Source organism: Lygodium microphyllum, chromosome 5, assembly GCF_053477565.2.
Source record: "Lygodium microphyllum isolate KBCC chromosome 5, Lygodium_microphyllum_v1.1.10, whole genome shotgun sequence".
NCBI classification, from domain to species: domain Eukaryota; kingdom Viridiplantae; phylum Streptophyta; class Polypodiopsida; order Schizaeales; family Lygodiaceae; genus Lygodium; species Lygodium microphyllum.
The window spans coordinates 19,719,854-19,791,942 of NC_141139.1; positions in this window are offsets into that span (position 1 = coordinate 19,719,854).

Consider the following 72,089-nt stretch of genomic DNA (forward strand, 5'->3'; position numbering starts at 1 on the left):
GACGGGTTGTTTGAGGAGTTACAGAAGTTACGGAAAGCTGGTTTAATCTTCCCTGTACAACACACAGAATGGTGTTCACCAGTTGTCATCAAGAAAAAGAAAAATGACTATGTGTAGATTTTAGAGAGCTGAATAAGCAGACGGTTAAGGATTACTACATGTTGCCATTTATTGACCAGATTTTGGATCAATTAGTAGGTAGGGAAATATATTCGTTTATGGATTGCTTTGCGGGATACAACCAGATGGCAATTGCAGAAGAGGACAAGTTGAAAATGACTTTCATTACTGTCTTTGGTACTTTTGCATACCATGTGATGGCCTTTGGTTTGTGCAATGCACCTAGATCATGGCAACGAACAGCAAACAAGACCTTTGGTGACATCTCCCTAGATGAGTTGAAAGTATTTATCGATGACCTAGGGGTAGCCACTGTAAGGGAAAGGATGTTGATTATTTTAAGAAAGTGCTTTGAGTACTGCAGACAATTTTGTATCGCTCTTAACCCACGAAAGTGTGTTTTTGGAGTGCCTTATGGGCTATTGCTAGGCCATGTGGTCAGTTTAGTAGGAATCGCAACTAACCCTGAAAAGATCAAGGTTATAGTCGCTATGAGTCCACCACGCACTGTGAAAGAGGTACATAGCTTTTTGTCATCGATAGGGTACTATCGGAGGTTTATAAATGCCTTGGCAGAAAGGATGTTGCCATTAACAAACTTATTATCCTTTAGCTGTCTATTTGTATGGAGTGACCCTTGTAAGGTAGCTTTTGAGGATGTGAAACAGGAGCTAATAAAAGCATCATTTTTAAAAGAACCTAAAAGAGGCGAGGTATTTTACATATTTTCAGCAGCCACCATGCATAGTATCAGCTGCTGTTTAGCTCAAATTTGGGAGGAAAAGTGGTATCATCTGATAGCTTTTGCTAGTCGAAAATTGGGCATATCAGAAATTAACTACACCTACATGGAGAAGTTGTGCCTTGTGATGGTCTTTGTGACTAAAAACTTTAGGCCCTACATCCTCTATGAGAAGGTAGTATTTTATACGAAGGCGGAAGGGCTTAGATTGCTTATGAACAAGCTGCAACCGCCTGATCGTCTGGCAAAGTGGTTCATCACTTTGCAGGAGTTCGATTATGAGATTAAGAGTAAGCCACCGAGGTTGTAGGGGATTGTGGAATGCCTTGTGGACTTTGGGGAGCCAAAAGAGACTTTGGCTGAAGGAAGTGATATTGAAGAAATGTTTAAAATTGATACAGCTTCTATTCCATCTTAGTATGCTGCTATCACGCATTATCTATCAACGGGAGAGATTGGAGCTGGTTTATCAAAATCAGAAAAGAGGAAAATCCAACAACAGGCTTTCAAGTTTTCCTTGATCGCAGGAACACTATATCGGCAGGGTGTTGATGATATCTATCGCCGATGTGTGATGCCTGACGAGGTTCCTTTCATCTTGGAAGAGTGCCATGACTCTGCATGTGGAGGGCACTTTGTTGGAGGACTGACGACACAGAAAGCTTTAAGAGATGGATATTGATGGCCGTCCATCTTCCAAGATTCCTTTGAGTACGTTAAGAGATGTGATACATGTCAAAGACATGATAGCAGAGAGAATAGGAAACGTCTACTTATGCCTATGATGTCTATCCTTCCATTTGAGAAGTGGGGCATTGACTTTGTGGGTCCTATCACCTCGTCGTCTACTACTCAGAAGAGATACACTAAAGTAGCAATTGATTATTTTACAAAATGGTCAAAAGTGTGGGCGACAAGGCAGAACAATGCAAAAGAGACTGCAAGTTTCGTTTTAGAGCAGATTATCTGCCGTTTCGGTCCACAGAAGGAACTAGTGTCAGACTATGGAACTCACTTTTTGAATAAAGTGATCAAAAGCCTGACTGAAGCTTGGCAAATCAAGCACAATAAAACGACCCCCTATAATCCGCAAGCCAACGGGAAAGTCGAAAGTACTAATAAGCAACTTGTGGGTATCTTATCTAGGATAGTCTGTGAGAAGAAACGAGACAGGGACAGGAAGTTGTATGTGGCAGTATGGGTGTGCAATACAACGTTCAAGCGAGCTACTGCCCATACTCCATTTAAATTAGTTTATGGGGAAGAGTGTGTGTTACCCCTTGAAATCGAGTTACCAACCATACGATTTGCAATTAACCACTCTTTGGGAGATGAGGATGCACTCTTTGAATGTTTCACGACCATAGCTCACCTGGATGAACTGAAATTGCAGAGCTTATTATAGCAGGAGATAGCTAAACATCGGATGAAGTAGTTGCACGACCTTAAAGCAAAGAAGTATACCTTTAAAAAATGGCAATTAGTTTTGTACTACGATGCGCGTAGGGAGCTGTTTCCAGGGAAGCTGGAACCTAGATGGGATGGGCCCTACAAGATTGTCAGGATAGGGAAAAATAGGTCTATAGCTCTACTAGCTGATCTGCAGGGAATAGAATTTAAAAATAAGGTTAATCTTAATAATATTAAACCTTATTATATCTAGGTATGCTAACACGGAGAAATGCATTGTAGGTCTGTGCTGGGGCTGATTTGAGACCTACAAAAGAGCTTAAAACCGGTTGATGGAGCAGTTAATTCCTTATTTGGAGCACCCATATCTGGAGCAGAGATACCATCAGGGGAAACTTATCTGGTGGAGCAAAGGGTACAAAGTGATTGAGCAAGAAGACAGAACCTTTGTGTGGGAGATCAAAGTCTTCTGCCATCACTGCTTACGAATGTTGACAAGTATCCCTGTGGAGTTTAATGAAGAAGGTGGGATGGAGCCGTCAGTTCACCCTCTAAATATGTTAAATTTTGACTATCATAATTACAAATAGAGGAGTTCGTGATGGCAGGCTGTGTAAACCCATTGTGGACGTAGACATTATATTTTGACGGGGCGTCCAGGGGCCCTAATAAAAAAGGGAGTGTTGGAGTAGTAATCCGAGATCCCCGACATAGAGTTACGATGAAGTTAGCTGCTTATCTCAGGGTAGGATTCACTAAAAACATGGCAGAGTATAAAGCCTTGATTATGGGACTGTATATTGCCAAGCAAGGTGGTATTCGGAGGTTGTTAGTAAAAGGGGATTTCCAGTTGATCTTGAATCAGCTAGATGGGACATATACAGTGCGGAATCCCATCCTTTGTATGTATCATCGAACTGCCATGACCTACTTGAGGAATTTGAGAGAGTGTCTCTTTAGCTGATTCCACGGTACTGGAATCAGTTTGCGGATTCACTGGCCAACCTTGCTTATGAAGAAGACCTTTTCTTGAACTGTGGTCCGAATTTGGATATTGCTATCAATAATGAGACAGGACCTAGTCACTTGTGGGGAATGCTACCATAGCATGCAATATATGGCAGGCGATGGTTGGATCTGGGTGATGCAAAGAGTAGCTGAGACCCATCTACCGTTGTTATCTTGGACCCATAAGCTGATTAGACAACATGTTATGCGTACACCTCTTGCTATATATGCAGGAGGGATGGATCATAATCTTATGCATTTAGCTTAGGGCTACGAGCCCTATTTTTCCTCCTTGGAAATGAGCATATTATTGTATATCTGTACTATTTTGGGGAGGGATGTGTAGGTGTTATTATATTTGATCTCGTTAGGCCAAGAGGGCCAGTTTTGCGAGGTTTTAATGTTATATTTCATTAGGCCAAGAGGGCCAATCAGTTTTTGTAGTGAAATACTTTATTTCATTAGGCCAAGAGCTAGTTGTCTGTTTACTACGGGTGCGGTTAATGGTTTCTTATTTTAGTCCTGTGCTAGACAGGTTCAAAGAAGAGCTTGGAAGGAGCCTATGTCAGTGGAGACTTCTTGTGGCCCTATCCAGGTGATATCTCTCCTTTATGAGTACTGTGTTTTTATGCTATATGTGTCTTATACTTGTAGGGGGTTTTTCTTTTCTTTTTGGGGACCGGAGTCCAAGGCATGAAGTCCCAGGTTTAGGTTAGGTATGATTGAGGGAGGTTTGAGTAGTCGTGGCCTCCTGTAAAGACATTGCCAGGCATCGAAAGACCTGTTTCAGAAGGCAGTTCTAGTGACCCTGCTCTGCTAGCCTACTAGGCAGCCGTTCTAGGAGTTCTTGTTAGTTGTGAGGCAATTAGAGAAGCATGCCAGAGGAAAAATGATGATGATAGAGGAAGGAAAAAAACACTGAATATCTCAAAGAAAATAAATATATACAAAGGTGTGTAAAAAGGGTTTCTAACCCCTATAAAATTAGAAAAGAAAAGAAAGGAAAATTTATAAGCAGTTGATCATCACCTTGCGAAGGCCTGATAGGTTCCTGGGGACGACCGGGCCGATGCCTTGTCTTCCTAGGGGTGGCGTCTCACTGGAAAAGAAGAAAGGAATGAAGGTTGGTACGAAAATAAAAGTGAGCATTAGAAAAGGATTAAGTGTCACCTTGCGAGGGCTTGGTAGGTTCTTGGGTACCGAGACAGGTCCTAAGGCCAATGCCCTGTTCTCCATGAGTCACTACGCTCAGCTTCCTCTTTTTACATGCCCGAGTATGGGGAAATAAAAACCTAAAAGAAGAAATGTGTTAAAAGAGAATACTTCTTGATCAGGCTATAGGAGTCCTCGCCTAATAGGAGCTCCTGGTTGTGTTATCCTTAGTTAGGTCGGTAGTTCAGACCACCACTTAGGGTGACCTCTTTGATAGTTCTTTTTAGTTTGGCCGTGTTGGAGCAGTTGGTTAGTGACTAGCTTTGGACCTTCTATCAGATTATGCTAGGCCTACTCCTTGTGGATTTCATGCCTTGGTTTTGTCAGGGGGTAGGGTGACCATTGTGTTGTGTTTTAGTATGTATCTATTTTGTATCAGCTTGATGCTTCCTTTGGTTGTTTTGTGCAGATCTGTTGTGGGATTCGACGAGTTGAGTCGCCCTATCCCATGGTCGCCATTGAGAGCGAAGGTTTGAGCCTAGGATGTGCCTAAAATTTTCCAAAAAATTTGGAATTTAGGAAAAAATATTTAACATCGAAGGCGGCGGCTGCAGCTAGGACAATTTTAAGCACCAAGTGAAAGACGGCTTTTAAAAGGCGCCCGAGAGACACTTGTAGATTTCTGATAATTTTTTTGAAGGACAAAATTTAGGACCAAAGGGGGGGGTGCCCTTTGGGAATTTTAACCCCCCCTCCCCCCCCCCCCCCCCCCCCGCGCCCCCCCCCCCCCCCAAATTTTTTGGAAAAAAACGTGAATTTTCTATTTTTCTCCTTATTTTTCCCATTTTCTTGATTTATTTGGCAATAAAATATGCTATTTTTTAATTTTTCTTCTTCCAATAACTTCAACATTCTAACATTCAATTCATCTTCCATTTTTCCTCCATGGGAACACCTTTCACCCACCCGAAACGGAAAAACTACTATTTTACCGCTTAAAAACCGCATTTCGGGTTTACAGGAATTAAATAGAATATGTAAATCATCGCAAAATTAAAATTTTCTGATAAACAACAATTAATCATGATGCAATCAGCACTCACACAAATTTTCATCCAATAAAAACATAATTATCATCATAAACTATAAAAAATCCTTCATTTTCTTCATAAAAATGGTCATACCGTGTTTTTACATAACCCGAGACGCCTTGAATAACTGCATAACTAGTAAACGGAGCCTCCATTGCTCTCAATAGGTCTTGGAAAAATAAGGAAAAATATAATGATTGTTTGTGGATGTATGGTAGTGGCAAAGCATGAGGTTTAGCCTCAGTTTGCCCTATCTCCTTGTCAAAGTTTGTGATCTACCACTTTTTATACATCAAAACATGATAAAATGAATCTCTACACCTATGCAACGAAAGCAATACCCAAATGTAGGGGGTTGGGATATTTGAATAGTGTGATTTCCGTGTTGATTCGCGCTGATTTTTTGATGCATATCATGACACAGAGTTTGTGGTATGTTAATTAAGAGGATAGTAGCACGAGTGTTGTCCTGGTGCTATTCTTACATCGCCGCAACGGGTTAGTAAATGCATTGGAAATCCTGGTTGTGCACCACGTTTTTCTGATTTAAAATTATGTTTGAGCACTTTAGGATCATTCACTTTTGCATGTGCATGTTAACCATGGTATCGGAATAAAAAGGACTGGATGCATAGCACCTGTTTTCAATGACAATGACCCATGCTTGAGTATGGAAAGGCATCCTAAGCCATAGGATAGACGTTCGTTTCTTGGGATTATTTGGTAAGGACACATGGTATCTCCTGGAATACTTTCAAAATGAAAGAGTGGAGTTTGTTCGTTTGTTCTATATGTTGAGCAGCGCATCAAGGGGCTAATCCCTGCGATGTAGGAGAGCTGCAATGGGGCCGCGATGATTCCACCGAGAGGTTGCCTCCCATGTATGTGGTTATCGTGGTATTTATTGTTAATTTGTAAGGGTTCTCCCTCTGTGGAGTTTATAGAAAGGGAAATGTTGGACTACAAAACTATAAACGCATAGATTAGGCTTTAGGACAGCTCGTCCTTTAGCAGAAGATAGATGCTCCTGGTCCGCGAGGCCGTGAGGGTGTGTTTGTCTGTCATGAGCACGAGGTCTGGCTAGTGCCATAGCCAATGCCGGCCCATTTGAGGTCCCATCACCAAAATTTCATTTTTTTCCCTTCTTTTTCCTGTTTTAGCTTGTTATACAACAACAGAAAACCCTACTGTTTGCTCCAATGTTTTACTCCTATCCTTCCTAAATGTAAGAAAAAACCATAAGGGAAATACCTACACTACTTCATCATGCTTTTCCAAGTCCAAAAACCAAAAATCTACTTGCTAAGGAGATTGAATACCTCTTCAAACTCCCTCACTTCCTACCTATCTACCTCAAGCACCGGTTCGGGGAAGACCCTTATTTCAATGCTCGATTCGGAGTGCGCAAGCGCTCAAGGCTTGAATCCGTAGGTCTCAACTAACAGAACCAAAATGTGGGAGCTTTCGCTCAACCACCAAGACCCATGGATCGCTTATTGTTTCAATGTTCCAAGCCGAGCACTAATGGCTACCTCTCACATAGCCCACACGCCATCCATATCTACGAGTGTAGTGAGCTTACCTCCATGCCGATCGAGTTACCTCCTCTCCCACGCACTCTGGTAGCTCCATGATCCAAGTGTAAGCTTCAAGCAAGATCCATCCTCAAGCTCCATGCTCCAAGCTCCATTGTTGCAAGCAAGAGAAGAGAAGAGAAGAGAAGAGAAGAGAAGAGAAGAGAACAAAAGAGAAGAGAAGAGAAAAGAAGAGAAGAGGAGAAGAGAGGAGAAGATGGAGAGCTCCTCCTCCCTGGTCCCTCACCCTTACACACTCACTCTCTCACACTCTCACACTCCCTCTCTCAAGCACAAGCTCAAGCAAGCAAGCAAGAATAAGAAGAAGAAGAAGAGGAGAACCACTTTTGTCCACACACAAGAATGAGCTTCTCATTCACTTTTCAACTTTATATACAAAACCCTAAATCCATTTTGGGCGTGTAATATTTCCGCATGAAATATTAATGACCCTAGACCCCACATACCCCGTGCAAAAAGCAACCCAAGGTAATCTCCCGCAATAAAGATATACTGGCCTAAGTGCTCTAGCATCGCGCATTTACAATACCATTTCCGCATAGTGCATATGCAATCCGTGGCTTGAAAACCGCAAGCCACCGTAGGCCTCCGCGGGAACATCCCTTCATGGGACAAAAAGATAATGAATTTGTGCAAATTTTTTTATTATTAACCCTCTCCCCTTCAGCCGTTGCATGGCGGGGAGAGGGAGTATGAGTAATGGCATGGAGGGCTATGGGGGAGGAGGGCATGCACCCTGCCACGTGTGTGGCTACCCTCCCCCCTTAGACCTATAAGAACACCCCCCTCCCAAGCTTGAGGGGAGAGGGGGAGGGAGAAGGATCGTACCGTGCTGCTGCCGTGGAGGAAACTGCCGCCGTCGCCCTGTGGAAGCCGCCGCTTGCTGCCGCCGGCCGCTACTGTGCCCCATCGCCTTCATCAACATCATTATCATCATTATCATCTTCATCCTCATCGTTATCATCTCCCTCATCACTTTCTCCTTCCAAGTCATCTGCCGTGACAGAAGCTTGGAAGCTTCCATTAAGGCTTCCATAGTCCTTGTTCACCCTGTGCCTTCGGGTTTTCAAAACCGTGACTCCAAGGCCCCAATTTCCACGCAGGGGGGAGAAATCTCGGCCTAGTAGGCAATTTTGGGAATCGGAAAAAAAAGGGCAAGGAGAGTTCGCGGAGTCCAAGTCCACTGTGCAAATGGCTCCTAAGAAAAAGGCGAGAGGAGCACACGCGGGAGCTTCCACCCCGAGTACGGGAGTGGACAATGCCCCAATTCTTAATGCCCAAGTTCCTAAAATTAATTCCGCATGAAAAGGATATACTAGGCATGTTTAATCCTCGTAGGCAAGTTTAAAACCATTTGAAAATTTATTGGCTCATTTGATCTACAAAATTTAGCTGCATTTCAAGTATTTGCAATTGCTTGCACTTCCATGGTTAAGGGTAGATGAAATTCTGAACGCATGATGCATAAGTAAATCGTAGACGCCCATTAAATGATGTCTGAATAGTTGCAATTCATGGAAAGGATTTATGTACTTTGCAAATCGCATGTGATGATAATTAAATTCTAGGTTGGGTTAAGTGCTAAAGGAAGGATTAAGTCAATGATATACTCATGGCATTCGCTCATGCATGGAGTTCTTTTATCAAAGCTTGAATGCATCTTCATTAAAAATATTAAAGCTTTGATTTCGTTGCAACAACGTAAGGTTTATAAGAGTTAGCTCTGATTTGTCAATCATTATAGTTTAGGGCAAGGAAAAGTAACAATCATTCTAGATCTTATAGCTACATAGAAGGAAAAGTTCTATGGTCTTGAAATCGCATATTTGCATGGAATGTTATATAGTCACTGTGTAGTTTCACTCTCTATCGATTACTTGCTGACTTGCATAATAAATCGATTGATCTAACTTAGAGGGGCCCTTTTGGCACAAGACTATGCCTAGGCCTTCAACTAATGCATCAGTTTGCACATGGAACTCCCTTGTCCAATTGGGAGGTTGCAGGATGGGTCCTTCAATCAAACACTACTTCAGGTTGTTAAATGCCTCGTCACAATCAGTGGCCCACGTAAACTCAGCATGTTTTCTTAGGAATTTATGTAGAGGGGCTGCCTATGTCTCAAAGTGTGCAATAAATCTTCTAAAGTAGCCCACATGGCCAAGGAATCCCCTCAATTACGTAATGTTGATTGGTGCTATTAAGGCAGAAATCTTCTCAATCTTAGCAAGATCTGTTGCTATCCCTTGTGCAGAGACAATGTGGCCTAGAAGAACTCTTAATGAGATGCCAAATACCATTTTTTGGGGTTGAGAGAAATTCCATACTCTCAAAATTTGTCAAAACACTGCTCTAGGTGTCCCCAATGCTTGCGGATTAGTGATGGGACCTAAAATGGGCCGGCACTGGCTATGGCACTAGCCGGACCTCATGCATATGACAGATAACCCCACCACATGGCCTCGCGGGCCAGGATCGTCTAAAACTCACTTTGCACTAAATGCTTATGATGATTTTACATTTATATCCAATATGTAGTCCAACGTTCACCTTCCCTTCTCCTCAAAGGGAGATCCTATAACATATAGGCATAATGCCTCATAACACACACATAGGGAAGCACCTCTCGGCTGATTGCCATGGCTCCACTGCAACTCTCTTACACCTCAGTGATTAGCCCCAAGATGCATTGCTAACACATATAACATTCGCACAAACTCCACTCTTTCATAATTCAAAGTTCCAGGAGATCTTGATTTACCTCACAAAACTTTCCCCAACGAAAGCACCCATCTAAACCTACAGCTTAGGTTTCCTGTCCTCTCAGTGTTGGTCAAAGTTTATCAATCAATCGCAATGCATTCGAGGAGATACCACATGACATGCTTGATGTAAGGTGTATGAAGATTGTGCACAACCATTTTATGATTAAAAAAACCAACCATGTGAGGTGTGGAAATAGCCCTTTCATGAATTTTAACTAAGCATTACGTGCTGCGCTGCTTTAGGGACTAGCACCGGAACTTCCGTGCTACTAGTCGCCTACATTTAATTATGAAATGATCCCTAAATTCTATGCACAAATAGGAAAATCAAAATTTGTATCTTTTCACTAATTAGATCGTTGCACAAACTTCATTCCCCCCTCACCCTTTAGGTGTTGCTGCGGTGCATAGGTGTAAATGGTTGTTTTGTGTCATTTTTGTATGTAAAAAGCAATAAACACGCACTATAACACAAAGGATAAGGAAAAACTGAGGCTTGGCCTCAATCTTTAACCTTTCCAAATATTCACGCACATAAATCTTATTTTTCCATATTTTTTGAGCGAGAATCCTACTTTTCTCTATTTTTTGCATTTTTTGCTATTTATTATTCATGAAAAATAGGTATTTTTTGATTTATTTGTATTGGCTTATTATTTTGACTGAAACTTAACATTTTCTTTGATTTTATTCCATTTCCATTCCTTTTTCCCAACTCAAAACTGGAAAAAACCACTAATTTCCATTAAAAATGCAATTTTGAGGGTTTTAAAGAATTAATAACGGCTCTAAATCATTACGGGTTCTGCATTTTTGTAGTTAACCCCCTCAAACATGATGCAAACAAGGTTCGAACAAAAATTCATCGCATATGAACAACATTTGGACCATAAAACAACAAAAACAAGCAAATTTCTTCATAAAATTGAAGCATACCGCATGACTTGCGTATTGTGGGTTTTTTAATAATTATTTCGGGCAGCCCATGGACTAACCAGTAACCATTCTTCAGTGTTGAACCTCTTTCCTCAGCCTCCTCTTCATCTTGAAGCAATCCGATCACAGCCAGACAAGCATTCTTCAGCCCCTCTTCTTCTTGATTTCTTGCACATGAATTGCCTCTATGCAGGAGAGAGAGGGAGGAGAGAGAAAGACTGGTTTTTTATCTCCACAACTAGGCAGCCAATTGAGGAGTGGAGAGCGGTGATGGAGAGCGAAGATAGGAAGAAGAACAGCCTTGAGATTGGTTGGGGGCCCTGTTTATAAGTGCCATAGCCCCTTCCATCAAATTGTGGATTCATGGAACCTTCTCTACACCTCGCGAAAAAAATGCAGCCCTCCCCCCCCCCCCCCCCCCCCCCCCCCATGTTTTTTATTTTTGGGCTCCCAAAGGGTCATACCCTTTGGGCTCTCCTAAAGTCCATTTCCACATATGCCATTTTGGCCTTTGGCCTTCCGGGCACTCCCTTTTCCATGTCCAGTGTCCGATTCTTGGTCTGAAAAATCCAGGGCATCCATTTTGAAGTCTTCCACTGCCAGGTATCTGTAGGGTCTTGTGTGTTACACCAAAAAATTATGAAAATTCTTCGACCACCGTCCAGTGGCTCTTTTAAGCATTTCTGGGCATTGCAGCTTAAAATCGTACTAATTGCCACCGTCGCCTTCGACGAAGTCTATTTTTCCCCTAAAATTCATAATTTTTGGCTATTTTAAAGCACTTCTCGGCATAAAAAATCATCTGTCATTGGTGACCACGGGATAGGGTGACTCAGCCCGTCAAATTCCACGAATAGATCTGCACATAAACAACAAAAAGGAGCATCAAGCTGACACAAAAAATACACAACACAACACATCACAGCTCACATCCTACCCCCTAACCAAACCAAGGCATGAAATCCACGAGGAGTAGGCCCAGCATAATCTGATAGAAGGCCCAAAGCTATTCACTAACCAACTGCTCAAACCCAGCCAAGCTAAAAAGAATTATCAAAGAGGTCGCCCTAAGTGGTGGTCTGAACTACCTACCTAACTAAGGACAACTCAACCAGGAGCTTCTCTTAGGCAAGGACTCCTATAGCTTGATCAATATATATATATATATATATATATATATATATATATATATATATATATATATATATTAAAAGCACAGTTTTTCCTTTTAGCGTTTGATTGTCCATACTTGAGCGTGTAAAAAGGAGGGAGTTGAGCGTAGTGACCCAAGGAGACAGGGCATTGGCCTTAGGTCCTGTCTCGGTACCCAAGAACCTACCAAGCCCTCGCAAGGCGACAATTAATCCTTTTCTAATACTCACTTTTATTTTCGCTCCAACCTTCTTTTATTTTCTTTATTTTTTATGGCAAGATGTCACCCCAAGGAAGGGAAAGGCATCGGCCTCGGGTCTAACTTGTCCCCAAGAACCTACCAAGCCTTCGCAAGGTGATAAACAACAGCTCAAGGACTTTTCTTTCTTTCCCTTTTTTTATGGCGGTTAAAACCCCTTTTTATACACCTCCGTATATTCATATATTGTCTTTCAAATATTAAGAGTTTTTCCTCTTTCCATCATTATTTTAGTAGGCTTCTCTAACTGCCTCACAACTAACAAGAACTCCTAGAATGGCCATCTAGCAGGTCAGCAGAACAGGGTCACTAGAACTCCCATCTAAAACAGGTCTTTCAATGCCTGACAATGCCTTGCAGGGGGCAAGGACTACTTTGACTGCCCTCAAACATACCTAACCTAAACCTGGGAATTCATGCCTCAAGTGTCGGTCCCCAACAAACAAAAGAAAGTAACCCTCACCCGCACATATACCATTAATTGCTTAAGGAAAAAGCCTCGAAAAGGGGACGAAACCACCTGGAATGGCCACAAGAAGCTTCTTTGTAGCAACGCCTCCCTCCCACGACTTCGTCAACCTATATGGTGCAATCACTAAAACAACAAAGCATTAAACGTACTTGCACCAAACAGAGATAGGGCCCTCTTGGCCTAAAGAAATAGCACATTTCACTGCAAACTAACTGGCCCTCTTGGCCTAAAGAGATAGATTATTAAAACCTGAAAAAAATTGGCTCTCTTGGCCTAACGAAATCAGACATTAGCTACTTAAAGCAACTGGCCCTCTTGGCCTAAAGGAATCAAACAAAACAACTCATAGAGATCCCTCCTTGGAAGAAGGTAGATATATGCAAATATGCTCCATTCCAAGGTGAAAAACAGGGCTCTCAGCCCTAAACTAAATGCATCAAATCATGGCCCATACCTCGTGCATATATAGCAAGAGGCATATGCATAACATGTCTTTTGATCAACCTATGGGTCCAAGATAATAATGGTAGATGGGTCTCGGCTACTCTTTGCATTACCCATATCAACCATCACCTACCATATAACATGTGGTCCGATAACATCCCCCACAAGCAACCAGGTCCTGTCTCATTATCAATAGCAACATTCGGACTAGGACCACAGTTGAAAAATAGGTCCTCTTCATAAGCAAAATTAGCTAAGGAATCTGCAAACTGATTCCAATAACATGGAATGAGCTGAAGAGATATGCTCACAAATTCATCAAGTAGGGTTATAGTAGTTTGATGATACATATGAAGGAGAGGATTCTGGACTGTATATGTCCCATTGAGTTGATTTAAGATCAGCTAGGAATCCCCTTTTATTAACAACCGCCTAATACCACCTTTCTTAGCAATATTCAATCCCATAATCAAGGCTTTATACTCGGCCATGTTGTTAGTAAATCCTACCTTGAGATAAGCAGCTAATTTTATTGTAATTCTACGTTGGGGATCTCAAACAACTTCTCCAACACTTCCTTTTCTATTAGGGCCCCTGGATGCTCCATCAAAGTATAATGTATACATCCATAATGGGTTGACACAGCCAGCCATAAAAAACTTCTCTATTCGTAATTATGATAGTCAAAGTTCAACGTGTTTAGAGGATGAACTGACGGCTCCATTGCACCTTCTTTATTAAACTCAACAGGGATGCTTGTTAAGATTTGTAAGCAATGATGACAGAAAACTTTAATTCCCCACACAAAGGTACCGTCTTCTTGCTCAATCACTTTATATCCTTTGCTCCACCAGATAAGCCTCCCTTGATGATATCTTTGCTTGAGATATGGGCGCTCCAAATAAGGAATTAACCGCCCCATCAACCAATTTAAGCTCTCATGCAGGTCTCCAATCAGCCCCAACATGGACGTGCAATGCATTTTTTGGCGTTAACATACTTAGAAATAATAAGGTTTAATCTTATTAAGATTAATCTTATTCTTAAATTCCACTCCTTGTAGATCAGCTAATAGAACTGTGGACTTATTTTTACCTATTCGAACTATCTTGTAAGGGCAATCCCATCGAGGTTCCAACTTTCCTAGAAATAGCTCCCTACATGCATCATAATATAGAACTAAGTGCCACTTTATAAAAGTATATTTCTTTGCTTTCAAATCATGCAACCGTCTAAGTGGGCTATAGTCGTAAACCGCTCAAATAGGGAACCTTCATCACCCAAAGAATGATTGATTGCGAATCTAATGGTCGGCAACTCAATTTCTAAGGGCAAGACTATAACGTGTCCACCTGTTCGCTCGCAGGACACATCTTAGTAGCCCGTCGGGAAGAGAGTCTAGAAAGCGTCGCCCGGAACTCCCACGGAATGTCATGGGGTTTGCGATCTAGGTCCTCCCTAGTCTGCCACGAAACGGAAGAATTTCGGCCATTCCCACTTAGGACTGACCTGAATCAGGGTTTCCTGGTGGTCGAATTCCTAGAACGGTAGCTAGCGACGAACCCCAGGTGAACTACTTTACGTAGTAACATCAGGGTCGAGTGGATTCATGCTGCACTTGGTTCAAGGAGAATGGGAAACGAGAGGGATGCAAAGCTCGACCTCTCTGCCCATAAGGCATAGTCCCATTCCGTTCCCCTAAAACATCATAAACCAGGGGTCTAGTAACCTAGACTCTAGGTCATTGCTCCTTACTCTTCATTTCCTTCGAGAAGAGTCCCCTGCTGTCGATTTTGTTTGAGAAAAGTTCCCAGCCAACCAGGACCACCTATCCGTAGGATGGACCCATGGCCACATCCACCACACTTTCCTCAGTTTGCTTTAGTTGTCTAATTACCTACCACATTTAGGTGGACATGCATAAAACAGCTTCCTTAATTAGCCAATTAGTCATTGGTTCCTTCACGTAATCTTAGAACTTGACATAGAAAAGTAGTGTCAAACAAGTTCCTTTTCGATAGGTTATCTTGTTTATCCTTGGGAAACATCCAACCCGAAGGCTAATCCATAATCCACCCGAAGGCAATCCATGATTCGCCAGAAGGCTATCCAGCAATCCACAGGGATTACTAATCGAAGATTCTACTCGTAGACTAGTATGCCGACCTTGAGATCCAATCCTGAGTCGCGTTGGCCTCTTGTGCAGGGCCTGGAAGGTAAGGGATTTACAGCTAGAGCCCCCCTGGCACCCAAGCGTCCTCTTGCTCCAAGTAGCACCCAACGGAGAGACCTCTCGTGGCGGGTTCGGTCCACGTTCCCGGTGCGGCTAACAACGACCTTGGTTAGGGTCAGGCAGACAGTCGAGGGTAACTGATGCTGCCTCTCCCTTTTGGTCTTCAACTTGAAGCATTAATTATCTTTCCATCTTTAGTTCCTTGAGCAAACAATGCAAACAGTGCTCCTAAACTGTTACAAACACAATCAATCCAGTGGTCATTTATTTGGCCAACTGCTAAGGTATATTCCTTATCTCCGAATGCATCCAGCATTCAATCTGTGATCAATTGCGACTTGGCAAGATCCCCAAGGGTTTGTTTGTTTACCCTTTTGTCCTTGGGTTAGGGTCATACCCTGTCAACCCAAATTAACCAACACCTTAGGTTTCTTAAATTAAGACACTAAATCCTGGCGACTATGTCGCTCTAACTTGATTAATCCTTTGCTTACTAAGCAATACATAACTTCCCTTAACTTGGAAAATCAACCCAAGGAAGGTGATGTAACAGGATGTCTACCCATCCTCTTGCAAGTTAGACTTGGCTAGAACCCGCCAACCTGGAGTGGCAAATCTCTCTTGTGATTAAACCACAAAGCCATGCGATGTTGCAACTTGTTGCACAAGTGTTGCACCTAGCTCATGGGATCATTTCACCCATTGAATGGTGTTTCTTGGTCAAGAAATTATGTTTTGTCAAGATGTAGGGTTTGGGTGTCTTCTTACCCAACCCAACTCAATCCGAGTTTTAGCATTAGGTCGATCGATCCTTAGGGTAGAAACCCTAGATCATTGTTTTCTCAGGTGTCCAATTAACCCAAACACTCCGTGAATGTGGGTAGGACCTTTGGGTTTGAGGGTCTCGACTTCGCGTCCCAAGCATGATACTAGGCAGAATTTCTAATGTTCTAAACCCTAGCTAGCACTTGAGGTGTTCGTTGTACTAACTAGTTATGCTTATTCGAATCCCTTGAGGCTTATACCCTTACAAGTGATCTAAAATAATTGGTCTACTTGTCTTGCGACAAGAACGATCTCATCTTAAAGATGCTAAACTTGATCTAAAGGTGTAAATAGTTGCAAGACATCACAATACGTGTAAACATGCGATTCATTACCCCTATGTATTATAAGGTTTGCAATAACCCTTTTCTTTTTTTGCCAAAGTCATTATGCATGATAATTTGGAGAATAACTTGCATAAAGCCTACAAGGATTTACATCAAGGAACTATGCCTACAACCTTTTGTTTAATGCAATTGAATTTCAGACTTTGATATGACATGCAACTTTGATGAACGGAGTTTATGCATGACGAATATGTAACATTCAACCTTTTCTAGATACAACTTTGTTAAATGAAGTTCATGCATCACGAATATTTGACATGCCACCTTTAATCCATTCAACAAGCGTCTTCACATTCCACATGCAAGTCTATGGTTTCATTCTCATGCTATGCAATCCTTTGGACAATACCTAACGGATGCAAAAAACTTTCGCATGCGAATCTCAACAAGGAAGTTTTTGCCTAAGTGCAATATATGCTGATTCTTTCCCATGGTCAATCAAAGATGCACTTAACAATTTCATCGATTAAACCTAAGCGATATGCATTTAGGCTTGTTACTTTCGAAATGCACGAAAAGGCAATATGTGACTAGCTCATAAGATGAATAAGTGGTTTATATTCATAAATTTCCTATGAATTTTAAGCATGCCCAATGCGGAATTCAACTTCCAAGAACCTGGTTATGGGGACTTGCGGTGATGTCCACTTGTAAGCTTGGGTTTGAGCCTTCCGCGCGTGTACCTTACCACTTGGGCTTTGGAGCCATCGTTGATGATTTGAACTCCGTGAATTGCTCTCACTTTTATGCGATCTCCAAACAGCCTCAAGATCTGCCTTCTCCCTCGTGCGCAGGAAATTCCTTCACCAAAACGCGGTTTTGAAAGAAACCCGGGAAGGCTTATAGGAACGGGGCTTATGGGAGCCCACCCTTAGAAACTTCTCAAGGAGCTTCTGCCTTATCCAGAAAATGTGGAGGGGGGTAATGATTGGTGGAGAGGGGATGATGACGAAGGGGGGGAAGTTTATTGATGATGATGGGGTGGGGGGATGGGCGGCAGCACAGCAGGCGCTGTAGGCGCCAACGTTATCCCACGATGGCAGCAGCAGTTCCTCCTCCTCTCTCCATGATCGTGACATTGCACGGCAGCCTCTGGCTCCTCCCTCTCCCTCTCTCACTTTTCAACAACACGGCAGCCTCCTCCCTTTCTTCCTTGACCACAGGGGGGGTCATATAGCCTAAGGGGGGGAGAGGTAGCCACCACATGGCCTATGCAAGTCTCTCCCTCCTCATGTTCCCCACACTCCACACTCATCCTTAACTCCCTTACACACTCCCTCTCCTCTAGCCATGTATCGGCTCAGGGAAGGGATAATTAGTAAAAACATTTGCCTAAATTTTCATCATTATCCATTTTCCCTTTATCCAAGAAGGGTGTTCTTGGGCGGCTTGTGGTCTTCGTGCCTCGACCTTAATTGCACATCGGGGATGGGGATTTTTATCACGCCTGCGGGGTAATCAATTAACCACAATCATTAGTCGATGTGGGAGATGACTTTGCACAGCTTTTACGTGGGCATGCGGTGATCAAGTTCTATAGTATTTTTGGGCAAAAATATTACATTCTCTCCCCCTTGGAAGAATCGAGATGTCCTCATCTTGAGAAGAACTGGGGGTATTGTTGGTTGAGAGTACTTTAATCCATCCAAGTGACATCCTCCTCGGGATAATCTTTCCACTGGACGAGACATTCTCTCAAGGTTTTGGATCTCAACTGTCTCTCCCTAACATCTAAGATCCTGTCAGGCCGTAGCTCAAGGACTCCTTGGCTATGCATTACAACTTGTTGATCATCAAGTACATGGCTAGGATTAGGTACATACTTCTTCAGATCTTGTAGGGTCCACAACACCTTGGACTTAGCTTCTTGCATTCACCTAAGGATAGGGAAATCTTCTTTGGGCGTACACAAATGAAGACCATGTCTCCTTCAACGAAGGTTCTATCTTGATGTTTCAAATCCGCGTATGCCTTCTGTTTATCCTTGGCAGCTTGGATGTCCTATCTTATTGACTCCATTTGGTCATCCATATCTTCCAGCATCTGCCTTGAAGCTTCAACTCTCAAGGTTGGATCTGAGAAGTTTAAAGGACTTCGATAGTCATGCCCATACAATGCTTGAAAAGGGGTCATCTGAATGCTTTGTTGGTAGGAGGCATTGTAGACAAACTCAACTAGTGGCAAGTATTGAATCCACTTTTTGGGTTCGCGACAGTAGTGTGCCCTTAGCATATCCTCAATGACTTGGTTGACTCGCTCCGTTTGACCATCGATTTGAGGATGGTAAGCTGTACCAAAACAGAGTTGAGTCCCAATGGCTTTGAAGATAGCTCTCCAGAAGTGTGATGTGAAGAGAGAATCACGATCACTAATGATTCTTCTAGGTAACCCATGCAGTTTGAATATCTCCTTAATGAATAACCTTGCAATGTCTGAGGCTTTATAGTTTGTCTTAACAGGGATAAGGTGTCCAACCTTGGTGAGCATATCAACCACAACCATAATGGAGTTGTATCCTCCCTAAACTTGGGGCATGCCAACAACAAAGTCCATACTGATGAATTCCCATTTTATTTGGGGAATGTCAAGTGGTTGCAACTTCCTTGACATTTTGACATGTTCAGCCTTAATGCGTTGACAAGACAAATATTCAGTGACATATTTGAGAACGTCACCTTTAAGACTCTCCCAATAGTAGCTCTTTCTGACTGCATTGAGGGTCTTGGCATAGCCAGGATGTCCTGAAAAAGGGGAGTCATGAGATTCCCAAAGTATCTTATGTTTGAGTGACTGGCCTGCCGGTATACATAATCTCATTCTATAGTAGACAAGTCCATTATCGATGGAGAATTCTAGATACTTAGCCTGCAGCTTCGGGTCTTGTTCCTTGATAGGGATTTCCCTTAGCATCTTTTGATAGGTTGGATCATGGCATGTTTCTTCTCTAGCTAGCTCAAGTATTGGGTTGTTTGGCATGGATACCTTTGTGGCTAGAGATCTAGCTGTTGATGGATCTTGCAAGATTAGAGAATTTAGAAATGCCTTGCGAGTGAGTGCATCGGCAACTACATTCTCCTTTCCAGGCCGGTATTTGGTTTCAAAGTCATATTCTTCCAGCACTTCAATCCATCAACGTTGCCTCATGTTGAGCTCATTCTGGGTAAAGATCTATTTGAGACTTTTATGATCCGTCACTAGGAAAAACTTGTTACCTAGCAAGTAGTGTCTCCAAAGCTTGAGAGCATGGATGATAGCTAACAGCTCTAGATCATGGGAAGCATAATTCTTCTCATGGCTCTTCAGTTTTCTTGAAGAGTATGCTTTAGGATTACCTTCTTGCATAAGCACACATCCTAAGGTAAGCGTACTAGCATCAGTTACTACTTCGAACTCCTTACCAAGATCCAGAAGTTTTAGGATAGGTGTTGATACCAAACTTTTCTTTAGTTTATCAAAGCTAGATTGTTCAGCAGTTGACCATACAATCGATGTTTGCTTCTTTAGTAGATCGGTTAGCGATGCTGCAATCAAAGCATAGTTTTTGATAAAGACCCTGTACCATCCTGTCAACCCAAGAAAACTGTGTATTTCTTTGATAGTTGTTAGTATTGGCCATTCTAGAATGTCTCTAACCTTGGCCAATTGAATTTTAGGCTTCCCAGCCTCTCCTTGTGTTGTGACCAATTTCCCTTCAGAGTTTCGAAAAGAAGCTTGGCCTTTACTACAATGAATGTGGGCATCATTGGGTTTAAGCCAATCCATTCCGAGCAAACCTCATGGATACCTAGGTTCATGACCCTGAAGGATTTTCCTCCTAGTAAGAATTCCACCTGAGGATGCGCTTGGGCAATAAGTTTCTTTATGTTAAAACTTTGCTAAGCATTCCTCACATTACATTTCATGCTCAATTCAGCTTTTAGCCAAGTGACCTAATCACTTAACTTCTTTATCATTCTCATAGTCAAGACAATCATTGATAAAAAGAAGTCTTATTTCATTCATATGGGCATAGCCTTTTCGGAGTACAATTATTCTTGGGGAGATGGAACAAGATGATACATTAATTTGAGGAGAATAAGGTTGTGTTGCATTTAGCTACGAGAACTGGGTAATAGTATGGATTTGGGTCATGGATCTTCAGGAATCGATAAGTCATTGGAAGATTAGGATATCCTTTCCTTTGATACCTGCTCTTTTCATAACGTCCCAACACCTTGATCCTGTCGGCAGGGATTACTTGAGTCACTTCCTTGTACACATATGCGTTCTACTTGACCCTTCGACCTCCGACATGTAGGGTTGCGTTTGCGTGAGCCTCAACAAAGACGAACAGCTTCACGATCTTTAGGTCCTCCATCCACTTGATTCTCTTCAAGTTAATTCGAAGGTACGCAAGTTGGTGGACAGCTATGTAATAGATCCTTGAAACACCCATCCATCTCCGTTCCATGTACAAGGGTGATGGATTGTAGATGCGGTCTAGGATATTCATCATATCGATCCTCCGTTGATAATCCGAGGCACGCATCACGATCATAAACATGACCTGGAACACCAAGAATCTGTCCCATGCTTCATGACTCTGCAAGACAGCATCGATAAGTAAGGAAATGTTCTTAATAGCAACATTTGCTTTACTTCACCTTATTAAGTCTTCTTATAGATATTAGTTCCTCGTTGGTTCACTCTAATACCAACTGTAATGTGTCCACCTGTTCACTCACAAAACACGTCTTAACAGCCCATCGGGAAGAGAGTCTAGAAAGCACTACCCGGCACTCCCATGGAATGTTATGGGGTTTGTGATCTAGGTACTCCTGAGTCTACCACGAAATGGAAGCATTTTGGCTGTTTCCACTTAGGACCAAACTGAATCAGGGTTTCCTAGTGCTCAAATTCCTAGAACGGTAGCTAACGACGAACCCCAGGCCGAACTACTTTACACAGTAACGTCAAGGTCAAAGCGGATTCATGCTGCACTTGGTTTAAGGAGAATGGGAAATGAGAGGGATGCAAAGCTCGATCTCTCTGCCCATAAGGCATACTCCCATTTCATTCCCCTAAAACAGCATAAATTGGGGTTCTATTAACCTAGACTCTAGGTCATCACTCCTTACTGTTCATTTCCTTCGAGAGGAGTCCCTTGTTGTCGATTTCGTTTGAGAAAAGTTCCTGGACAACCGGGACCACCCATCCGTAGGATGGACCCATGGCCACATCCACCGCACTTTCCTCAGTTTGCTTTAGTTGTCTAATTACCTACCATATTTAGTTGTGGACATGCATAAAATAGCTTCCTTAATTAGCCAATTAGTCACTGGTTCCTTCACGTAATCTTAGCTAGAAAAGCAGTGTCAAACAAGTTCCTTTTCAACAGGTTATCTTGTTTATCTTTGGAAAACATCCAGGTCGAAGGCTAATCCATAATCCGCCCGAAGGCAATCCATAATCTGCCCAAAGGCTATCCAGCAATCCACAGGGATTACTAATCCAAGATTTCACCCATAGACTAGTATGTGGGCCTCGAGATGCAATCCCATGTCACGTTGGCCTCTTATGCAAGGCCTGGAAGGCAAGGGATTTACGGCTAGAGCCCCCCTAGCACCCAAGCGTCCTCCTGCACCAAGTAGCACCCAACGGAGAGACCTCTCGCAGCCAGTTCGGTCCACGTTCCCGGTGCGGCTAACAACCCCCCTGGTTAGGGTCAAGCAGACAATCGAGGGTAACTGATACTGCCTCTCCCTTCAAGCCTTCAACCTGAAGCATTAATTATATTTCCATCTTTAGTTCCTTGAGCAAACAATGCAAATAGTGCTCCTAAACTGTTACAAACAAAATCAATCCAGTGGTCGTTTATTTGGCCAACTGCTAAGGTATATTCCTTATCTCCGAATGCATCTAGCATTCGATCCAGGATCAATTGCGACTTAGCAAGATCCCTAAGGGTTTGTTTGTTTACCCTTTTGTCCTTGGGTTAGGGTCATACCCTTTCAATCCAAATTAACCAACACCTTAGGTTTCCTAAATTAAGAAACTAAATCCTGGCGACTCTGTCGCTCTAACTTGATTATTCCTTTGCTTACTAAGCAATATGTAACTTCCCTTAACTTGGCAAATCAACCCAAGGAAGGTGATGTAACAGGATGTCTACCCATCCTCTTGCAAGTTAGACTTGGCTAGAACCTGCCAACGTGGAGTGGCAAATCTCTCTTGTGATTAAACCACAAAGCCATGCGACATTGCAACTTGTTGCACAAGTGTCACACGCAACTCATGGGATCATTTCACCCATTGAACGGCGTTTCCTGGTCAAGGAATTATGTTTTGTCAAGATGTAGGGTTTGCGGTGCCTTCTTATCCAACCCAACCCTAATTGTACTAGGCCGGGTCCTAGGGTTTCCAAACTCAATCTGAGTTTTAGCATTAGGTTGATCGATCCTTAGGGTAGAAACCCTAGATCATTGTTTGCTCGAGTGACCAATTAACCTAAACACTCCGTGAATGTGGGTAGGACCTTTGGGTTTGAGGGTCTTGACTTGGCATCCCAAGCGCGATACTAGGCAGAATTTCTAATGTTATAAACCCTAGCTAGCACTTGAGGCGTTCGTTGTACTAACTAGTTATGCTTATTTGAATCCCTTGAGCGTTATACCCTTACAAGTGATCTAATCAAATCGGTCTACTTGTCTTGCGACAAGAACGATCTCATCTTAAAGATGCTAAACTTGATCTAAAGGTGTAAATAGTTGCAAGACATCACAATATGTGTAAACATGCGATTCATTACCCCTATGTATTATAAGGTTTGCAATAACCCTTTTCTTTTTTTGCTAAAGTCATTACACATGATAATTTGGAGAATAACTTGCATAAAGCCTACAAGGATTTACATCAAGAAACTATGCCTACAACCTTTTGTTTAATGGAATTGAATTTCAGACTTTGATATGACATGCAACTTTGATGAACGAAGTTTATGCATGACGAATATGTAACATTCAACCTTTTCTAGATACAACTTTGTTAAATGAAGTTCATGCATCACGAATATGTGACATGCAACCTTTAATCCATTCAACAAGTGTCTTCGCATGCCACATGCAAGTCTATGGTTTCATTCTCATGCTATGCAGTCCTTTGGACAACACCTAACGGATGCAAACAACTTTCGCATGCAAATCTCAACAAGGAAGTGATTGCCTAAATGCAATATACGCTTATTCTTTCCCATGGTCAATCAAAGATGCACTTAACAATTTCATCAATTAAACCTAAGCAATATGCATTTAGGCTTATTACTTTCACAATGCACAAAAACGCAACATGCGACTAGCTCGTAAAATGAATAAGTGGTTTATATCCATAACTTTCCTATGAATTTTAAGCATGCCCAACGTGGAATTTAACTTCCAAGTACCTGGTTATGGGGACTTGCGGTGATGTCCATGTGTAAGCTTGGGTTCGAGCCTTCCACGCGTGCACCTTGCGACTTGGGCTTTGGAGCCATCATTGATGATTTGAACTCCATGAATTGCTCTCGCTTTTATGCGATCTCCAAACAGCCTCAAGATCTGCCTTCTCCCTCGTGCGCAGGAAATTCCTTCACCGAAACACGGTTTTGAAAGAAACTCGGGAAGGCTTATAGGAACGGGGCTTATGGGAGCCCACCCTTAGAAGCTTCTAAGAATCTTCTACCTTATCCAGAAAACGTAGATGGGGGTAATGATTGGTGGAGAGGGGATGACGATGAAAGGGGAGGAAGTTTATTGATGATGATGGGGGGGGGGGGGGGGGGATGGGCAGTAGGCGTTGTAGGTGGCGACGTTATCCCACAGCGGCAGCAGCAGTCCCTCCTCCTCTGTCCACGATCATGACCTTGCACGGCAGCCTCTGGCTCCTCCCTCTCCCTCTCTCGTTTTTCAACAGCACAGCAACCTCCTCCCTTTATTCCTTGACCACAGGGGGGGGGGGGGGGGGTCATATAGCCTAAGGGGGGGAGAGGTAGCCACCACGTGGCCTATGCATGTCTCTCCCTCCTCATGTTCCCCACACTCCACACTCATCCTTAACTCCCTTACACACTCCCTCTCCTCCAGCCATGCATCGACTGGGGGAAGGGCTAATTAGTAAAAAATTTGCCTAAATTTTCATCATTATCCATTATCCCTTTATCCAAGAAGGGTGTTCTTGCGCAACTTGCAGTCTTCGTACCCCGGCCTTAATTGCACATCACAGATGGGGATTTTTATCGTGCGCGGGGTAACCACTTAGCCAGCATCATTAGTCGACGTGGGAGATGACTTTGCATAGCTTTTACGCGGGCGTACGGTGGTCAAGTTCTATAATATTTTTGGGAAAAAATATTACAAAGACACACTCCTCCCCATAAACTAATTTGAATGGGGTGTGGCTAGTGGCTCATTTAAACGTCGTATTATACACCCAAATTGCCACATATAATTTTGTATCCCATTCCTGCTTCTTTTCGGAGACTATCTTGGATAGGATACCCACAAGTTGCTTATTGGTACTTTCAACTTATCCATTTGCTTGCGGATTATAGGGGGTCATCTTGTTATGCTTAATTTTCCATGCTTCAGTCAAACTTTTAATCATCTTATTCAAAAAGTGAGTTCCACGATCTGATACTATTTCTTTTAGCAGACCAAAATGGCAGATGATTTGCTCAAGTAGGAAGATGGCAGTTTCTTTTGCATTGTCCTGCTTCCTCACCCGTGTTTCTGACCATTTTGTAAAATAATCAGTTGCTACTATAATGTACCTCTTCTGAGTAGTAGACGACGGGGTAATAGGACCCACAAAGTCAATGCCCCACTTCTCAAATGGAAGGATAGCCATGATAGGCGTAAGTGGGTGTTTCCTATTCTCTCTGCTGTCATGCCTTTGATAGGTATCACATCTCTTAATGTAATCAAAGGAATCTTGGAAGATGGATGGCCACCAATATCCAGATCTTAAAGCCTTTTGTGCCTTAACCACCCAGCAAAGTGCCATCCACAAGCAGATTCATGGCACTCTTCCAAAATAAAGGGAACCTCGGTAGACATCACATCGGCAATAGATATCATCAACACCCTGCCGATATGATGTGTCTGCGATCAAGAAAAATTTCAATGCCTGTTTTTTAATCTTCCTCTTCTCCGATTTTGATAAAGTAGCTCCAGTCTCTCCCGTAGAAAGATAGTGTGTTATAGCAGCATACCAGGAGGGGATAGAAGCCGTATCAATCTTGAACAAAGTCTCCATGTCACTTCCTTCAACCACCATCTCTTTTGGCTCTCCGAAATACACAAGACACTCTACAATGCCCTGAAGCTTCGGTGGCTTGTTCTTAATCTCATAATCAAATTCTTGTAAAGTGATTAACAACTTTGCTAAACGGTCAGGCGGTTGTAACTTATTCAACAACAATCGAAGCTCCGCCGCCTTCATATAAAAAACCACCCTCTCATAAAGAATGTAGTGACTAAAATTTTTGGTTGCAAATACCATCGCAAGGCACAACTTCTCCATATAAGTGTAGTTAATTTCCAATATGCCCAACTTCCGACTGGCAAAAGCTATCGGATGGTATCACTTTTCCTCCCAAATTTGGGCCAAACAGTACTGATACTATGCATGGTTGCTGCTGAAAATATATAGAACATTTCACCCCTTTTGGTGCTTTTAAAATAGGTGCTTTGGCAAGCTCCTACTTCACATAATCAAAAGATACTTTGCAAGCATCACTCCATGCAAACTTACAATTAAAGGACAATAATTTTGTCAATGGTAACGTTCTTTTTGCCAAGGCATTGCTAAACCTTTGATAATACCCTACTGATGGACAGAAAGCTATGCACTTCTTTTGGAGTACGTGGCGGACTCATGGCGACTATGACCTTGATCTTTTCAGGATCAATCATAATCCCTATAGAACTGACCACATGGCCTAACAAGAGCCCATAAGGGACTCTGAAGACGCACTTCCGTGGGTTAAGAGCTATGCAAAATTGTCTACAATGCTCAAAACACTTCCGCAAAATGATCAACTGTCTATCCCTTATGGTGGCTGCCCCCAGATCGTCAATGAATACTTTCAACTCCTCTAGGAAAATGTCACCAAAGGTCTTGTTGGCTATTTTTTGCCATGAACTAGGTGCATTACACAACCCAAATGCCATCACAAGGTACGTAAAGGTACCGAAGACTATAATAAACGTCATTTTTAGCTTGTCTTGCTCAGCAATTGCCATTCGGTTATACCCTGCAAAGCAGTCCATGAACGAATATATTTCCCTACCTACTAGTTGATCCAAAATTTGGTCAATAAACGGCAACGGGTAGTAATCTTTAACAGACTGCTTATTCAACTCTCTAAAATCTACACAAAGACGGATTTGATTATTCTTCTTCTTCCTGATCACAACTGGTGAGCACCATTCAGTATGCTGAACAGGGAAGATCAAACCTACTTTACGCAACTTCTGTAGTTTTTTGTACAACCCATCCCTTAATTCAAAAGGCATATGCCTTACTTTCTGACGTACAGGGCGGGTACCTTCCTTTACAGGAATAGTATGCACAGCTAGACTGGAAAGAATATCCCGAAGTTCGTCATAGCTCCAAGCAAAAATATCATGGAACTCTCGAATTAAGGACACATAATCCTCTCTTTCTTCCGAATTGAGCATGGACCCTAATTTAATTGGCCACGAATCATTTAGCGTACGAAGATCCAGCTTAATAATGTCCGTGTCTCTTATTCGATCATGAGTCTCTATCGGCTCATTCAAGGTTATTTGATAAATATCCTCTGTAGTGGACCCTTCCTTATATCCATCGCTCTATGACGTCTCACTACCAGATGGATCATCTACTGTTTCTGGTTCAGTGGAGGATAGTGGAGCTCTCTCACTCTGAGAAGACTCAGGATAAGCATCCACTATTACACGATGGGCACCTTGACCTAGAATCACTCGATTAGCGGGTATATTGACTTGACATTCTGTCTGTAGAATCCATGCCTTGCCTAGCAAGACTCGATAGCTAGGACGCCTTGCAAACCTTATCATCCTAAAGTCCAGATAGCATTCCACACTCGCAACTATAACGTGGACCTTAGTAATGCAACCTTTTGGTTGTCTTAGACTATCATCAGCCATCCTAAGAAGTGTGGAGCCATCTTTTTGGATCTCTAGACCTAACCTCTCCATCAAGTCTAAACTTATGATATTGATGGAGGATCCAATGTCCATGATAGCATACTCCACTAATATTCCATCCACATATGCTAGAACCCTAGGACAATGCTTTTCAGCATGATCGAACCAATCTTCCCCCACTTTAGCTATGCCCAAAGGTTCTACTATATACCCTATACGTAGGATTTTCTTGAATTCCTTGCGTACTCCTAGAGAAAGTTTAATCAATTGCAAGAGATTCATGTCTCGTTTGACTTTGCAAAGGGAACTTGCTAGATCCAAGTCGTGGTAATTAGCCAAAGTTCTCTTCTCGTGCCAAACCATTCTCTCCTTTGGTCTTTCAATTGGCTTTGGTGCCTTTTTTTAAGCTTTTACCTTCTTTCTTTGCAATCCTTTATCCTCCTCAGGATCGACTTTACTGCCAACAGGTCTTAACGGTCCACCTTCCTTATCAGGATTTAGGACTCGCTTTTCCCTAGCATCTTGCTTAGGGCTTCCCTCGACAGGTTTTACAATTCCTTTGTCACTCTCTTTAATCTTTTGACCTCTTGTTACAGCTCGTAGATTAGAAGTTTCAGCATCATTGACACGTACAGCCTCAATAAGGCTGACTCCACTATCATAAGGTAACTCCTCTACAATAGCCTTTTCTCTTTGCACTATTTGCCTTGGTCCATCATCTTGCTAGAGATTATTCCCGTGTGCACGATGGTTAACTGGACCTGGTTGTTTACTCCCTTGTTGGAGAGAACTGATCTTACTCCAACAGGTAGCAGCTAAGTGGCTAGACTTCTCGCAAATATCACATTTGACATTCGGGCAATTCCTAGGGAAATGTTGGTCCCCACACCACTTACAGCTGAATGTTGAGGGGCCACCCTCTTTAAGGCGTCGGATCCCTATCAAATTCTATTGCTTCTTAAGGAAATTGACATCCACAGCTATTTGTCGATATTGTTCAAAGATCATATCCGTGTAGTGCTTCATCATATCCTTTACTTCACCAAGGATATTAGAAGCACTCGACTCATAGCCATGATCTTCAGTCTATCGTCCCATGGGCCTAACCACTTGATTAGGAATTAGCCGCTGACCAATTGAGACAAGATTAGGATTCATTGTTTGGTTTCCACCACTATTTAGTGAGGCCACCTGACTAGCCATAGGCATAGTCATGCTAGGAGGAGTTGGTAACATAGGCAGATTCGACATAATATTCCCTCTGCCACTCGTATTTAACATGGGATCCCCTTGACTCCCATTGGTCAAGGCCAAATTATTACCATTCCAATTTATCCTTGCTACATAAGCCGCTCGCAAGCGTGACTCTACTCCTGCTTGGGTAATGGCAGTGTCAATATCGGCCAAAGCAACACTACTTAGCTGCACCTGGATATTGAAATCCAATCCATGTAGGAAATATTGCAACTGTGCAGCCACTAGAATGTGAATATAAGGGTTAAGTTTGCGAAGAACTTGCTTTAGTTTCTTGGCATATGCCTGGACATTCTCATTTGGCTCTTGGTGTGTTACATTCAGAACACGCGACCAATATTGCCCACCCTTCTCAGGGGCAAACTTCCTACGGAAAGCCCTAAAGAAATGGGCACTGCTAGTTATGGTTCTGGCTTCTAGACCGTGATACCACACAGTCACTCTTCCTTTTAATGTCATGTTGAAGAACATCATTAGGTGTCCTTCGTCTTGGATTCGATAATTGAACATGAGCGTTTGAAACTCCTTAATGTGGAGTTCTCCATCTTCTTCTACTAACCCATGGAAAATGGGCACCGGTGCTCCTAATGCCGGTAAATTTGGTGTATCTGCTGGAATTGCGATAGGCTGTGTCATGGCTACAACCGGATTGACAACAGGAGTTTGTGTAGGCAACACTACACCCCCACTTATTGCGGGTTGATTAACTGGAAATAGGGAAGTACCAAGACTTCCACTTGCACTCGAAGAGCTACTCGTAACACCTAGGTTACTAGAACCACTGCTACTTATGTGTAACGGGCTGCTCCTATGAGGAGAATAGTGTCTTACAATCTCCAACTGCCATCTAGCCCTCTCAGCACATTTTGCTTTTTGTATTTCGGCTTGACGGTACTTATCAGAGGACATAAACCAACTATTTGGTCCCTAAAAACCCTAGATTTGAGAACCACCACTTGTTGGCGGCTCCTGGAAAACGCACCACTGATGGAACCTAAAATGGGCCGCACTGGCTATGGCACTAGCTGGACCTCATGTATATGACAGGTAACCCCACCACATGGCCTCGCGGGCCAGGATCGTCTAAAACTCACTTTGCACTAAATGCTTATGACGATTTTGCGTTTATATCCAATATGTAGTCCAACGTTCACATTCCCTTCTCCTCAGAGGGAGATCCCATAACATATAGGCATAATGCCTCCTAATACACACATAGGGAAGCACCTCTCGGCTGATTGCCGTGGCTCCACTGCGACTCTCCTACACCTTACGGATTAGCCCAAGATGCGTCACTAACACATATAATATTCGCACAAACTCCACTCTTTCATAATTCAGTGTTCCAGGAGATCTTGATTTGCCTCACAAAACTTTCCCCAACGGAAGCACCCGTCTAAACCTACAGCTTAGGTTTCCTGTCCTCTCAGTGTTGGTCAAAGTTTATCAATCAATCACAATGCATTCCAGGAGATACCACATGGCATGCTTGATGCAAGGTGTATGAAAATTGTGCACAACCATTTTATGATTAAAAAAACCAACCATGTGAGGTGTGGAAACAGCCCTTTCATGAATTTTAACTAAGCATTACGTGTTGTGCTGCTTTAGGGACTAGCACCAGAACTTCCGTGCTACTAGTCACCTACATTTAATTATGAAACGATCCCTAAATTCTATGCACAAATAGAGAAATCGAAATTTGTATCTTTTCACTAATTAGATCATCGCAAAAACTTCATTCCCCCCCTCACTGTTTAGGTGTTGCTGCGGTGCATAGGTGTAAATCGTTGTTTTGTGTCATTTTTGTATGTAAAAAGCAATAAACACGTACTATAACACAAAGGACAAGGCCAAACTGAGGCTTGACCTCAATCTTTAACCTTGCCAAACATTCACGCACATAAATCCTATTTTTCCATATTTTTTGAGCGCAAAAATTCTAATTTTCTCTATTTTTGCTATTTATTGCTATTTATTATTCATGGAAAATAGGTATTTTCTAATTTATTTGTATTAGCTTATTATTTTGACTAAAAATTAACATTTTCTTTGATTTTATTCTATTTCCATTCCTTTTTCCCAACTCAAAACCGGAAAAAACTACTAATTTCCATTAAAAATGCCATTTTGCGGGTTTTAAAGAATTAATTACAGCTCTAAATCATTACGGGTTTTGCATTTTTGTAGTTAACCCCCCTTAAACATGATGCAAACAAGGTTTGAACAACAATTCATCGCATATGAACAACATTTGGACCATAAAACAACAAAAACAAGTAAATTTCTTCATAAAATTGAAGCATACCGCGTGACTTGCGTGTTGTGGGTTTTTTAATAATTATTCCAGGCAGCCCGTGGACTAACCAGCAACCATTCTTCAATGATGAATCCCTTTCCTCAGCCTCCTCTTCATCTTGAAGCAATCTGATCACAGCCGGACAAGCATTCTTCAGCCCCTCTTCTTCTTGATTTCTTGCACATGAATTGCCTCTATTCAGGAGAGAGAGGGAGGAGAGAGAAAGACTGGTTTTGGATCTCCACAACCAGGCAGCCAATTGAGGAGCGGAGATCGACAATGGAGAGAGAAGATAGGAAGAAGAACAGCCATGAGATTAGTTGGGGGCCCCGTTCGTAAGTGCCATAGCCCCTTCCATCAAATCATGGATTCGTGGCGTCTTCTCTGCACCTTGCGAAAAAATTGCAGCCCCCCCCCCCCCCCCCACGTTTTTTATTTTTGGGCTTCCTTTGGGTCACACCCTTTGGGCTCTCCCAAAGTCCATTTCCAAACTTGCCATTTCTGGGCACTCCCTTTTCCACGTTCGGTGTCCGATTCTTGGTCTGAAAAATCTTGGGCATCCGTCTTGAAGTCTTCCACTGTGAGGCATCTCCCAAGGTCTCATTTGTCACACCCAAAAAATTATGAAAATTCTCTGACCGCCGTCTAGTGGCTCTTTTAAGCATTTTTGGGCATTGCCGCTTAAAATCGTACTAATTGCCACCGCCGCCTTCGGCAAAATCTATTTTTCCCTTGAAATTCGTAATTTTTGGCTATTTTTAAGCACTTCTTGGCATCAAAAATCATCTGTCAAGTAGGCTATAGATATAGAAGTCATTAAGATACACCTCAATGAAATCATGTAAATGGTTCTGGAAAGCAACCATCATCACTCGTTGAAAATTGACAGGAGTGTTACAAAGCTCAAATGACATCACTTTGTAAGCATAGGTTCCCATTCTGTTATGAAGGTTGTTTTGAATTGGTCCTCTTCTGCAATTTGGACTTGGTTGTATCCTGAAATCCATCCAAGAGGGAATAGAGCTCATGGCTTGCTAGTATGTCCAACAATTGGTCATGAAAGGGATAGTGAAATGATCCTTCTTTGTCTTGGAATTCAGCTTTTGAAATCCACACATATTCGAAGTTTCCCATTATTCTTGGGTACAACTACAATGGGTGAGACCCATTCACTGTTAGTCATTGGATAAATGAACTCAGCTTCAATAGCTCGGCTAGAATAATTAGGATTCATACGCATCTGTCTTTGCCTCATAGGTTTGGCATCAAGCTCTAGGTCGATGTGGTGTTGGTATACTGTGGAATCAATCCCCTTTAGATCTTTATATGACCATGCAAACACGTCTAACTTCTCCTTTACTAGGTCTCGCAAGACCAATAGTTCCTCTTCTGGAAGATTTAGACCCACTTTTATATGATGTTCAATACCATCAACATCCACGAATGTCAATTGCCTTTCACCTTACACTTCACAGATAAATGCCCCACGGATTGCTTCTGGGTAAAGATCTGACTCCTTTAAGGGAGTGATCTCATCTTATGATGATGCATTGGAACTATTGTTCTCTTTTAATGAAGGCTTAGATTGCTCTTTGGGAGGCTAAAAGGGTATCATGGAGGTTTCGAGTTTGGGTTGGGGATGAATTACGTCTTGTCTTGAGGATTCGTATTTTAAAGATGCATCCGAGAATGTCAAATGATAGGAACTTTCTACGTTCCATTTGACCTGCAAGGCTAGGGATTGTTGATAAGGTGAATCGTCATCATCTTCTTTAAGGAAGGGTAACCTTGGATAACCAGAGCCACTACTGAAGGAAGGCCTATTCTTCTTAATCCATTTCTTATAAAGGCTTTGCTCATGACGTGACTCATTAATCAGTCCAAAGGGTATCATAATCATTCTGTCGATCGGAGAGGGATCTTTTGCTTTTGAGGCTTAAGGAACTTCAAGAACTCCTTCCTCATCTTTGCCTTCTGTGAGTAGGATAGATCCTTCTAGCTCACTTTCATAATCTTCTTCTGCATTATCACCTTCGTCCACTTGAGGTTCTATTTCTACATCGGTGAGTGCTTTGTAAGAGAAGAAAAAGGTCTATGTCATGTCTTCTATTTTTGTCTATGCTCATGTCTCTATCTCTGGCTCTATCTCTACGACTGTCATGTAGCAGGGAGAACAGTACATCCATGCTTCCATCTCGCTGTCAGAGGTGATTTAAGAAGTCAATTTAGATTCAGGCAGGAGGTATTCTCCCATGGACAAGGACTATGCTTCTTTCGGTAGTTGGCTTACAATGCCCACTGTTAGGGACCGTGCCTCTGTTTTCTTGGGAAATATCTATTAGACAGCCTCTTCGTCTCCTGATGTATCATCTGTTACTTCATTGGAGGAGTTGTTTATGACTTTGATGGACATGGATCCATTGCCTTTTTTTTATCCATACAACTTCAATACCACTTTGTTGGGTTCTCTGTCGAGGGTTAGGGTTCCTTTGAACCAGTACGTCCTTGCTCTTACTTCAAAAAGCCAAGGCCTTCCTGTAGCAAAGGGTATGAGGTCCTATAAGAATTTGGTTTGACCACCAAATATGCAAGCCAATAGTCTCTTCCTCTACAAGGGTTGTCTTTACATATAGGAGAATGCCCAACGGTTTGATTCTGCTTTGGTCTACCAATTTGATAAGCCATTGTGTAGGTTGCATTCCTTGCAAGCCTAGATCCTTCATTGTCATATCTGTCATTATGTTTACTGATGAGCCTCCACCAATCAATGCATCTACAATAAAGCACCCTTCAATCCATATACTAATCTCTGGGGTTCCAAGATCCAAGAAGGCATTAGCCACATCTACTTCCTTCATGGGTTCTGAGGATCTATTTTCCTTGGTTGCACGGAGGGAACAATTCTTAGGCCTCTTCTTCTAGTCAATATATTTTTGAATTTCTTTCAACAACTAGGAGACAACATCCAGAACTATCACAATGCTAAGTTTGGTTTGAAAGTGTCTAAGTCTTTGACCAAATCATACTCTTTAATAGGATCCATAGGCTTTTCCAAATCGGCTAGGAAATGGGGCCACACCCACTTTTATCTTCCCTTTTTCTTCTAGGAGCGCCAACATCTACACTTCTTCTTAATGAGGAGGTACTTTGACATCCTCCATTTCCTAGACCTCTGGTCCTACCTCTGCTACTGTCTCTGTGGCTCTCTGTGGCTATGTACTTCATTATTCTAGACTGTACTATTTTGTTTCTCCCTAGGAAGGTTGAACTTCACAGTCTTGGCAAAAGGGACATTTTGTTTTGGAACTACGGGTTCTCCTTTCTTTGCTCGCGTTATTGTAGCAACTTCCAAATTCACCGAATTGGAAGCAGGTTCTTGGGTCTTCTGTTGGATATCAGAAGTAGATTTCATAGGGGCTAGACTTGGACAATCTTTTGCAATGTGGCCTTCTCCTTTGCATCAATTGCATAAGGGCTTGTAATCCACAGTGTCAAGAATCGTGTGATGGGGGATTTTCTTGAGCTGCTATGCCAAACACACACTGTATATACAAGAGGAAGCTCACTCAAGAACACAAGAAGAGAGATGGAGGCCAAAACGTTTTCTTGATGGTTTCTTCTTCTTCTTCCACACACTATAAAATGTACACAAACTGTAGATAAGATAAAACATAAAGGAAAGTGGCCTACTAAGTCAAACAGTGCATGACCGACTACACTAATCGATTGGCGCTATGTCTTTGCCAGCTGTAGGTAGGTGTAACAAACTAAATATAATAAGTGATAAGTCAGTGGCCATATGAGTATCATAATGACCACCAACGTGCTAAGTGTAGATATGCAGACTCATCTAGCTAAGTGGTCCATCATCAATGTCCGCACGTGTTGAGCTTGCCATCTTAACACTCCCCCTCAAGCTCAACTCTATCTCTACAACTCCAAGTAAGCTTCGGAAATTTTGAAGCTTCTCTGTACCCAATGCCTTTGTAAAAATATCAGCTATCTGATCCTGTATACTGACATATACCAAGTCAATCTCTCTTGCAAGTACCTTGTCTCTCACAAAGTGGTAGTGCACCTCAATGTGTTTTGTCCTAGCATGGAACACTGGATTCCTAGCTAGTTGTATGCTGCTCATGTTGTCACAATGAATGACAACTGGACCATCTCCCTGCACATCCAAATCACCTAATAACTTTTGCATCCATACCACCTCACATGCTGCCATAGCACCACCTCTATACTCAGCCTTTGTACTCGATAAAGTAACTGTAGGTTGCTTTTTGTTGCTCCATGTAACTGTTGCACTACCAAGGGAAAACATGAATCCACTTGTAGATCTTCTGTCTGACATGCTACCAATCCAATCTGCATCTGTGTATCCAAAGACCTGTACATCCTTACTCGCCTCATAATAAAGTCCATAATGTAAAGTGGACTTCACATACCTCAATATACGTCTAACTGCATCCAAATGAGGCTTTCTAGGCATCTGTATAAACTGATTAACAAGGCCAACAGCATATTTCAAGTTTGGCCTTGTGATAGTAATGTAAATCAAACTCCCTACTATCCTCCTGAACATAGTAGGGTCTTCTATCTCATCTCCAACATCAACACTCAACTTCACATTTTGCTCCAATGGTACTAAAAGAGGCTTACATGCTGTCATACCATACTTGGATAATATATCCAAGCCATAGTGCCTTTGGGACAGCCATATACCATCATCACATCTGATCATCTCAATACCAGGAAAGTATCTCAGCTCACCCAAATCTTTCATCTCAAACTTCTTCTTTAAGAAGTCCTTAACTTTAGCAATCCCATTGCCACTGTCACCTATAATAATCAATTCATCCACATAGATGACTATGATGAACAAACTTGCATCTCCCTTTCTTACATAAAGTGAGTGATCAGCATCAGAAATACAAAATCCAATATTGACAAGATACTCTCCAATCTTATCAGACCATGCTCTAGGTGCTTACTTTAGCCCATAGAGCGCCTTCTTTAACCTGCACACATATGTGGGATGCTCTAAATCCTCATAACCTACTGGCTGCTCCATATACACTTCTGCAATTCACCATGCAAGAAGGCATTCTTAACATCCATTTGCTGCAAACTCTAACCTTTGGCTACTGCCAAGGCAATCACACACCTAACAGTTGCCATCCTAGCAACTGGACTTAATGTCTCTTCATAATCCATGCCATATGTTTGAGCATAGTCTTTTGCAACCAGCCTAGCCTTATACTTGCTAATTGAATCGTCTGCATTATGCTTCACTTTGTAAACCCACTTACAGCCAATAGCTTTCTTACCCTTAGGTAAGGGTACCAAATCCCACCAAGTCTTATTGGCTTCTAATGCAACCATCTCCTCATCCATTGCTGCATCCCAATGAGCATGATCAACAACATCCTTAAAACAAGTGGGCTCAATATCCTCAACTAGTTTCACCATATAAGCATAATGGTGAGCTCTATAACCTTCAAAACCAAATATTTTAATAGGGTATTTGACCCTGCTAGATCTTCATACCACCGGATCACTTAATGGAGCCTTCACATTACTATGAGCTCTCTGTACACCTGGTGTCCTGACTGAAAGAATGGCAAGCTCATCATCCAAACTCTCTGAACCACTAGAATCACCATCAAATCCCAAATGACTGGTAGATGCATCATTACCATCCAACACTTTCTTCTTTCTTTTGTCCTTCCATGCAACACTTATAGATCCACCTGAAGATGTGGGGCTACTCCTTAGTCTCCCAGATCAAGCGCTCACTGTAGGTGTAGTACTAGATGATGTTTTTGGTCCACTAAGACTTCGCGATTCTTGTTTATCTTTCTGTACATAGCTGTCCTGATCATTATCATTCTCCAAAACATCACCAGCAGGTGTATACCAACTTCCCATCTCATCAAAGATAACATCCTTGCTCACTCTAAACTCACCTATGACAGGGTTATAATAGCGATGCCCTTTCTGCTCTAAAGAGTATCCAATAAAAACACATTTTTCATCCTTCGGATCAAGCTTCTTCTGTAGCTCATCTGGCACATGAACATATGCAACATAGCCAAATACCTTCAAGTGTGATACATCAAGCTTCTTGTCAGTAAAGCATTCTTTAGGAGTCATCCCATGAATTGCAGCTGTGGGAGTTTTGTTCATAATGTAAACAACAGTATGGATAGCCTCAGACAAAAAATGTTTGGGCATATTCTTTTCAGCCATTAATGCCCATGCAACTTCTGCAATATGCCTGTTTTTTCTTTCTACAACACCATTTTACTGTGGGATATACCTGCAAGTAAATTGCCTCTTTATCCCATGAGTCTTCAAGAAGCCACTGAACTCATTAGAGAGGTACTCTCCCCCTCCATCTGATCTCAAGCACTTTACTTTTAAGCTTGTTACTGTTTCAATAGCTGCCTTAAAAGATTTGAAGTGCTCAAATACATCACTTTTTTCCTTCATGAAGTATACCCATAACTTCCTTGAACAGTCATCAATAAATGTGACAAAGTATTTGCTGCCACCAAGAGATACATTCTGCGTAGGCCCCCAAACATCTGTATGCACTACATCAAGTATTTTTCGACTCACTTCTCTATCATGCGAGAAGGGTTGTCTCGCCTACTTAACAAACTGGCATGCTTCACAGACTTTATGCAATTCTACAACTCTAAAAGAAGGCAACCCTATAACCAATCCTCTAGACTGTATCAATTTCAGCCTTTGCACATTTGCATGTCCAATACGTTTATGCCATATTTCAATATCTGCAACTACTCCTTTTCCTTTAGCATACATAGCAGCATCCATTGCATGAATTCCAACATCTAAAGTGAACATTCGGCCAACTCTTCTTCCTTTTGCGACCAACCTGCACTTATCATTAAAGCCTTTTAACAAACAACCTTTTGCATTGAATCGGACATGCAGCCCCTACTCTACCATCTGGCCAACAAACAATAGATTCTTTGTAATTGATGGCACATGTAATACATCTGTCAGACTCTTTGTCTGGCCATCATACAAGGATAAGGGAACCTTTTCAATGTGTGAAATTGGGTGGAATGAATCATCACTTGTCTGCACATAACCTCGATTTTGTAAGTCCTGCATCTCTCCAAACCATTCAACATGACTACTCATATGATTAGATGCACTTGAATTGACATACCATACATCATCATGTGTCCCCTTTCCTATAACTGCATTCATCATATATTACATAACAAACAAATGCTCATTTTTGTCTTCATTCTATCGTGAAGACGATGCATAATTTCCTTGCTGCAACTTACCACTGCGAATATCATCCTTCTTTGCATAGCAATGGGCTGCAATATGGCCTATTTTGCCACAATAATGGCAAAAAATAGTAGAATTTCCAAAGCCTCTATTCTGCTGGCCACCTCTTCCTCTAGAGCTCCCTCTGCCTCTAAAGTCTGCTGTGCCTCTAGAAACCAGCATTTCACCAAACTGTTGATTTAACTTATTTTGTTGGTTATCACCAGCACGTCCCATACCACGGCCTCTCGAAGAGGATCTACCACGTCCCCTTCTTGAACTCGAGTAAAATTCTTGGACCTGTTCACCATTTCTTTCAGACAAATCACCCTGCATATTGATCTCTTCAGTAATCATGAGAGAGATCAGCTCATCAAAATCCGGAAATGGCTTTCGTACATATACTGAAGTAACAAATGATTTCCATGCCTTCTCATTGTTAAGGCCACTCAGAGTGGATGAAACCAAATCATCATCATCCAGTATTGCATCAATCGCTGCTAAAGCATCTGCAATGCTTCTCACCTTCAACACATACTCATTGAAAGACATTTTCCCTTTCTTTATGGCATTCAACTCTTGCTTGAGTTGAATCTTTCGTGCCTTTGTATTTACTGAAAACATACTCTCAAAAATTATCCAAGCTACATGTGAAGTTTCTGAATTCTTGATATGTTCTAGCATAGTATTATCAATGACTGTAGATAGCCAGTACACCACCTTTTTGTCTTTCGCATTCCACTCTTTCCATGTTTTTAATTCATCTGTAGTCGGGCTCTGGCTCCATTTCTTCACCTGAAACAAATTCATAAAGGCCCTTTCCAATGAGGAAGTTTGTCACACGGAACTTCCATGAAGGGTAGTTGTTCTTGTCGAGCTTCTCAATAATGGGATTTCCAGTGTTCTCTGTCATTATCACAAACAAGGATATAACACAGCAAGCTAGTCTTTTGCAATCTTTCACAACACGTACACAGCAATACACCAAGCAACCTTTTTCATTGATTTCTCAATAGTATATGTAATCTGTAACTTGTTTGCAGATAAACCTTATGTTTTCTTCCTGCAAACACCTCAAAAATTATAGATTCGCAATCTGCAACCTGTGCACCCACTTTCAATCAATACAATCGAAATCATAGTATACCCTCAAACTGCTGTCCGCAACCTTGTGGCTCTAAAACAGGGCTTGAAACGGCCTTAGACGCCCAAAATAACTGTGATTATGCCCTAAAGGGCTATTCTATAGAATATACAGTGGTCTACTCGCACATCAAATCTCACAGCAACCTGAGATTTTTGCTCGATCCTACTTTCAGTGCCTCCACAAGCACTATCCAAGAGAGAGAGTGGAAGAATGGGAGAGCTTCTTACCCGTTGCTTGCTTGCTTGAACCTTACTTCTTCTCCTTCACTTCAACCTTCAAAATCAGCCTCTCTCAGTGGTGTGGCTCTGATACCATGTCAAGAATCGCGTGATGGGGGATTTGCTTGAGTCGCTACGCCAAACACACACTGTATACACAAGAGGAAGTTCAATCAAGAACACAAGAAGAGAGATGGAGGCCAAAACATTTTCTTGATAGTTTCTTCTTCTTCTTCCTCACACTATACAATGTACAAAAAGTATAGATGAGATACAATATAAAGGAAAGTGGCCTACTAGGTCAAACAGTGCATAACTGACTACACTAATCGACTGGCGCTATGTCTTTGCCAGCTGTAAGTAGGTGTAATAAACTAAATATAATAAGTGATAAGTCAGTGGCCATGTGAGTATCGTAATGACCACAACGTGTTAAGTGTAGATGTGCGGACTCATCTAGCTAGGTGGTCCATAATCAATGTCCGCATGTATTGAGCTTGCCATCTCAACACATAGACCTTCTAAGGTTTGGACAATTTGGTGAAATATGACCCTTTTCTCCACATCTATAACATGCCACCTCTAATCTCTGAGCACTACCAGATTTTTGTCCTGTGTAACTCTGAGAGGGAAACCTCCTTGGATGGAAATTAAGACCAAACACCCTAGGCTTTGGTCTAATGTTTTGCATTGTCATTTTGGATTCTAGCAAGTTGGATCTTGCATCTTCATATTTCTTTCTTCTTTTGTGCATCTCTTTCAGAGAGCAGATATCCTCTATATGGTTGTTACTTAAATAGTATGAACAAAAGGCTCCAGGAATGCTTGGTTTTTAGGTACATTCAGTGGCTAAATGTCCCACTTTATGGCACTTTTCACACCATGTATTAGAATGCATCACATCTCTCCCACCTCCTGCAGGAGTGGATATATTGGTGGTATTCACCTTCACCATCTGTAGTTGTTCTGTAATCACATCCATAAGCTCTTTCTTGATACTTGCAACTGAGTTGGCCAGGTAGTCTTTCAGATGTTCACCTCTTGGAATACTGGTAGTAGGGTTTTGGAAAGCTTTTGTTATCACTACATACATTGGATGAGTTGATCTAGAGGGTCCTCTATTCTGGTTTTGATTCAGAGCTCCTATTGAGACATGGGGTTGTTGATTCCAGTTGATAGGGTTCCACTGTTGTTGAGTCGCCATTGGAGGAACTGCTTGATGCCACTGTTGTTGTGGTTGAACAATCATTTGAGGCATTGTTGTTTGCGGCCACTGTGGATTAGGTGCAATGTACTGCGGCACTGTTTGCATCTATGGATAGGGGTAGGGAACTGTCCGTGGGACTACATTTGGCAGGTATACCATTCCTTGCATGGGAGAAGGTAAGACTCCTCTTCTTGAGGTCATTGACAGCCTTACTTTAACTTCATCATACAGTCTTGCACCTTGCATTGTAGCTTGTAGATTAACTGGTCTTCTTAATTCCTCAAACTTGCGGACTTCTGGTTGTAGGCCTCTAAGGAACACTCACTTATAGATGCCTTCATCTAAATGATGGTTGGTCCATCTCTTCAGGATGGATTCCATTCATGAGACATAAGCTTCTACTCTTTCACTAAAGGATTGACTTAGGTTTATGAACTCCTCTCGCATTCGCTCTTCAAAACCTTCACGCCTGAATTTAATGAGGAAAGCCAACTTCGTCCCATGTGCCAAAAGTTCCTACTACTTATCTCTCATACCATTGAAACATCGCACCCTTGAAAGTGGCATGGGGAATATTGCTAACCAATGCTCGGGAGTTTTGGTATTGTTAGTCACACATGCTACCATAAACTCTACTACATGAACATCAAGATCTTCATTGTACTCTCCCTTAAAAATGGGCAATGGGACTACATTTGCTGGCTTGTCATCAATATTTCTAGGATGGATTTAACTAGGAAGGGAACCTTGAGTTGCCATGGGGACTTCTCTAAAGAGTGCTTTTGAGGCATCAAAGGAGGCTTCTTTTGCAAGCTCGTTCTCTGCCTTGATTTTTGTCTTCTCTCTTCTCATGTACCTTTGGACTCATTCTAGTTCTTGCCTCTTGATTGCGTCATTCATTAGGGGGTAGTCTCCAACTAATTGGTCTATACTCAACAAAACATAATCAAATGAGGCTTCAGTCTGTATGGGACTCTCTAGCCAACATTTCTTCAACTTCCTTCTTTTCTCCATCTCTGAATTCAACCTTCAAACCACTACAAAGGGGGATATATTTCGTTTTTGAATGTATCAAAACCCATTCTTCGAAGGATTGTTGTTGTGCCATCATCATAATAATGCCAATTTTTGATGGTTTCAATAGTGTATGTTGTGAAGAGCACTCTGTCTACCAACTTCTGGTTGGTTTCTAATTGGATAAATAGGAGATTGTCAGTGCACCATGCATCCCACGGGTCCTGCTGTTGAGCATCCATGAACAAATGCCAACTCTTTTCTTTCTTGTTTTCGTGAATCTCCACTGATCACGATCCTGAAGCTTCTTCATGATCTCCCACTGGATGATGTTTGGAAACTTCTCAATGAATGCCAAATCTTCCATGGATGGTCATTCTCTCTGTTTCTGCACTTTAGTTTGTTCCCAAACAATTTGCCACTAAGATGCATGTCTCTATTGCTTCAACTGAAAGATGAAATAATCCACCACATAGAGCCTATATCATGATGGTAATATGCTTCCACCATTGTGGAATGAACTTCTTGTGGAAAGTGGCTTTGGTATAGTAAGAATCTCCAATTTTTTAGTGGAGGAAGGAACTTTGCAAACACCCATTGAATTTTTCTCTTCTTGGCAATTCCATTTCCCTCATTTTCAGCCTCTTCTAATGCTTGTTGATAGCAGGTTTCCTCGACTGCGCACCAAAAACATGGAGCCCCAAGAGAGACACCAAGGAAAAGTGGTTTCTACCTCAAGAAAATCTATCTTATAACATCAACAAGCTTTTGTTTCATTATTTAGAGAACCACAACAAGGAAATTAACACCACTAATAACAAATCTTTGTTGAAGAGTCAAGCTCATAGCCCTTGGTCCTTAGTTGAATAAGGTTAAGTAAGTCATACTGACTTAACCATGAGTAGATCTAGGTTACTTGGTTTGGTATGAGAGTGTTGTACTACAGTTGACTTTTGTGTGTTGATGAAAATAGGTTGACCAAGGAGCATGTCTACTACCCTTATGGCCTAAGCCAGTGTCCATCTCTCTCTCATTTTCTTACATGGTATCAGAGAAGATTATTGTCCTTTTCTCAATATACACTGAAGCTACCTTTGTGTGAGCTACTGGAGTTGCCACTGTCAAAGTCATCAAGTGGAAGAGGTGCACAAAAAGGCCAGAATTTGGAGAGTAGTTCTAAGAAGTGAGCGACGAATGGGTTTGTAGCATTCCCTTATGGAGTTTGGATGGAAAGGCTTATCGTGTGGCTACGTATGAGGCATTATGCAAGGCCCAACTTTCTCTGTCTAGATAGTAAGGAGCCCAAACACACAAAGGTACACTATTCACGGAGACATGACACCCTTCTTTCCGTAGGCAGGGTAAGTTCAGGGTAGTAGTTTCAGTATCGGGTCTGATCGGGACTCTAGAACTGAGAGACATGGATAACAATTCTAGCTCAACCTCCAGTAAAATTGGTTGATGATTGTGTTTTCAACAATTAAGGTGCCAATCTTTATTTCCGGAGGAGCAATGGCATTCGTATAGTAGAGGCAGAGAATGACTGCATAGAGCGAAAGGCACCAAAACAGGCTCTTGCAATCCATGATGAGTGGAACAATGGAGAAGACCAGCTAAGATTGAGTTGAAAAAATCCCAGCTTGGGTCAAATTTTAGCCCCTGCATGTTTCTGAATCAGCCACCATGCTAGGTTAAACTCGAAAACTGACCATCATGCAAGGGTGTGGCTACCCAGAACAATTGAGAGGCTACATCAAAATTTTTGCAAATTCAATGAGTGTAAATCTGGCAAGATGATGGGCTCATCCAAGTGGGAAAGACAATGTGGACATCAAGAAAAAAATGTGCATGTTGTTCTAGATTGTGGAGACAATTTTAGCAAGTCATGTTTGCCTTGTAAAATAAGTCCTGAGCATTAAGTTCAAGGGTACAATTGGTATCAATAAACACTATTTGAAGCTTGTATTTGTCTCATGTTTGTAGCAATGATGAATGTATCTAGTAGGCTTGAAGATCACTTAGTTTAGCTTGAAATGTACATGATGCTCTTTTATGCACTGGCAATGATTAATGATAGCCCATTGCTAATGAATGTCATACCAGCAGAGGGTACAATGACTGATAAGTGATCATATCAATATCTTTGGTTGGTTAAGCACTTGTGGAATCTATTGAGCTTCATGTATAGGCAGTTCACAATAGACAGACTACTGCTGCCATAGTCTTGGAATAATCTGAGTCTTAGAGTTTTGAAGCTCATAGGAGTATGCATTGATGTCTAACCATGCGTGGATGAAGTAACATGGGTATTGAATGACTTGTGGAATGTTGCGAGCATTAAATGCTCAGTTTTGAGCTGATTTACTATAGTTTTTACAGTGGGGCTGATTGTTAATAGTTTGCGGCAAGCATATGTGGCATTGTTGCCTGAAGAGCTAGACAAGCATTGGTGTTTATTGAGTTATGTATTGGCTCCCAGAGGTTGTGCCACCTAGTTGTTGTGGTTTATGGCTTGTTTGAGCTGAGAATAACCTCATTTCGGTAGAGAATATACAGCTCATTACTTAAGACTGCCGATTATAGATTTTTGTCAGTCATTGAATATTGCGTATGCCTACATGTCTACTAATCAGATAATGCTACTTGGTTGGAATGCTATTACATTTAGATGCTTTGCCACATGTTTGGAAATGTATGATATTGTTGTGAACTAAAATCTATTGGTTTTGCAAAGCTAAAGACTTTGAAATGGAAAACACAAGAGAGAAGGACACTATCACTCAGATAGTTGGTGAGAAGCGACTACAATAATTTTGTTCTATGGAAATTTAGGATGTCTAATTTCTTAATTGTTAGAGGCTATTGGGACCTAGTCACAAGTCTTGAAGATGAGCCCAAGCTAGCGAAAGATAGACCTCCAATACAGGATCAATTAAAGGCACATAGGACATTTTTGGAAAAGGCTAGCAAGGTATTGCATTGGCTATCCTTATGTGTCTCAAACACAAAAGCTATGCAAATTGCAAACTGTACTTTCCCAAAAGATTATTAGGACTTATTGATGAAGAATTATGGGCACGTCACTCATGTGAGAAAAACACAACTAAAGCAAAAATTCAGCCACATATCCAAGAATGGAAGGCCTATTAAAGACTATGTCAGTGAGATAAGAACCATTGCAGAACAACTAGGTGGCTCAATTGGAGCTAAAGTTGAGGATGATGATTTGGTGGCCAATATCCTCCATGGTCTTAGAGAGGAGTACAAGTAGTTTGATACTTCCATATCAATATGTCAGGAGCAACCTGACTTTTAATGAACTTGTGGCACTTCTTTGCATGAATAAGTGAAACTTGGACTCAATACAAGTTCCAGTGGGTCTAAAAATAGTAGGGACATCATCTTCTACTCAAATCAAAGGGGTAGAGGTGGAAGAAGAAGACCAAATTTTAGAGGAAGAGGTGCTGGAAATGCATATGTAGTCCATGGACAGCAAGCTACTAGATGGAAAAATAGGCAGCCTCAAGCAAATAGAGGTGCCTGCTTGTGCAAGAGGAGGTTATTCGGCTAGAGGAAGAGGCACTTGGCAGCAGCCTCAAATGAGTCATGGACAACAATCAAATGCAAATAAGGATTTTCATTATTGTGGCAAATACGGGCATGTAGCTAAGGATTGCTACAAGAAGCAGAATGATCAGAGAGCAAGAGGGAGGCAACATGGTAATTATGCTTCTTCTAGTGGTATGCAGGAGGATGACAAGTTGTTTGCTATGAAACATGTGAATAAAGGGTTGCATACACAAGGCAAAGCAAATGATGTATGGTATATAGACTCAGGGGCATCTAACCACATGAATCCTCATGAAGAGTGGTTTGACACATTGGTACAAGGTGCTCATGGATATTTTTGCGTAGGGGATGATACGAGAATGGCATTATGCATATAGGTATTGTTCCCTTGATGATGCATGGTGACAGGGAAAAGAGTCTCTATGATGTGTTATATGTTGTAATATTCCCAGGCAATAAAAGTTAGTTGGTTAGTTCAAAAGTTAGTTAGTCAATTAATAAGTTAGTAAGGTTACTAACTAAAGTAAAAAAATTAACTAACATTAATAACTAACTAATATTTAAAATAAAAAAATCAATAAAATAGAGAGTCGTACCTCGATATTTTTATGAATTAACAAGGACCATAGCTACCTTTCATGGAAGTTATAACGTGAACAAGAGAGATGAGCTATATTAATCACTAATGTTAATGTACATAGTAAGGATGGTCTAAAATAATTAGACTTTTGGACAAGACTAGAATATTTTAGATATTTTAGATATTATCCTTTTAAAAAAAGAGATATGGAGATTTCTAGAACTGGATGTCATTTAAAAGAAAAGACAAGTGATGTATTAGTTAGTTTAAAGATTTTATGAAAAGAAAAATGAAGAAAAGTGATTGGTGAAATCGCGTGCACCGCGATCGCAATCTATAGACAGTAGATAGCACTTCGAACAGAGAAAAGAAGGAGTGAACTGAGAGCTTTCTAACCAAGTGTCTTGCAAGTGTCTTAGGGTTTTATCCCCCTTTCAAAGCCAATGGAACCATCAAATTTATGATTTGAGCTTTAGATCATTGATCTTTCCAAGATCCCCCTCCACAAAGAGCTCCTCTTCTCAGTCGCAACCCTTCTTCTCCAATTCACTATAAATAAGAGGCATGGGGGGCACTTAGGGAGACATAAGGAGACCCCGAGAGGCTATGAGAGAGAGGTAGAGAAAGAGAGGAAGAAGGATACTCCTTCAAGAGGCTACGAGAAGAAGCTAGATAGAGAGAGAGAGAGAGAGAGAGAGAGAGAGAGAGAGAGAGAGAGAGAGAGAGAGAGAGAAAGAGAGAGGAAGAGAGTTAGCTCAAATCCCTTGTCTCGATCTTTAACTAAGCCATATTCTCTTATGCTCTCTCATCTCAAATCTATTCCACCTTCCCTATCTCTCGAACCACTCATGGACAATGGCTCTAAAGCAATGAAGTGGAAAATCCATGGGGACCAACGCAATTGGTCAAGCAATGGGTATTGCCAATGATATGGGTGTACCCGAGGTTGCGGGAGTTGCCACTACCAATGCAACATCGGGTGTGGCTAATGCAAGTGCGAGTAAAGATAATTTTTCTAATGTCGTCATGCTGCCAAACCAAGTTATTCATTACTAGATTATTATTAGCTTCCATATTCTTCACTTGCACAAATTGATAACTCATCTAGAAAACATATTAGTACAAGCATAAACAATTAATCACTATGATTTGTAGCTAGATTAATTGAGATTCTAAGTCATAGAATCAGGTTAGAATTAATTGCCAAAGGTTATTGTACATATGTCTTTATGCGCATTCGATGTAGTTATGGTTAAATGTGACAAGATTAAGAGTTGACTAGAGATGGTTATAGAAACTAATTGTCTATTTAAGAGTCCTATAGGTCATCTCGTTGAGTTATTGACACAATATATTTCTTTAAGGAATTTTGCTTATGTTGGATAAGTGAACCCAAATGGGAAATTCATGCCTTGCTTAACATGTGATAAGAGATGTACTCAACACTTCTTTATGGGGAGGAGAATCCTCATTAGATGTAAGGTTACCTTAGAATAAGGTGTACCTTGGCTATCTGAAGCTGTGAATTACATGTTGGGGTGATTGTAATTGGATCATTTGATATACATTTGAAAGGACTGTTTGTGTTTGCTAGAATCTAGATCTTTGATTGAAATTATTGTCAAACAAAATAAAAGGAAGGATCGCGCTAGGCTACCCCCAAGCTAGTGGCAAGACCTTACTCCAAGGGTCATGATTATGTCTACGAGAGGCTTGGACAGGCTCCGTAGGCAAAAGGTCTGTCACAGTAGGGATAGTCTCGGACAGTAGGAATTGTAGGTGCCAGAGGGGGCTGTGGTTGTAAATCCTACATTGTTCCAAGAATCTAATGAGCCCGTTCGTGACCTAGGATGGGATCCTGGAACCCTAAATACTAGTTATGAGGGTGGAATCTTGGTGGACAGAATATCCTTATGGAATTCTGTGTATCTTCCGCTGGGACGGAAAGATGAAAATTGTAATAAACTTTCAATAAAGAAGTTTGCTTTACTGTTTGAATTGTATGTATGTTGGTGAGATAAATTATGTGGATGGAGTATGTATGGGATGGATGTGAAGAATGATTTTCTCAATGGTGATTTAGTTGAGGAAGTATACATGGATTAGCTTGGGGGCTATGTATATCCAGAATTTCCTTTGTATGGGCTGAAGCAAACACTTAGAGCTTGGAATGCTAAGATAAGTGCATGCTTACAAAAACTTGGTTTTACTATGGGCAAGGCTGATCATAGCCTATTTACAAAGAAGACAAGGGTTGCTTATGTGAAATTAGTCATCTATGTGGATGACTTGATCATTACAGGTGATGATGTAATGAGAATTGGAGAGATCAAATAAATGTTACATGCTAAATTTCAGGTCAAAGATTTGGGTGAACTGAAGTATTTCCTTGGAATTAAGGTTGTCTCTACACCTCATGGTACTTGGTTTTTGCAAAAGCAGTATGCATAAGACATGTTGACCAAGTATGGTATGTTGGATTGCAAGTCTTTGAGCACTCCATTGGAACAAAATGTTAAGCTACTTGTAGATGTTGGACATGAGATTGAGAATGTCACTATGTATAGACAACTGGTGGGTAGCCTCATTTACCTTACCATTACTAGACTGTATCTTAGCTATTCAGTTGGACTGATTAGCCAATTCATGCAGAAGCCTATGAAGCCTCACTTGGATGCAGTGAGGAGGATCTTGAGATATGTGAAGGCTACATCAAATTATGGTCTATTCTATGAGCAGCATGGTAAGCCTTTAGAGCTTACATGATATACAGATGCTAACTAGGTAGGAAGTGCCTATGATAGGAGATCTACTAGTGGGTATGCATTTTCCCTTGGTAGTGGTATGGTTAGCTGGAGCACACTACTCATGTTGTCACAATAGAGTGTGACAAGCATGACTTCCTACATCATAGAAACAATTCTTGCACATCTTTAACTTCAAAAAAATTCATCATTCTCTTCATATTCTTCATAGAATTCTTTGACCAATCAAAGATAACACAAAAGAAACACCACTTTGAATGGAATTCATCTTCATTGTCTTCATAGTTTTCTCTCACAGTCTCTCATAGATAGATATATTGTTTTGCATCAAAATACATAAAAAATCAACCATTTAGGCCTCAGAAACAACAAAAATCAACAAAAAAAACCAAGTCATTTCAACATTCAACAATAATATGCAACCTGTTTGTAGATGAAACTTGTGTTTACTTCCTGAAAAAAACCTCAAAACTTAGAAATTCAAAGTTTATAACATGTACACCAACTTTTGATCAACACAACAAAAATCATAGTATATCTTGAAACTACTATTGGAAACCTTGTGTTAATTCTCAAACAAACAAGGTGAAAAAATTGGAAAATTTAAAGTAGAAGACAAGGTCAATGCAAAAGTGAAATAGAAGACGAAAGTGTGCCAATAAGAAATTGGAAACATAAGAAGTGCAGAAAAGTCCTAAATCAAGGAGAAAGGCGCACGAGAAAAAGCGCAAGTCAATACTTTTGTAAAAAAAAGGCGCAGGGCGCACCATGATTTAATTTAAGAGTGCCATACTCTCATCCGTGCAATTTGTAAAGGTAGATGGGCTATAGGAAGGAAGCTAGGAAGATAGGAGGACAATGGAAAAAAGGGCCTAGGCCACAGTCGGCCATGTAAAAAAGGGGATATGGGGATGACCACCCAAAAGGGATTTAGGGTTTTGTATATAAAGTTGAAAAGTGAATGAGAAGATCATTCTTGTGTGTGGCCAAAAGTGGCTCTCCTCCTCTTCTTCTTCTTCTTCTTCTTCTTCTTCTTGCTTGCTTGAGCTTGTGCTTGAGAGAGGGAGTGTGAGAGTGTGAGAGAGTGAGTTGTAAGGGTAAGGGATCGGGGTGAAGAAGCTCTCTGTCTTCTCCTCTCTTCTTCTCTTCTTTTCTCTTCTCTTCTCTTCTCTTCTCTTCTCTTCTCTTGCTCGCGGCAATGAAACTGTTGAGATATCGAGCTCCACTCGTGATATGCCAGGGTGACTGTTGTGCATTTATGTCACCGACTTGTTAGTTGCAGATGCGGTTGGTACACCGCCCATGAATAATAGCTAGATGACAACTATCCTTATCTACTCCAGTTCGTGGCTCAGTTAGTATGCCACCTTAGTTATTTGAGTTTGATTTGAGACCCATATATAGGGTTCTTCTATTTCTATGTACTAGAGTTCTTTTGGCTTACACAACTAAGAAGAGGAAAACTATTTTCAGCCTCCACCTTTGTGTGTATTCCCCCATTGTGCAAGCGAGAAAGCTACAAGTGAGACTCCTTCCTTCTCTCCCACAATCTTGACATGATATCAGAGCCTTGTTTGTGGTAAGGAGCTCAAGAAAGCAAGCCAAGTTCGCGGTGTTCTGGTAAGAGGAACAATGTTGCTTTCATTCTTCTGTTTTGGGAGCAAGTCTTTGTAGGTAGCACAGCCGGAAAGTGCAGGAGTGCATTGTCTCAGGATGAGACGCCCTTCGCGGTGAAGCAAGAGGGCAGTATATACTACAGGAAAGGGCTTTACCCCTTGGTGATCCTGTTTTTTTTATTTGAGGCCATTTCGGGGCCTGTTTTGGAGGCGGAAGTTTTCTTCACGCACTCAGGAAAAGGCCCTGTTTTATGCTGTGCGACCACTGTTCTACAGGTCGGTGAAAAGTTACCACAAAAATTGCATCGTATGCTTGTGTGCAGAGACATTGGGAGTTACAGAATCATCCTTGGTTCCTGTTTATGCAAAATGTCACTAGGAAGTGACTGTGTGGTCAAATACCACTTTCGCCAGTTTTGTAGATTTGCCCTTGTGAGGGTGAAGCTGTGTTTTTTGCAATGACAGAATTTTTTGCAATGTTCTGTAATGGCGTCTGATTCTCTTTCACAGATTGTAACTGAAAAGCTTGACAAGAACAACTTCCAAGCATGGAAGTTTAGAATGACGAATTTTCTTATGGGAAAAGAATATTGGGAATTTGTTGCAAGAAATGAAGAAGAACCAGTTCTTCCTGATGTTCCCAATCAACAGCAAATGCAGGCATTTAAAGTATGGCATGAGAGAGCCAGGAAAGTTATGTATTGGCTGTCTATAAGCATTTCAGACTCTATGATTGTGCATATTTAGGATGCAAGTACACCAAACAAGGCATGGGATACTTTGTCAAAAATGTATAGCACAAATACGCAAGCCAGGAAAATGCAGCTCAAGCAAGAGTTGCACAATGTGCAAAGAGAAAGTATGAGCATCAATGACTACCACATGAAGGTGAAGAAGATTGCAGATGCACTTGCTTCCATTGGGTCACCAGTGGATGATGATGATTTAGTCTCAGTGACCTTGAATGGTCTAGGAAAGGATTATGCACAGTTCCGAATATCCATTTCCGTCCGTGAAAGATTTCTTGATTTTGAGGAGTTGATTGCTCTTCTAATTTTTGAGGAGAAGAGAAATGGTGGTGCATCTTCTTCAGGAGGAACTTCAAAAGAAGTTGTCTTCTACTCAAATGCTGGAAGAGGTAGAGGCAGAGGTAGAGGAGGCCGATTTGGAGGCCGTGGTAGAAATCAGAATATGCAGCAAACTCAAGAAAATCAATTCTATGGAGAAGGACGTGGTAACTCTAGAGGCAGGGGGAGCCAAATAGGTCGTGGTGGGTGGCAAAGAGGCCAAAATGCAAACAGTAATGTTGAATGCTACTACTGTGGTAAAATGGGTCATATGGCTAAAGACTGCTATAAAAAGTAGAATGACATCATGAATGGAAAAATGCAACAAGGGAATTATGCATCTTCTAGTCGACAGGGTGATGACAGAAATGAGCATTTGTTTATGGTGCAACACATGAATAATTCTGTGACAAGTGTAGAAGAAAGCAATGATGTATGGTATGTTGACTCAGGTGCATCAAACCACATGATAGGTCATGCAGAATGGATGGAGGATGCAAGGAAAATGGAAAAACCAGGATTTGTGGAGACTGGTGATGATACTACACATCCTATTGTGCATATTGGAAAATTTCCTTTGTCTATGCAGGATGGGAAAAAGAAATACTTGTCGGATGTATTTCATGTCCCGAATATCACCAAGAATCTGGTTTCTGTTGGTCAAATGGTTGAGCAGGGCTTTCAGGTCAGATTTAATCCTCATGGATGCTTTGTTGAGGATATGAAAAATAAAGGTCGCTTGATAGCAAAAGGAAAGAAGAAGGACAGAATGTTTACGTTGGATGCAGACATGCCTGAATTGAGTGCAGCAATGTTTGCACATGGGACCGGTGTAGTTGTAGATATTGATATCTGGCATAAACGCATTGGTCATGTTAATGTACATCGACTTAAATCAATGTAGGCCCAAAATATTGTTGCAGGATTGTCTAAATTCAAGGTTGCAGAAACGCATAAGGTATGTGAAGCTTGCCAATTCGGAAAACAGGCAAGGAAACCATTTCCTAGACATGTTCAAGAGAGTAAGAAGCCATTGGAATTAATCCACTCTGATGTGTGGACTACTAAAGCTGCATCTCTTGGAGGCTATCATTATTTTGTCACTTTTCTCTCAAGGTTTTGGATCTCAACTGTCTCTCCCTAACATCTAAGATCCTGTCAGGCCGTAGCTCAAGGACTCCTTGGCTATGCATTACAACTTGTTGATCATCAACTACATGGCTAGGATTAGGTACATACTTCTTCAGATCTTGTAGGGTCCACAACACCTTGGACTTAGCTTCTTGCATTCACCTAAGGATAGGGAAATCTTCTTTGGGCGTACACAAATGAAGACCATGTCTCCTTCAACGAAGGTTCTATCTTGATGTTTCAAATCCGCGTATGCCTTCTGTTTATCCTTGGCAACTTGGATGTCCTGTCTTATTGACTCCATTTGGTCATCCATATCTTCCAGCATCTGCCTTGAAGCTTCAACTCTCAAGGTTGGATCTGAGAAGTTTAAAGGACTTCGATAGTCATGCCCATACAATGCTTGAAAAGGGGTCATCCGAATGCTTTGTTGGTAGGAGGCATTGTAGACAAACTCAACTAGTGGCAAGTATTGAATCCACTTTTTGGGTTCGCGACAGTAGTGTGCCCTTAGCATATCCTCAATGACTTGGTTGACTCGCTCCGTTTGACCATCGATTTGAGGATGGTAAGCTGTACCAAAACAGAGTTGAGTCCCAATGGCTTTGAAGATAGCTCTCCAGAAGTGTGATGTGAAGAGAGAATCACGATCACTAATGATTCTTCTAGGTAACCCATGCAGTTTGAATATCTCCTTAATGAATAACCTTGCAATGTCTGAGGCTTTATAGTTTGTCTTAACAGGGATAAGGTGTCCAACCTTGGTGAGCATATCAACCACAACCATAATGGAGTTGTATCCTCCCTAAACTTGGGGCAGGCCAACAACAAAGTCCATACTGATGAATTCCCATTTTATTTGGGGAATGTCAAGTGGTTGCAACTTCCTTGACATTTTGACATGTTCAGCCTTAATGCGTTGACAAGACAAACATTCAGTGACATATTTGAGAACGTCACCTTTAAGACTCTCCCAATAGTAGCTCTTTCTGACTGCATTGAGGGTCTTGGCATAGCCAGGATGTCCTGAAAAAGGGGAGTCATGAGCTTCCCAAAGTATCTTATGTTTGAGTGACTGGCCTGCCGGTATACATAATCTCATTCTATAGTAGACAAGTCCATTATCGATGGAGAATTCTAGATACTTAGCCTGCAGCTTCGGGTCTTGTTCCTTGATAGGGATTTCCCTTAGCATCTTTTGATAGGTTGGATCATGGCATGTTTCTTCTCTAGCTAGCTCAAGTATTGGGTTGTTTGGCATGGATACCTTTGTGGCTAGAGATCTAGCTGTTGATGGATCTTGCAAGATTAGAGAATTTAGAAATGCCTTGCGAGTGAGTGCATCGGCAACTACATTCTCCTTTCCAGGCCGGTATTTGGTTTCAAAGTCATATTCTTCCAGCACTTCAATCCATCAACGTTGCCTCATGTTGAGCTCATTCTGGGTAAAGATCTATTTGAGACTTTTATGATCCGTTACTAGGAAAAACTTGTTACCTAGCAAGTAGTGTCTCCAAAGCTTGAGAGCATGGATGATAGCTAACAGCTCTAGATCATGGGAAGCATAATTCTTCTCATGGCTCTTCAGTTTTCTTGAAGAGTATGCTTTAGGATTACCTTCTTGCATAAGCACACATCCTAAGGTAAGCGTACTAGCATCAGTTACTACTTCGAACTCCTTACCAAGATCCAGAAGTTTTAGGATAGGTGTTGATACCAAACTTTTCTTTAGTTTATCAAAGCTAGATTGTTCAGCAGTTGACCATACAATCGATGTTTGCTTCTTTAGTAGATCGGTTAGCAATGCTGCAATCAAAGCATAGTTTTTGATAAAGACCCTGTACCATCCTGTCAACCCAAGAAAACTGTGTATTTCTTTGATAGTTGTTAGTATTGGCCATTCTAGAATGTCTCTAACCTTGGCCAATTGAATTTTAGGCTTCCCAGCCTCTCCTTGTGTTGTGACCAATTTCCCTTCAGAGTTTCGAAAAGAAGCTTGGCCTTTACTACAATGAATGTGGGCATCATTGGGTTTAAGCCAATCCATTCCGAGCAAACCTCATGGATACCTAGGTTCATGACCCTGAAGGATTTTCCTCCTAGTAAGAATTCCACCTGAGGATGCGCTTGGGCAATAAGTTTCTTTATGTTAAAACTTTGCTAAGCATTCCTCACATTACATTTCATGCTCAATTCAGCTTTTAGCCAAGTGACCTAATCACTTAACTTCTTTATCATTCTCATAGTCAAGACAATCATTGATAAAAAGAAGTCTTATTTCATTCATATGGGCATAGCCTTTTCGGAGTACAATTATTCTTGGGGAGATGGAACAAGATGATACATTAATTTGAGGAGAATAAGGTTGTGTTGCATTCAGCTACGAGAACTGGGTAATAGTATGGATTTGGGTCATGGATCTTCAGGAATCGATAAGTCATTGGAAGATTAGGATATCCTTTCCTTTGATACCTGCTCTTTTCATAACGTCCCAACACCTTGATCTTGTCGGCAGGGATTACTTGAGTCACTTCCTTGTACACATATGCGTTCTACTTGACCCTTCGACCTCCGACATGTAGGGTTGCGTTTGCGTGAGCCTCAACAAAGACGAACAGCTTCACGATCTTTAGGTCCTCCATCCACTTGATTCTCTTCAAGTTAATTCGAAGGTACGCAAGTTGGTGGACAGCTATGTAATAGATCCTTGAAACACCCATCCATCTCCGTTCCATGTACAAGGGTGATGGATTGTAGATGCGGTCTAGGATATTCATCATATCGATCCTCCGTTGATAATCCGAGGCACGCATCGCGATCATAAACATGACCTGGAACACCAAGAATCTGTCCCATGCTTCATGACTCTGCAAGACAGCATCGATAAGTAAGGAAATGTTCTTAATAGCAACATTTGCTTTACTTCACCTTATTAAGTCTTCTTATAGATATTAGTTCCTCGTTGGTTCACTCTAATACCAACTGTAATGTGTCCACCTGTTCACTCACAAAACACGTCTTAACAGCCCATCGGGAAGAGAGTCTAGAAAGCACTACCCGGCACTCCCATGGAATGTTATGGGGTTTGTGATCTAGGTACTCCTGAGTCTACCACGAAACGGAAGCATTCCGGCTGTTTCCACTTAGGACCAAACTGAATCAGGGTTTCCTAGTGCTCAAATTCCTAGAACGGTAGCTAACGACGAACCCCAGGCCGAACTACTTTACACAGTAACGTCAAGGTCAAAGCGGATTCATGCTGCACTTGGTTTAAGGAGAATGGGAAATGAGAGGGATGCAAAGCTCGATCTCTCTGCCCATAAGGCATACTCCCATTTCATTCCCCTAAAACAGCATAAATTGGGGTTCTATTAACCTAGACTCTAGGTCATCGCTCCTTACTGTTCATTTCCTTCGAGAGGAGTCCCTTGTTGTCGATTTCGTTTGAGAAAAGTTCCTGGACAACCGGGACCACCCATCCGTAGGATGGACCCATGGCCACATCCACCGCACTTTCCTCAGTTTGCTTTAGTTGTCTAATTACCTACCATATTTAGTTGTGGACATGCATAAAATAGCTTTCTTAATTAGCCAATTAGTCACTGGTTCCTTCACGTAATCTTAGCTAGAAAAGCAGTGTCAAACAAGTTCCTTTTCAACAGGTTATCTTGTTTATCTTTGGAAAACATCCAGCTCGAAGGCTAATCCATAATCCGGCCGAAGGCAATCCATAATCTGCCCAAAGGCTATCCAGCAATCCACAGGGATTACTAATCCAAGATTTCACCCATAGACTAGTATGTGGGCCTCGAGATGCAATCCCATGTCACGTTGGCCTCTTATGCAAGGCCTGGAAGGCAAGGGATTTACGGCTAGAGCCCCCCTAGCACCCAAGCGTCCTCCTGCACCAAGTAGCACCCAACGGAGAGACCTCTCGCAGCCAGTTCGGTCCACGTTCCCGGTGCGGCTAACAACCCCCTTGGTTAGGGTCAAGCAGACAATCGAGGGTAACTGATACTGCCTCTCCCTTCAAGCCTTCAACCTGAAGCATTAATTATATTTCCATCTTTAGTTCCTTGAGCAAACAATGCAAATAGTGCTCCTAAACTGTTACAAACACAATCAATCCAGTGGTCGTTTATTTGGCCAATTGCTAAGGTATATTCCTTATCTCCGAATGCATCCAGCATTCGATCCAGGATCAATTGCGACTTAGCAAGATCCCTAAGGGTTTGTTTGTTTACCCTTTTGTCCTTGGGTTAGGGTCATACCCTTTCAATCCAAATTAACCAACACCTTAGGTTTCCTAAATTAAGAAACTAAATCCTGGCGACTCTGTCGCTCTAACTTGATTATTCCTTTGCTTACTAAGCAATATGTAACTTCCCTTAACTTGGCAAATCAACCCAAGGAAGGTGATGTAACAGGATGTCTACCCATCCTCTTGCAAGTTAGACTTGGCTAGAACCTGCCAACGTGGAGTGGCAAATCTCTCTTGTGATTAAACCACAAAGCCATGCGACATTGCAACTTGTTGCACAAGTGTCACACGTAACTCATGGGATCATTTCACCCATTGAACGGCGTTTCCTGGTCAAGGAATTATGTTTTGTCAAGATGTAGGGTTTGCGGTGCCTTCTTATCCAACCCAACCCTAATTGTACTAGGCCGGGTCCTAGGGTTTCCAAACTCAATCTGAGTTTTAGCATTAGGTTGATCGATCCTTAGGGTAGAAACCCTAGATCATTGTTTGCTCGAGTGACCAATTAACCTAAACACTCCGTGAATGTGGGTAGGACCTTTGGGTTTGAGGGTCTTGACTTGGCATCCCAAGCGCGATACTAGGCAGAATTTCTAATGTTATAAACCCTAGCTAGCACTTGAGGGGTTCGTTGTACTAACTAGTTATGCTTATTTGAATCCCTTGAGCGTTATACCCTTACAAGTGATCTAATCAAATCGGTCTACTTGTCTTGCGACAAGAACGATCTCATCTTAAAGATGCTAAACTTGATCTAAAGGTGTAAATAGTTGCAAGACATCACAATATGTGTAAACATGCGATTCATTACCCCTATGTATTATAAGGTTTGCAATAACCCTTTTCTTTTTTTGCTAAAGTCATTACACATGATAATTTGGAGAATAACTTGCATAAAGCCTACAAGGATTTACATCAAGAAACTATGCCTACAACCTTTTGTTTAATGGAATTGAATTTCAGACTTTGATATGACATGCAACTTTGATGAACGAAGTTTATGCATGACGAATATGTAACATTCAACCTTTTCTAGATACAACTTTGTTAAATGAAGTTCATGCATCACGAATATGTGACATGCAACCTTTAATCCATTCAACAAGTGTCTTCGCATGCCACATGCAAGTCTATGGTTTCATTCTCATGCTATGCAGTCCTTTGGACAACACCTAACGGATGCAAACAACTTTCGCATGCAAATCTCAACAAGGAAGTGATTGCCTAAATGCAATATACGCTTATTCTTTCCCATGGTCAATCAAAGATGCACTTAACAATTTCATCAATTAAGCCTAAGCAATATGCATTTAGGCTTATTACTTTCACAATGCACAAAAACGCAACATGCGACTAGCTCGTAAAATGAATAAGTGGTTTATATCCATAACTTTCCTATGAATTTTAAGCATGCCCAACGTGGAATTTAACTTCCAAGTACCTGGTTATGGGGACTTGCGGTGATGTCCATGTGTAAGCTTGGGTTCGAGCCTTCCACGCGTGCACCTTGCGACTTGGGCTTTGGAGCCATCATTGATGATTTGAACTCCATGAATTGCTCTCGCTTTTATGCGATCTCCAAACAGCCTCAAGATCTGCCTTCTCCCTCGTGCGCAGGAAATTCCTTCACCGAAACACGGTTTTGAAAGAAACTCGGGAAGGCTTATAGGAACGGGGCTTATGGGAGCCCACCCTTAGAAGCTTCTAAGAATCTTCTACCTTATCCAGAAAACGTGGATGGGGGTAATGATTGGTGGAGAGGGGATGACGATGAAAGGGGAGGAAGTTTATTGATGATGATGGGGGGGGGGGGGGATGGGCAGTAGGCGTTGTAGGTGGCGACGTTATCCCACAGCGGCAGCAGCAGTCCCTCCTCCTCTGTCCACGATCATGACCTTGCACGGTAGCCTCTGGCTCCTCCCTCTCCCTCTCTCGTTTTTCAACAGCACAGCAGCCTCCTCCCTTTATTCCTTGACCACAGGGGGGGGGGGGGGTCATATAGCCTAAGGGGGGGAGAGGTAGCCACCACGTGGCCTATGCATGTCTCTCCCTCCTCATGTTCCCCACACTCCACACTCATCCTTAACTCCCTTACACACTCCCTCTCCTCCAGCCATGCATCGACTGGGGGAAGGGCTAATTAGTAAAAAATTTGCCTAAATTTTCATCATTATCCATTATCCCTTTATCCAAGAAGGGTGTTCTTGCACAACTTGCGGTCTTCGTACCCCGGCCTTAATTGCACATCACAGATGGGGATTTTTATCGTGCGCGTGGTAACCACTTAGCCAGCATCATTAGTCGACGTGGGAGATGACTTTGCATAGCTTTTACGCGGGCGTACGGTGGTCAAGTTCTATAATATTTTTGGGCAAAAATATTACAAAGACACTCTCCTCCCCATAAACTAATTTGAATGGGGTGTGGCTAGTGGCTCATTTAAACGTCGTATTATACACCCAAATTGCCACATATAATTTTGTATCCCATTCCTGCTTCTTTTCGGAGACTATCTTGGATAGGATACCCACAAGTTGCTTATTGGTACTTTCAACTTATCCATTTGCTTGCGGATTATAGGGGGTCATCTTGTTATGCTTAATTTTCCATGCTTCAGTCAAACTTTTAATCATCTTATTCAAAAAGTGAGTTCCACGATCTGATACTATTTCTTTTAGCAGACCAAAATGGCAGATGATTTGCTCAAGTAGGAAGATGGCAGTTTCTTTTGCATTGTCCTGCTTCCTCACCCGTGTTTCTGACCATTTTGTAAAATAATCAGTTGCTACTATAATGTACCTCTTCTGAGTAGTAGACGACGGGGTAATAGGACCCACAAAGTCAATGCCCCACTTCTCAAATGGAAGGATAGCCATGATAGGCGTAAGTGGGTGTTTCCTATTCTCTCTGCTGTCATGCCTTTGATAGGTATCACATCTCTTAATGTAATCAAAGGAATCTTGGAAGATGGATGGCCACCAATATCCAGATCTTAAAGCCTTTTGTGCCTTAACCACCCAGCAAAGTGCCATCCACAAGCAGATTCATGGCACTCTTCCAAAATAAAGGGAACCTCGGTAGACATCACATCGGCAATAGATATCATCAACACCCTGCCGATATGATGTGTCTGCGATCAAGAAAAATTTCAATGCCTATTTTTTAATCTTCCTCTTCTCCGATTTTGATAAAGTAGCTCCAGTCTCTCCCGTAGAAAGATAGTGTGTTATAGCAGCATACCAGGAGGGGATAGAAGCCGTATCAATCTTGAACAAAGTCTCCATGTCACTTCCTTCAACCACCATCTCTTTTGGCTCTCCGAAATACACAAGACACTCTACAATGCCCTGAAGCTTTGGTGGCTTGTTCTTAATCTCATAATCAAATTCTTGTAAAGTGATTAACAACTTTTCTAAACGGTCAGGCGGTTGTAACTTATTCAACAACAATCGAAGCTCCGCCGCCTTCATATAAAAAACCACCCTCTCATAAAGAATGTAGTGACTAAAATTTTTGGTTGCAAATACCATCGCAAGGCACAACTTCTCCATATAAGTGTAGTTAATTTCCAATATGCCCAACTTCCGACTGGCAAAAGCTATCGGATGGTACCACTTTTCCTCCCAAATTTGGGCCAAACAGTACTGATACTATGCATGGTTGCTGCTGAAAATATATAGAACATTTCACCCCTTTTGGTGCTTTTAAAATAGGTGCTTTGGCAAGCTCCTACTTCACATAATCAAAAGATACTTTGCAAGCATCACTCCATGCAAACTTACAATTAAAGGACAATAATTTTGTCAATGGTAACGTTCTTTTTGCCAAGGCATTGCTAAACCTTTGATAATACCCTACTGATGGACAGAAAGCTATGCACTTCTTTTGGAGTACGTGGCGGACTCATGGCGACTATGACCTTGATCTTTTCAGGATCAATCACAATCCCTACAGAACTGACCACATGGCCTAACAAGAGCCCATAAGGGACTCTGAAGACGCACTTCCGTGGGTTAAGAGCTATGCAAAATTGTCTACAATGCTCAAAACACTTCCGCAAAATGATCAACTGTCTATCCCTTATGGTGGCTGCCCCCAGATCGTCAATGAATACTTTCAACTCCTCTAGGAAAATGTCACCAAAGGTCTTGTTGGCTATTTTTTGCCATGAACTAGGTGCATTACACAACCCAAATGCCATCACAAGGTACGTAAAGGTACCGAAGACTATAATAAACGTCATTTTTAGCTTGTCTTGCTCAGCAATTGCCATTCGGTTATACCCTGCAAAGCAGTCCATGAACGAATATATTTCCCTACCTACTAGTTGATCCAAAATTTGGTCAATAAACGGCAACGGGTAGTAATCTTTAACAGACTGCTTATTCAACTCTCTAAAATCTACACAAAGACGGATTTGATTATTCTTCTTCTTCCTGATCACAACTGGTGAGCACCATTCAATATGCTGAACAGGGAAGATCAAACCTACTTTACGCAACTTCTGTAGTTTTTTGTACAACCCATCCCTTAATTCAAAAGGCATATGCCTTACTTTCTGACGTACAGGGCGGGTACCTTCCTTTACAGGAATAGTATGCACAGCTAGACTGGAAAGAATATCCCGAAGTTCGTCATAGCTCCAAGCAAAAATATCATGGAACTCTCGAATTAAGGACACATAATCCTCTCTTTCTTCCGAATTGAGCATGGACCCTAATTTAATTGGCCGCGAATCATTTAGCGTACGAAGATCCAGCTTAATAATGTCCGTGTCTCTTATTCGATCATGAGTCTCTATCGGCTCATTCAAGGTTATTTGATAAATATCCTCTGTAGTGGACCCTTCCTTATATCCATCGCTCTATGACGTCTCACTATCAGATGGATCATCTACTGTTTCTGGTTCAGTGGAGGATAGTGGAGCTCTCTCACTCTGAGAAGACTCAGGATAAGCATCCACTATTACACGATGGGCACCTTGACCTAGAATCACTCGATTAGCGGGTATATTGACTTGACATTCTGTCTGTAGAATCCATGCCTTGCCTAGCAAGACTCGATAGCTAGGACGCCTTGCAAACCTTATCATCCTAAAGTCCAGATAGCATTCCACACTCGCAACTATAACGTGGACCTTAGTAATGCAACCTTTTGGTTGTCTTAGACTATCATCAGCCATCCTAAGAAGTGTGGAGCCATCTTTTTGGATCTCTAGACCTAACCTCTCCATCAAGTCTAAACTTATGATATTGATGGAGGATCCAATGTCCATGATAGCATACTCCACTAATATTCCATCCACATATGCTAGAACCCTAGGGCAATGCTTTTCAGCATGATCGAACCAATCTTCCCCCACTTTAGCTATGCCCAAAGGTTCTACTATATACCCTATACGTAGGATTTTCTTGAATTCCTTGCGTACTCCTAGAGAAAGTTTAATCAATTGCAAGAGATTCATGTCTCGTTTGACTTTGCAAAGGGAACTTGCTAGATCCAAGTCATGGTAATTAGCCAAAGTTCTCTTCTCGTGCCAAACCATTCTCTCCTTTGGTCTTTCAATTGGCTTTGGTGCCTTTTTTTAAGCTTTTACCTTCTTTCTTTGCAATCCTTTATCCTCCTCAGGATCGACTTTACTGCCAACAGGTCTTAACGGTCCACCTTCCTTATCAGGATTTAGGACTCGCTTTTCCCTAGTATCTTGCTTAGGGCTTCCCTCGACAGGTTTTACAATTCCTTTGTCACTCTCTTTAATCTTTTGACCTCTTGTTACAGCTCGTAGATTAGAAGTTTCAGCATCATTGACACGTACAGCCTCAATAAGGCTGACTCCACTATTATAAGGTAACTCCTCTACAATAGCCTTTTCTCTTTGCACTATTTGCCTTGGTCCATCATCTTGCTAGAGATTATTCCCGTGTGCACGATGGTTAACTGGACCTGGTTGTTTACTCCCTTGTTGGAGAGAACTGATCTTACTCCAACAGGTAGCAGCTAAGTGGCTAGACTTCTCGCAAATATCACATTTGACATTCGGGCAATTCCTAGGGAAATGTTGGTCCCCACACCACTTACAGCTGAATGTTGAGGGGCCACCCTCTTTAAGGCGTCGGATCCCTATCAAATTCTATTGCTTCTTAAGGAAATTGACATCCACAGCTATTTGTCGATATTGTTCAAAGATCATATCCGTGTAGTGCTTCATCATATCCTTTACTTCACCAAGGATATTAGAAGCACTCGACTCATAGCCATGATCTTCAGTCTATCGTCCCATGGGCCTAACCACTTGATTAGGAATTAGCCGCTGACCAATTGAGACAAGATTAGGATTCATTGTTTGGTTTCCACCAGTATTTAGTGAGGCCACCTGACTAGCCATAGGCATAGTCATGCTAGGAGGAGTTGGTAACATAGGCAGATTCGACATAATATTCCCTCTGCCACTCGTATTTAACATGGGATCCCCTTGACTCCCATTGGTCAAGGCCAAATTATTACCATTCCAATTTATCCTTGCTACATAAGCCACTCGCAAGCGTGACTCTACTCCTGCTTGGGTAATGGCAGTGTCAATATCGACCAAAGCAACACTACTTAGCTGCACCTGGATATTGAAATCCAATCCATGTAGGAAATATTGCAACTGTGCAGCCACTAGAATGTGAATATAAGGGTTAAGTTTGCGAAGAACTTGCTTTAGTTTCTTGGCATATGCCTGGACATTCTCATTTGGCTCTTGGTGTGTTACATTCAGAACACGCGACCAATATTGCCCACCCTTCTCAGGGGAAAACTTCCTACGGAAAGCCCTAAAGAAATGGGCACTGCTAGTTATGGTTCTGGCTTCTAGACCGTGATACCACACAGTCACTCTTCCTTTTAATGTCATGTTGAAGAACATCATTAGGTGTCCTTCATCTTGGATTCGATAATTGAACATGAGCGTTTGAAACTCCTTAATGTGGAGTTCTCCATCTTCTTCTACTAACCCATGGAAAATGGGCATCGGTGCTCCTAATGCCGGTAAATTTGGTGTATCTGCTGGAATTGCGATAGGCTGTGTCATGGCTACAACCGGATTGACAACAGGAGTTTGTGTAGGCAACACTACACCCCCACTTATTGCGGGTTGATTAACTGGAAATAGGGAAGTACCAAGACTTCCACTTGCACTCGAAGAGCTACTCGTAACACCTAGGTTACTAGAACCACTGCTACTTATGTGTAACGGGCTGCTCCTATGAGGAGAATAGTGTCTTACAATCTCCAACTGCCATCTAGCCCTCTCAGCACATTTTGCTTTTTGTATTTCGGCTTGACGGTACTTATCAGAGGACATAAACCAACTATTTGGTCCCTAAAAACCCTAGATTTGAGAACCACCACTTGTTGGCGGCTCCTGGAAAACGCACCACTGATGGAACCTAAAATGGGCCGCACTGGCTATGGCACTAGCTGGACCTCATGTATATGACAGGTAACCCCACCACATGGCCTCGCGGGCCAGGATCGTCTAAAACTCACTTTGCACTAAATGCTTATGACGATTTTGCGTTTATATCCAATATGTAGTCCAACGTTCACATTCCCTTCTCCTCAGAGGGAGATCCCATAACATATAGGCATAATGCCTCCTAATACACACATAGGGAAGCACCTCTCGGCTGATTGCCGTGGCTCCACTGCGACTCTCCTACACCTTACGGATTAGCCCAAGATGCGTCACTAACACATATAATATTCGCACAAACTCCACTCTTTCATAATTCAGTGTTCCAGGAGATCTTGATTTGCCTCACAAAACTTTCCCCAACGGAAGCACCCGTCTAAACCTACAGCTTAGGTTTCCTGTCCTCTCAGTGTTGGTCAAAGTTTATCAATCAATCACAATGCATTCCAGGAGATACCACATGGCATGCTTGATGCAAGGTGTATGAAAATTGTGCACAACCATTTTATGATTAAAAAAACCAACCATGTGAGGTGTGGAAACAGCCCTTTCATGAATTTTAACTAAGCATTACGTGTTGTGCTGCTTTAGGGACTAGCACCAGAACTTCCGTGCTACTAGTCACCTACATTTAATTATGAAACGATCCCTAAATTCTATGCACAAATAGAGAAATCGAAATTTGTATCTTTTTACTAATTAGATCATCGCAAAAACTTCATTCCCCCCCTCACTGTTTAGGTGTTGCTGCGGTGCATAGGTGTAAATCGTTGTTTTGTGTCATTTTTGTATGTAAAAAGCAATAAACACGTACTATAACACAAAGGACAAGGCCAAACTGAGGCTTGACCTCAATCTTTAACCTTGCCAAACATTCACGCACATAAATCCTATTTTTCCATATTTTTTGAGCGCAAAAATTCTAATTTTCTCTATTTTTGCTATTTATTGCTATTTATTATTCATGAAAAATAGGTATTTTCTAATTTATTTGTCTTAGCTTATTATTTTGACTAAAAATTAACATTTTCTTTGATTTTATTCTATTTCCATTCCTTTTTCCCAACTCAAAACCGGAAAAAACTACTAATTTCCATTAAAAATGCCATTTTGCGGGTTTTAAAGAATTAATTACAGCTCTAAATCATTACGGGTTTTGCATTTTTGTAGTTAACCCCCCTTAAACATGATGCAAACAAGGTTTGAACAACAATTCATCGCATATGAACAACATTTGGACCATAAAACAACAAAAACAAGTAAATTTCTTCATAAAATTGAAGCATACCGCGTGACTTGTGTGTTGTGGGTTTTTTAATAATTATTCCAGGCAGCCCGTGGACTGACCAGCAACCATTCTTCAATGATGAATCTCTTTCCTCAGCCTCCTCTTCATCTTGAAGCAATCTGATCACAGCACTAAAAGAGGCTTCACATCTTGAAGCAATCTGATCTTCAACACTCAACTTCAATCACATCTTGAAGCAATCTGATCTTCAACACTCAACTTCACATTTTGCTCCAATGGTACTAAAAGAGGCTTACATGCTGTCATACCATACTTGGATAATATATCCAAGCCATAGTGCCTTTTCGGATAGCCATATACCATCATCACATCTGATCATCTCAATACCAGGAAAGTATCTCAGCTCACCCAAATCTTTCATCTCAAACTTCTTCTTTAAGAAGTCCTTAACTTTAGCAATCCCATTGTCACTGTCACCTATAATAATCAATTCATCCACATAGATGACTATGATGAACAAACCTGCATCTCCCTTTCTTACATAAAGTGAGTGATCAGCATCAGAAATACAAAATCCAATATTGACAAGATACTCTCCAATCTTATCAGACCATGCTCTAGGTGCTTACTTTAGCCCATAGAGCGCCTTCTTTAACCTGCACACATATGTGGGATGCTCTAAATCCTCATAACCTACTGGCTGCTCCATATACACTTCTGCAATTCACCATGCAAGAAGGCATTTTTAACATCCATTTGCTGCAAACTCTAACCTTTGGCTACTGCCAAGGCAATCACACACCTAACAGTTGCCATCCTAGCAACTGGACTTAATGTCTCTTCATAATCCATGCCATATGTTTGAGCATAGTCTTTTGCAACCAGCCTAGCCTTATACTTGCTAATTGAATCGTCTGCATTATGCTTCACTTTGTAAACCCACTTACAGCCAATAGCTTTCTTACCCTTAGGTAAGGGTACCAAATCCCACCAAGTCTTATTGGCTTCTAATGCAACCATCTCCTCATCCATTGCTGCATCCCAATGAGCATGATCAACAACATCCTTAAAACAAGTGGGCTCAATATCCTCAACTAGTTTCACCATATAAGCATAATGGTGAGCTCTATAACCTTCAAAACCAAATATTTTAATAGGGTATTTGACCCTGCTAGATCTTCATACCACCGGATCACTTAATGGAGCCTTCACATTACTATGAGCTCTCTGTACACCTGGTGTCCTGACTGAAAGAATGGCAAGCTCATCATCCAAACTCTCTGAACCACTAGAATCTCCATCAAATCCCAAATGACTGGTAGATGCATCATTACCATCCAACACTTTCTTCTTTCTTTTGTCCTTCCATGCAACACTTATAGATCCACCTGAAGATGTGGGGCTACTCCTTAGTCTCCCAGATCAAGCGCTCACTGTAGGTGTAGTACTAGATGATGTTTTTGGTCCACTAAGACTTCACGATTCTTGTTTATCTTTCTGTACATAGCTGTCCTGATCATTATCATTCTCCAAAACATCACCAGCAGGTGTATACCAACTTCCCATCTCATCAAAGATAACATCCTTGCTCACTCTAAACTCACCTATGACAGGGTTATAATAGCGATGCCCTTTCTGCTCTAAAGAGTATCCAATAAAAACACATTTTTCATCCTTCGGATCAAGCTTCTTCTGTAGCTCATCTGGCACATGAACATATGCAACATAGCCAAATACCTTCAAGTGTGATACATCAAGCTTCTTGTCAGTAAAGCATTCTTTAGGAGTAATCCCATGAATTGCAGCTGTGGGAGTTTTGTTCATAATGTAAACAACAGTATGGATAGCCTCAGACAAAAAATGTTTGGGCATATTCTTTTCAGCCATTAATGCCCATGCAACTTCTGCAATATGCCTGTTTTTTCTTTCTACAACACCATTTTACTGTGGGATATACCTGCAAGTAAATTTCCTCTTTATCCCATGAGTCTTCAAGAAGCCACTGAACTCATTAGAGAGGTACTCTCCCCCTCCATCTGATCTCAAGCACTTTACTTTTAAGCTTGTTACTGTTTCAATAGCTGCCTTAAAAGATTTGAAGTGCTCAAATACATCACTTTTTTCCTTCATGAAGTATACCCATAACTTCCTTGAATAGTCATCAATAAATGTGACAAAGTATTTGCTGCCACCAAGAGATACATTCTGCGTAGGCCCCCAAACATCTGTATGCACTACATCAAGTATTTTTCGACTCACTTCTCTATCATACGAGAAGGGTTGTCTCGCCTACTTAACAAACTGGCATGCTTCACAGACTTTATGCAATTCTACAACTCTAAAAGAAGGCAACCCTATAACCAATCCTCTAGACTGTATCAATTTCAGCCTTTGCACATTTGCATGTCCAATACGTTTATGCCATTTTTCAATATCTGCAACTACTCCTTTTCCTTTAGCATACATAGCAGCATCCATTGCATGAATTCCAACATCTAAAGTGAACATTCGGCCAACTCTTCTTCCTTTTGCGACCAACCTGCACTTATCATTAAAGCCTTTTAACAAACAACCTTTTGCATTGAATCGGACATGCAGCCCCTACTCTACCATCTGGCCAACAAACAATAGATTCTTTGTAATTGATGGCACATGTAATACATCTGTCAGACTCTTTGTCTGGCCATCATACAAGGATAAGGGAACCTTTTCAATGTGTGAAATTGGGTGGAATGAATCATCACTTGTCTGCACATAACCTCGATTTTGTAAGTCCTGCATCTCTCCAAACCATTCAACATGACTACTCATATGATTAGATGCACTTGAATTGACATACCATACATCATCATGTGTCCCCTTTCCTATAACTGCATTCATCATATATTGTATAACAAACAAATGCTCATTTTTGTCTTCATTCTATCGTGAAGATGATGCATAATTTCCTTGCTGCAACTTACCACTGCGAATATCATCCTTCTTTGCATAGCAATGGGCTGCAATATGGCCTATTTTGCCACAATAATGGCAAAGAATAGTAGAATTTCCAAAGCCTCTATTCTGCCGTCCACCTCTTCCTCTAGAGCTCCCTCTGCCTCTAAAGTCTGCTGTGCCTCTAGAAACCAGCATTTCACCAAACTGTTGATTTAACTTAGTTTGTTGGTTATCACCAACACGTCCCATACCACGGCCTCTCGAAGAGGATCTACCACGTCCCCTTCTTGAACTCGAGTAAAATTCTTGGACCTGTTCACCATTTCTTTCAGACAAATCACCCTGCATATTGATCTCTTCAGTAATCATGAGAGAGATCAGCTCATCAAAATCCGGAAATGGCTTCCGTACATATACTGAAGTAACAAATGATTTCCATGCCTTCTCATTGTTAAGGCCACTCAGAGTGGATGAAACCAAATCATCATCATCCAGTATTGCATCAATCGCTGCTAAAGCATCTGCAATGCTTCTCACCTTCAACACATACTCATTGAAAGACATTTTCCCTTTCTTCATGGCATTCAACTCTTGCTTGAGTTGAATCTTTCGTGCCTTTGTATTTACTGAAAACATACTCTCAAAAATTATCCAAGCTGCATGTGAAGTTTCTGCATTCTTGATATGTTCTAGCATAGTATTATCAATGACTGTAGATAGCCAGTACATCACCTTTTTGTCTTTCGCATTCCACTCTTTCCATGTTTTTAATTCATCTGTAGTCGGGCTCTGGCTCCTTTTCTTCACCTGAAACAAATTCATAAAGGCCCTTTCCAATGAGGAAGTTTGTCACACGGAACTTCCATGAAGGGTAGTTGTTCTTGTCGAGCTTCTCAATAATGGGATTTCCAGTGTTCTCTGTCATTATCACAAACAAGGATATAACACAGCAAGCTAGTCTTTTGCAATCTTTCACAACACGTACACAGCAATACACCAAGCAACCTTTTTCATTGATTTCTCAATAGTATATGTAATCTGTAACTTGTTTGCAGATAAACCTTATGTTTTCTTCCTGCAAACACCTCAAAAATTATAGATTCGCAATCTGCAACCTGTGCATCCACTTTCAATCAATACAATCGAAATCACAGTATACCCTCAAACTGCTGTCCGCAACCTTGTGGCTCTAAAACAGGGCCTGAAACGGCCTTAGACGCCCAAAATAACTGTGATTATGCCCTAAAGGGCTATTCTATAGAATATACAGTGATCTACTCGCACATCAAATCTCACAGCAATCTGAGATTTTTGCTCGATCCTACTTTCAGTGCCTCCACAAGCACTATCCAAGAGAGAGAGTGGAAGAATGGGAGAGCTTCTTACCCGTTGCTTGCTTGCTTGAACCTTACTTCTTCTCCTTCACTTCAACCTTCAAAATCAGCCTCTCTCAGTGGTGTGGCTCTGATACCATGTCAAGAATCGCGTGATGGGGGATTTGCTTGAGTCGCTACGCCAAACACACACTGTATACACAAGAGGAAGTTCAATCAAGAACACAAGAAGAGAGATGGAGGCCAAAACATTTTCTTGATAGTTTCTTCTTCTTCTTCCTCACACTATACAATGTACACAAAGTATAGATAAGATACAATATAAAGGAAAGTGGCCTACTAGGTCAAACAATGCATAACTGACTACACTAATCGACTGGCGCTATGTCTTTGCCAGCTGTAAGTAGGTGTAATAAACTAAATATAATAAGTGATAAGTCAGTGGCCATGTGAGTATCGTAATGACCACAACGTGTTAAGTGTAGACGTGCGGACTCATCTAGCTAGGTGGTCCATAATCAATGTCCGCATGTATTGAGCTTGCCATCTCAACACATAGACCTTCTAAGGTTTGGACAATTTGGTGAAATATGACCCTTTTCTCCACATCTATAACATGCCACCTCTAATCTCTGAGCACTACCAGATTTTTGTCCTGTGTAACTCTGAGAGGGAAACCTCCTTGGATGGAAATTAAGACCAAACACCCTAGGCTTTGGTCTAATGTTTTGCATTGTCATTTTGGATTCTAGCAAGTTGAATCTTGCATCTTCATATTTCTTTCTTCTTTTGTGCATCTCTTTCAGAGAGCAGATATCCTCTATATGGTTGTTACTTAAATAGTATGAACAAAAGGCTCCAGGAATGCTTGGTTTTTAGGTACATTCAGTGGCTAAATGTCCCACTTTATGGCACTTTTCACACCATGTATTAGAATGCATCACATCTCTCCCACCTCCTGCAGGAGTGGATATATTGGTGGTATTCACCTTCAGCATCTGTAGTTGTTCTGTAATCACATCCATAAGCTCTTTCTTGATACTTGCAACTGAGTTGGCCAGGTAGTCTTTCAGATGTTCACCTCTTGGAATACTGGTAGTAGGGTTTTGGAAAGCTTTTGTTATCACTACATACATTGGATGAGTTGATCTAGAGGGTCCTCTATTCTGGTTTTGATTCAGAGCTCCTATTGAGACATGGGGTTGTTGATTCCAGTTGGTAGGGTTCCACTGTTGTTGAGTCGCCATTGGAGGAACTGCTTGATGCCACTGTTGTTGTGGTTGAACAATCATTTGAGGCATTGTTGTTTGCGGCCACTGTGGATTAGGTGCAATGTACTGCGGCACTGTTTGCATCTATGGATAGGGGTAGGGAACTGTCCGTGGGACTACATTTGGCAGGTATACCATTCCTTGCATGGGAGGAGGTAAGACTCCTCTTCTTGAGGTCATTGACAGCCTTACTTTAACTTCATCATACAGTCTTGCACCTTGCATTGTAGCTTGTAGATTAACTGGTCTTCTTAATTCCTCAAACTTGCGGACTTCTGGTTGTAGGCCTCTAAGGAACACTCACTTATAGATGCCTTCATCTAAATGATGGTTGGTCCATCTCTTCAGGATGGATTCCATTCATGAGACATAAGCTTCTACTCTTTCACTAAAGGATTGACTTAGGTTTATGAACTCCTCTCGCATTCGCTCTTCAAAACCTTCACGCCTGAATTTAATGAGGAAAGCCAACTTCGTCCCATGTGCCAAAAGTTCCTACTACTTATCTCTCATACCATTGAAACATCGCACCCTTGAAAGTGGCATGGGGAATATTGCTAACCAATGCTCGGGAGTTTTGGTATTGTTAGTCACACATGCTACCATAAACTCTACTACATGAACATCAAGATCTTCATTGTACTCTCCCTTAAAAATGGGCAATGGGACTACATTTGCTGGCT